The 72,089-nt window shown below is 38.4% G+C and overlaps 1 protein-coding gene across 1 annotated transcript; it reads left to right on the forward strand.

Moving 5' to 3' along the window:
- The first annotated feature begins 14,355 nt into the window (after positions 1-14,355).
- LOC150040321 (eukaryotic translation initiation factor 2 subunit 3, X-linked-like) lies at positions 14,356-47,398 on the forward strand. Its single transcript, XM_090327364.1, has 12 exons — positions 14,356-14,427; positions 14,961-15,024; positions 16,528-16,655; positions 16,983-17,104; positions 19,699-19,793; positions 22,697-22,855; positions 24,821-24,955; positions 36,613-36,707; positions 37,152-37,296; positions 39,761-39,930; positions 41,883-42,055; positions 46,993-47,398. Exons 1-12 carry the CDS (start codon positions 14,359-14,361, stop codon positions 47,054-47,056), a joined length of 1,419 nt encoding a protein of 472 aa, XP_090183490.1. The 5' UTR covers positions 14,356-14,358; the 3' UTR covers positions 47,057-47,398.
- Positions 47,399-72,089: the final 24,691 nt, after the last annotated feature.

A 72,089-nucleotide genomic window follows, 5' to 3' on the forward strand; every position in this document is an offset into this window, starting at 1 on the left:
TCCTTCCCAATGTCACTCTGCAAGCAAAAGTGGAAATATCTCCAAGGAGGTACTCACAACTTCCTGGGATTTCTGCTTTCCTGAAGCTGGCAGGTCCCAGTCACAGCTGGGTGCAGGCTCTTGGTTCTTGCTGGCTGTCTGGCTCTATCTGTGGCTGGTGTGTCTGTGCTGCTGACAAGTGCTGTTCACTCAGGTCTGGAGCCGGCTGCCTGATTTTTTTTTCCTTTCTGACTGAAATCTCTGTGGGGCTAAAGCTTACTTAGAATCAATCTTCTGGTATTAACTTTCTACTATGATGCTAGAACTGGTATCTTGGTGAGAACTCAGAAAGACTCACACTGACCTGCCACCATCTTCTGACTATCTCTCAAAAATCTTTAAAAAATTATCTTAGAAATATATCTGAATATGAAGGATAGGAATTAAATAGATGATATAAATTTGCAGATAAAAGCTAGGCCTAACTTTTGCTTTCCTCCAATTAGTTACAGTTTCCTTAAAGTCCTCTACCATCCCATAATATTAGGTCCCTAGCAATGAGCACAGAAATGCAAAGAATTGGTTCCAGAAGACATCAGAACCAATCAAGACACGACAAATATAGTGTAATAGGGCCTCCCCTAAACCTCCTACCCTTGCTAATAAAAACCCGATCCTCATGCCAGGAGTTTGGCCTGGTAGTAGAGTGCTTGCCTGGCAAGCACAAAGTCATGGGTTCAATTCCTCATTACCACATACATAAAAAAAGGCAGAAGTGGTGCTTTCACTCAAATGGAAGAGTTCTAACCTTAAGAAAGCCCTAAGACAGTGCTCAGGCCCTGACCTCAAGGACCCAGACTGGCAAAAACAATAACAACAACAGCAACAACAACCATCCCATGCCATTCAGGGCTACATTGGGACACACTGGGTGTGGGTCCAGACTGGAGCTTGCCCTGCAATAAAGACCCTTTGGCTTTTTGTTTTTTGCTTTGGTAGTGGTCTCCTGGTGGTCTTTGGGGATACCTCAATCTAGGCATTTCAAATACAGTATGGGAACAGAATATCAATGTGTTAAAATACGTATTTAGAATATGTATGTTGCAGGAACTCTTCAATATTTTACAGTTTAGGGGCCAGTACAATGATCAGTGGGTGCCATCTTGGCATCTACAGTGTACAAAACACAAATGAACATACTGGGAAAAGTAATTAGGCAATTATCTTTGGAAGGCAGAGAGCCAGTTAGAATTGCAAGAAAGCACTTTCTATGGTCAGTCTTCTTACATTCATTCGAGTATAGTTGTTATCAGGAATATTTAAGAATTCAGATTATTTCTAGATAAAATTTACAGATTCAGTATATTTTGATTTTAACTTTTGGCCATAAAAATTTTGATGTAAAAACTATGTCAGCTCAAAGACACATGAAAAGAATAACTACATCTCCATTTATATTTTATGACTCCAAAGCATCCAGGCATTCACTCAGAAAAGAAATGCCCTGAGTGAGTGTGACTTTGCATTGTTTGGTATTTACTACTAGTCACATAAAGATTACATGTTCATGATTACATGTTCATGTAGTGTGCTGTTGACTAAATACTTCTTTTAAATTTGATTCTATCAGATGTTTTAGAATGGTAGTGGAAGGCTAAGACAATGATTGTCAATAGAATGAAAGAATTAGGAAAATAAAGTTAGGGAATTTATTTTCCCAGTCATTCACTTTTAGTTTAGTTTGGTTATGAGTGCAATTTGGCTATTTAAGGTCAAACCTTGTCTTGCATGACTTTCTTCTACAATTACTAGTAAAGAAACTTTACTAGTGTTTCTGTTTTCAGGTTTTGTGGGTTTTTTTGCAGTGGTTTCAGTTTCTTCACTGTTTTCTTGCTATTTGTTTTGTCAGTCCTGGGACCTGAACTGTGGGCCTGAGTGTTGTCCTTGAGCTCTTCAGCTCAAGGATACTGCTTTACCCTTGAGCCAGAGCACCACTTCCAGTTTTCTGTGGTTAATTGGTGATAAAAATCTAATGGGCTTCAGTGGTTGATCTGGCCTTGAACCATGATCTTCAGATCTTAGCCCCTGAGTAGCTAGGTTTATAGGTGTGAGCCATCAGACCTGGCTTCTTGCTGTTTTTAACATAAAGATATCCCATAGATTTTTCTATTTTCCCCTCATTCTTTATGCTATTTCATAACAAATCCCTTAAGGAAATGCTAATCTATTCCATTTTTAAAGTATAAGTATGGTTTTGGGCCAATAGCTGAACTGAAACATTACCAGTGGGCCATAGGAGGAACCATATGGTTATATAGGGAATGCCATATTCATTACTGTAAAGGAAGCTAGAAAGATCTAGTCTTGAAGTTTTTACTGCTAAGTATAACTTTATTGTGGTTTTCTAGGTGACTAATTTCAATAATAAATTCTAACAAGGTGTCTTAATTACTTGGATATAATTGCTGTTTCCACAGGCATATAAAATTAGGGTCTTGAGACAATTGAGATGCATTTTACTTGGTAAGACAACTACTGACAGTTTCTGTGTAAGACACTTCTCTAATAAAATTTTTTAAAAAATACCCAAACAGTATACCTGTTCCTATCCAGGTTCAGTGACATGTCATCATCATGGTTATTGTTTTGTAAAACACACATTCTTTTAGCAATTCTTTTTATTCTAACATTAAAATTATAGAAAGTAAATCATTACTTCTACTTTCTTTATTTATAAGTATCACTATAAGAGTAAATAAAAATCAATGAGTTTGTCATCACTAAAGCAATTTATGTAGGTGGGGATTCAGAACTTGAATAGAACCCTAGTATCAAATATAGGACAATGACAAAAAGAACAGGTAGATTTAAACCATAGCCAACATTAATACAGTTCCAAGTAGTACTCAAATTTTATTGACACAGGTTATTCATTGAAACTGTTCTCAGTTGGAATAAATGTTTAACTTAAATATATATTTGAAATTCTATGAAAAGATATTCTGACATTCATAATCTTGTTTACCTGCTTGCAATACCACATTTATGTATAAAATCATATTTATGTATATAAAATCATGCTAGGTATACTTTTGATCACTTTCCAAAGTGATTAGGAAAAGCACTCTAACATTTTGAGGCAAAGCAGCAAAATGGGTTTTCTGGAAATTAATTGGAAGTAAGAAATTCATGCATTTTTCTCCCTAAGTTTGCTCTTATCTATGATTCACAGATGCCAGCTTCCTTGGCAGCTAAGATTACAGGCATGAGTAACCAGTACTAAGTTAGACAGAGAATTCTTTTTTCCCATATATTTTTATTGTAACTAATACAAGTATTACAGTATATTCATCAGATAGAAAGTGCAGTTTTCAGTGTACCTCCTTTTACCTTGAGGCCTTTTGATCCATTTGGAATTAATCCTGGTACAAAGTGACAAAAAAGGATTCAACTTTAGTTTTCTGCAGGTGCTCAACCAGTTCTGCCACTTGTTGATAAAGCTGTCTTTCTTCTCTTATTTTTTTTTGGCTCCCTTTTCAAAAATTAGGTGGCCATAGGGTGTCCCAAAGGAGCTGGTATTTTCTGTGCCCCTATTTGTTAAATTTCATAAACTGTTGAATTTCTGTTCTGATCTCCTCGATGACCCATTGGTGATTCAACAATGTGTTGTTCAATCTCCAAAAGTTATAGGGTTTTCATTGGTGGAGATTCGTGTTCAGTTGCATTTGGATGCCCTTGTGGTCTGAGAGAATGCAGGGAATAATTTCAGTATTTCTAAATCTGTTTGTTTTATGCCCTAAAATGTGTTCTATTTTGGAAAATGTTCAATGTGCTGCTGAAAAAAAAATGTATATTGTGATGTTGCTGGGTAGAATAATCTTCAGATGTCTATTAGATCTAGTTGGTCTATAGTTGTTTAATTCTGAGGTTTCTCTGTTGAGTTTTTGCTTGGTTGATCTATCCATAGGTGAGAGTGGTGTGTTAAAGTCACCAGCAATCACTATGTGTGGTTTTAGTGAAAGTAAAGTTTGCTTGATGAAGTTCAGTGCTCCGGGATTAGGTATGTAGATATTTAGGATGGTTATATCCTCCTTGAGGAGAGATCCCTTTATTAGTATGTAATAACCTTTGTCTTTTTTCAATAATTTTAGTTTGAAGTCTATTTTATCTGATATGAAGATGGCAACTCCAGCCTGTTTATGGGGGCCATTAGCTTGGTAAACTTTATTCCAACCTTTCAAAAAAACATTTGTTATTTGGGTGCAAGTTGTGTCTCTTGAAGACAGCAGTACGATGGATTTTGTGTTTTGATCCACCTAGAGAGTCTATGCCATTCAATTGGAGAGTTAAGTCCATTCATATTGATAGTTAGGATTGAAAAATATTTACTAGTTCCTGCCATTTTTAAAAGCTTTCATTAGGGCCTTTGGCTTGACAGTTCTTGTGGTACTTAGTTGGTATGAATTTTAGGTAGAGCCATTTTTTGTCATTATCACATTTGTGTTGGTTTTCAATGGATAGAATGTCATTGAGAATTTTCTGCAATGCTGATTTGTTATTACATAATGTTGCAACTTTTCCTTGGAGTTGAAGGTTTTCACTATTCGCTCAGTTATGAATAAGAGTTTAGCTGGGGTACAGTATTCTTGGATGATTGTTACTTGCCTTAAGGGAATGACATATATCCTTCCAATCTCTTCTTGCTTGCATGGTCTCTGATGAGAAATCTGTGGTTATGCTGATTGGTTTTCCTTTGTAGGTGATTATTCGCTTCTCCCTCTATGTTTTTAGTAACCTTTCATTGGTCTCTATTGATCCTGTACAGATTATAATGTGGCGGTGGGATGTCCTTTTCTGGTCAGGTCTGTTGGGGTTCTAAAAGCTTCTTGTATCTGGATGGGCCTGCCCTTCTGGATATTTGGGAAGTTCTCTGAGATCATTCCTTGAAGTATATTTCCAATGCCATTAACTTTTTTCTCCAGGCCCTCCTCAATACCAATTAGCCTTAAGTTAGGCTTCCAAATTCTATCTTGGACCTCCTGAAGCATTCTCTCATATTTCCTAGATTTGGTTTGACTCATTTTCTGTTCTTTCTCTATAACAACTAAGTTATCTTCAACTCTGTGGATTCTATCTTCTGCATTGTATATCAAAACTGCTCTCAAAACTTTCCACTTTATTCTTCATCTCCCTGCCTTCTAATTGCTCATTTTTGATGCCTTGATCTCTTGTTTTAGATCATGTATGGACTTCTTTAACTTCTTGATTTCCATTTGATTGGTTAGCTCATCAGCTTTTACTCTCATTGGACATTTGTAGGAGTTTGGTCAGCTTTTTGTTTTATGAAAGGAATAGGAGATACATTAGGTCTCCTTGGCACAGGTTGAAATCTTCTTAATTTGGACCAAGAAATGTAACAAATCAGAGAAAGTTTAGGTAAGTGGGACTGCATTAAACTGCAGAGTTTCTATATGGCAAAGGACATAACTAGAAAATTAACTAGAAAGCATATAGAGTGGAAGAAGATCTTCACCAACCATAAAGCAGACAAAGGCCTCTTATCTAAAATATATAAACAACTCAAAAAATTGAATCACTCCAAAAATAACCTCCAAAGAAACAATCATCCCATTCAAAGATGGGCCAAAGACTTAAGGAGAGTCTTCTATGAAGAAGAAATAAAAATGGCCTATAGACACATGAAGAAATGCTCAACAACTCTGGCCATAAAAGAAATGCAAATCAAAACAACTTTAAGATTATACCTCACTCCAGTTAGAATAGCCATGATCAAGAAATCTAAAAACAACAGAATTTCAATGTGTTTGAGTGTTTTTTAGCCTGTGCTATATTATTTAGAACTTGTCTGATTCAAGAGTGATCAGATAGAATGCTGGGGATTATGTCAGTCATCTTGTATCTGCTTAGGTCCTTTGTGGGAACTATTTTGGAGTATGTAGTAAGTTTTGACTTTATGATTCTTGTTTTGAATATTAGTATAGCCTAAATGGTTTGTTGTAAATAATAGTGATCTGCAATACTACAATTGACTTCCAAGTTTTTCTGGATTTATTTATATTACCAGCCTTTATTTTAGCATCCTTTAAGTCATAGCTACCATGAAAATACTTGGCCACAGAACTTAGGACTTATTACATATTTGACCTTTTAAATAAAAAGGTGGAGGCTCAGCTTGAGTCTATCTGAACTCTCACCAAGACACCAGTTTTAGCATTCTAGCAAAAAGTTCATGGCTAAAGAATCACCCAAAGTAAGTTGTAATAACCAAGAAATTTCATCCAAAGAGAAAAAATTCAGGAAGCCTGTTTAAGAAGACAGTTTTGAGCCCAAACCAGCAGCAATGATAGAGGCAGCTGTAGCCATAGTTGCCATTCCCAGAGCAGCAGCAACAAGACAAGGATGCTAAAGTTTGAGGACACAGCACTTCACTTCTCTGCAGCATAGACTGAATGACTATGAGATACAGACGTACGCAGATCACAGATGGTTTCAAAACCAAAGGAAAGCATGAATATCCTACAAAAGATATTTTCACAGAACAGCCCCTTGCCCAACATTCAAAAGCCGGACCATGTTGGCTAGTGATGATGAGCCTGTCAGACCAACTAGCAGATAAGTGGACCCTGGGAAGAGGTGTCTGCAGTGTCATTTTTCAAAAGGGCAAAGGAATCTGACCAAGGTCACTCAGCTCAGTCATACTGTAGGTTCATATTAATTTGAATCTCATAGTGATTGGGTTGGTTTTTGCCTTAAAACTGTGTTTGTTGGTGATATGGGATTTGTTTTTAAATGCACAAAAGAAAGAGAGAGATAAAAAGCAGATATCCTGAAATTTTTACAGGAAGAAGTAGGAAACACAGTAGAACTTCTTGGTACAGGTCAAAACTTTCTTAGTAAAGGCCCAGAAACACAACTTAAAGAATGTTGAACAAATGGGACTGCATTAAAATGTACAACGACTGTATAACAAAGGACATAGCTAAAAAGTTAAATACCACACCGAGATGGAGAAGATTTTTACTAACTTTACAACAAAGAAGGGCCTCATATCTACCTACAGCTCAAAAAGTCGAATCTATCAAAAACAAATCCTCAAAGATACAACCATTCAATTAAAAGGTGAGCTAAAGACATAGAGACTTATCTGAAAAGAAATTAAGATTGGCCAACAGACACATGAAGAAATGCTTGACATCTCTAGCCATAAAAGAAATGAAAACCAAAACTACTTTGAGATTCTGCCTTACTCCATTTAGAATGGCCATCATCAGGAAATCTAATAACAAATACTGGTGGGGATGTGGTTAAAAGGGAATGTTACTACACTGTTACAGGGTGGGTAAACTTGTTCAACCATTATAGAAAGCAGTATGAGGTTCCTCAAAGGACTAAACATACAGCTCCACTATTACCCAGAAATTTCACTACTTGGCATTTACCCAATCATCCAGAAACAAAGACATACTAAAGCAACTAGCACAACAATGTTCATTGCAGCACTATTTACCATAGCTAAGGCAAGGAGCCAATCCAGATGCCCATCATTAGATGAATGGATCAGGAAGATGTGGTACTTATACACAATGGAATTCTACGCTGCCATCAGAAACAATGCTATCTCCCCATTCATAAGGAAATGAAAGACTTGGAAAAAATCATATTAAATGAAGTAAGCCAGACCCAAAGATAGTTGGCTTTATGCTTTCCCTCATTTGTAAACAATAGTATATGTCTATGATTCTCCTAGCCAAGGATCACAGTAGCTCAAAAGCTATGTGTATATGGCCATAGAGGATGAGGCTAACTGAATGAACTTTAAGTTATGGAAACAAGAGGTTTATCTTTTTAATTGTTCTTAATGTACTATGTGAAGTTATTTCTTTTCTATTTTCCTTCTTTTTTGTTAACCTTATGGTCTTTATTGCATCTGACTTTGTTACCTGGTATACTGTATATACAAGTATTTGTTTATTTGAAATAGGATAGGGAAGGGGGAAAACAAGATGATTGGGAGTAGGTGGGGGGAAAGTAGGAAAAAATATATGGGAAGGGGAATCAATGTTGAAGAAGTAATTTGCCCCTACCTGATAAACATAAATGCAATACCTCTATATATGACCCAAACAATAAAATAAAGTTAAACAATAAAATAGTCTATCATACATAAGCTCATTACTTGCTTTTATAAATTCAAAAAATGTTATTGGCTGGGAATATGGCATGAAACCCTAGATTCCATTCCTTAGTGCCACATACACAGAAAAGCCTGGAGTGATGCTATGCCCCAAGTAATAGAATGCTAGCCTTGAGGAAAAGTACTCAATGACAGTATTCAGGTTTTGAGTTCAAGCTCCAGAAGTTGCAGAGAAACAAACAGAAAGATGGAGAGAGACAGGGCGGGAGGGGGGGCAAAAGCCAACTATTCTAATATTCTATACACCCCATTTTCATTCCATGGGTTACAAGCATCCTATAAAACTATCAAAAATATATTCTATACTTCAGCTGTTGTTATTTTTAAATTTCTGTTTATGTGGTACTGAGGAATCAAAGCCAGGGTTTCATGCATGCTAAGTAAGCAGTCTGACACAAATTCACCATTCCAAAACTATTTTTATTTTTTCTCCAGTGTGTTGTTCATGTATGTAATGCAAGCTACTCAGTTGAGATCTAATAACCATGGTTCAAAACCAGCCTGGGTAGGAAAGATGATGAGACTCCTATGTCCATTTAGCCAAACAGAAAAGAAAGAAAGTATGAAAGAAAGAAAGACAGGCAAGGAGAGAGAAAGAAAAGAAGAAAGTCTAAAGTGGAGTTTTGCAGAGCACTAGTCTTGGGATAAAAGTTCAAGGATAGCACCTAACTTGAATTAAGCTCCGGGACTGGTATAAATACATGCATACATGTGCATGCATGCAGACACACACAGAAGTTTATATTTTAGTTTTGTATAAACACTGATAACATTAGCTACTTAATGTCACTTGAGAAATATTTCAGCAGAAATATATCCAATCTTGATATATATACATTCAATCTTGATATATAGAGTTAGGGTAACTGGTCACATAGTAATGGGGAAAAAAAAACAACTGAACCAACCAAAGGTATAATTTAGGGAACAGATCTAATACTTTGACTTCTCCGGAAAATATTTACAAATGACAACTGAGATAGAAATGATAAATGAATGTATGGAGAAATAATTGACATAGTCTATAAATTTGATTTTGGTTTGTCTCATAAGAGTAAGACATAAATTAACATGTTTTGTCACATTTGAAGAGTGAACAGTGGATTTTATTTTTCCTGTTTCATATACTTAAAATTTCAGGGTGCAAAAGACCATTCTCCAATCTAATCTGTTTTGTTTAAGTACAGCTGAAGACATTTTCAGGAATAAAAGATTAGATATATACACAATTATGTTTAACCAGCTCTTTTAACAATCTTGAAGTCTTTTCAACTAAATCTGAGATTTAAGAAAAAGAAGTTCCCAGATAGGTTAACTAATCTCCTTCAAGCAATGAGGATTGGCGAAAAGAAAGATTGATTTTTAAAGTCCTTGCGAAATGTTACTATTAATTAAAATTACTTTGTGACAGCATTTTATTAGTTTTAAAGTCTTGTGTCATATGGTAAGCTTTTATGCATTTTTGTTCCTATATGTTGAACTATTTTAGAATGTATCATAAAATATAATCAAACCTATCTATTTGATGTGGTTTTTATAAGTTGTGCTGTGTAAAGTAGATATTTATTCTGTAAAAAAATGTTTTCAATATACAAAGTTTGAAACCTTGAAACTATTAGAAGAAAACATACAGAAGATCCTCGAAGGTATTAGGCACAGATAAAGTCTTGCTGAGTATATTAATACTCGGGAAGAATAAGAATTATAAGGAAACAATGTCCAAGATATATACAGAAACTCAAAAATTAAAATCAAAAGAATAAATAATACATGCTACTTTGTTGACTGCTTTTTATAACTACTTGAAGATAATAAAAACATATTTAGTAAAAATAGTAAATAACCTTATCAATAAATGGGAAAGTGAATTAAACAAGCAAATCTCAAAAGAGTTTCTAACATGTGGAGCCTTACTGAAATTGTATCAATAACAAATATTGATTTTTTAAAAAAGGTGGCAGACTATTGTACATTGTTGGTAAACATGTAAATTTGTGCAATTACTATCAAAATCAGCATGGGTTTTCTTCAAAAAAATTAAATTAAACTGACCACATACTCATTCTATACCGATTTGGGTAATGTGAATCACCCTGTAACACAAATACAAGTACATGTATACTCATACACAGAAGAGTGGTAATAGCATGGAGTGGTAATAACAGCATGCAGCTAATATTTTTATTCAACAATTAGTGATGTAATGACCATGGGAGTTGTAGTTTGCTTCTCTACGTATCACATGTTGCATCCTGTGATTATTGGGACTATAAGAGGGTTTGTTTTTTGTGTGTACTTCAAGTTTAGAGAGGATAATTTTCCATCCATAATCAGGGATATTATTATTATGTCATGGTAAACATAGACACCTGAGGAAAAAATTAAGCTTAACAGGGCTGCCTCCCCTTCCCCTAAATGCCAGCATAGTCAGTGAAAATTGGTCATCTTTATAGATCCATTTATGAGAGAATCTGTCTGTGTGTAAGTGTTGTGGGCTAGAAATTACAGATGCCAAAAGGAACATTACAACAAATATGCAATAAATACAAAAGATTATGAGGGCTATTTCTGAAACATATACTCAAAATTTATGAGCTTACAAACTGTCTAAGGTGAACCAATAATATAGAAACAATTTAAAGAGATCCATATTTAACAGTAAGATTAAAGAGTCCCTCAACAAGGAAAAGTCTAGTTTCCAATGATTCAAAGTTGAATTCTATAAGACCTTCAAAGAACTAAAAGCTGTATTCCATAAACTTCTCCATGAAATAGAGATGGAAAAGAATTCTGAAGCCAGCATAGTAACTTACCCAAAACCAAAGAAAAAGAGAAACCAGTGAAAAAAGAAAATTATAGACAAATTTCTTGTATATGTATATATATGTATGTAAAGCTTGTTAAGAAAATAATTGCTAACAAAAGTTCAACAAATAAAATAATTCACTATGAATTGTTCTAAGAGAGGTGAAGTAATTTCAAATTATATGAGTAAATAAACATACATTAACAAAGCCAATGATAAGAATCAGGAATTCATCTCATTAGATGCAGAAAAGGCCTTGTACAAAATCAAACATGTTTGTAATAAAGGAGAAGCAAGGAGTAGAAGGAACAGACTTAACATAATGAAAACTTTACCTATACCCATATACGAAATGGTGAACATTTAAACTATTTTCTCTAAAATTCAAGAACTAGACAATGTTGTACTCAGCTACTCCTTTTCTGGAATTCCTAGCCAGAGCAGCTAGACAAGATAATGATACATAAAAGAGAACTGGGGTGCAAGTGGAGCTCCCACGTGGGGTACACTCCTGCTCTGCAAGCCAGCAGGCCTAAGTACACATCCCAAATATACAGCTGCCTGAACTCTGAAGAAATGACACAGGAGAAGGCTCTGGGCCCAGAGGCACACACCACCTTCCACTTCCCTGGCCAGCTGCTCTGCCACCCAATTCTCAACCTGAGTTACCTCAGCCTGCACCTATGCACTGCCGCTCTGGAGAAGCGCAAGGCGTGGCTGTGCAAGCCCTGAGGCCTGCACGATGCCCCTGCAGGATTCCTGCTCTGCTCCAGAGACTGGCTGGGTGAGGGCAATTCGTGTACTATCGGTCTCCCCTGTGGAAGGCATATCACATCCCATGACCTGCCTCTGAATTACTCCATGGCCCTGACATGGTTTGACCACATTTTGCCCTGTGGGCTGGTTGAGACAGGTGTCACTTCCCTGAGTAAGGAGCTTCAGAAGCATATATGTGTGGATGAAATAATAACACCTTTCTTTGAGGCCTTTGAGACTTACAAGTAGATCCCACTGAATGTTATCCACATTAGCCCCAACACTGTGGTCTTTTTCTGGAAAAGAATGCAATCCAACTCCAGATATCAGAGCCCAGATTGGAGAATTGGTTGTCATTAGCTGACTGTAAAACCAAGGCTAAGAGTATGAGCCATGAACCATTGTTTCCTTATGTACCCTGATTTATTTATATCATCCCCACTTACCTCAGAGACATTAGGTATGGAAACACTATGAAAAGCAGCATACTAAATAAAGCCTTAACATCACTTTCAGCACTCATTTTCAACTTGGAGGAACTCAGGTGTCACTATCATTCCTCAATTACTTTTTTATTCTGAGACCAGGATTCAAAAGTTAGTATCTGGCCCTTTTACTATTGTCCTACAGTCTCAGTCATGCCGCCAATCTCTTCTTCAATACTCTAATTGAACAATTTTGACCTCTATCAACTGTTTGAACTGTCCAGTGACTGAATATGATTAGATTTTTCATTTTGAGGACACTTGGGTGCTTTATGCAATAAAGGGAACATATCTCTTCAAAGGATGACTGTAATATGTCCTTCTGAGTTAAGAGTCTTTAAACTTGGTAATTTCATAAATTTTCTCCTAGTAACTGGGTAGGGAAGAATCTACTGGGAAAAAAAGGGATGATTTCTCCACTAATCAAGTGCTGAGTGTTTCTTAGATATGATGCGTGTTTGTACTATTATGTAACTAAGATATGTAAAAAAACAAAGTTTAATGACTTAACAACAATAAACATGAAAAAAAGGTTATCAAATAGTTGAATCAGACTGCCTCTATTCATAGATGATCTGATCCTATATTTAAAGGACCCTAGAGACTCCACTCCCAAGCTTCTGAGACTAATCAATAACTTTGCAAAGTATCATTACACAAAAAAATGACCCACAAAAATCAAGTTTTTCTGTACAGCAATAATGTGCAGACAAAAGCAGAAATCAGAGAAACAAATTTCGTAGCAATGGCCTGCACTCACAGAAAAATTAGGAAGGAATCTAAGCAAAAAGACTTTTATAGTCAAAACTAAAAAAAAAAATTCTGAAGAAGTCAATGAAAAAAAACCTATATTTATGAATACGTACAATATAAAGAAAATAACTGTTTGGCCAAAAACAAAATTAAAAAAAAATCAACAAACCCAAACTAGGCTTTTACTTCAAGCTGAAGAGTACAAAAAGAGACAAAATTGTATCATTTATAGCAGGGTTTGGTAAACATAAGACAAAAAATAATTTAAATTTTATGTACTGTTTTCCTAGACATTTAATTTTTTTTTAACCAGTCCTGGGCTTGAGCTCAGGGCCTGAGCACTGTCCTTGGACTTTCTCAAGGCTAGAGCTCTACCACTTGAGCCTCAGCACCACTTCCGGCTTTTTTCTATGTATGTGGTACCGAGGAATCGAACCCGGGTATTTGTGCATGCTAGGCAAGCACTCTACCAGTACATGATGCTCCTGGCTCCATTCTCCTGGATTTTTTTGTTAGTACCAGGGGTCATGACGTAGTGGATTTGTTTTTTCACTGTAGCATTATAAATTGGTTTATGTTTCCAATTCAGTGTTTTGCTGATTATTCTGGGGGTTGGAGGGGAAGCCTAGTCTTTACTTCCCTGCGTGCAACTGAGGTACTCTGAATTTCAGAGCATCTACATAAAGTAGGAGTATGGGCGCGGGCCACCCACTTGTCTATGAGATTCATTGTATCATCATAATGGCCTCTGGATCTAGTAGTTCCTTGTGGAATAGCTAGAATTTTGCTGGTCATCCATTAGATTTTTAATTTTCAAATTAATTTTAGTCTCCTGCTGGAGTACGCTAGGTCACGCCACTTGGCAATCAACCAACTGGGTATAATTGCCTCAAAACAGACAAAAAAGAAACCTAAGTCTACTGTTCTTTATTAACTATTCAGCAAGTCGGTTTTGAAACAGCTGCGCTCTTCGTGGTTTCACTCTTCCGGTAAGAAACACTAGTTCCGGTAACTTTACTTCCTGATACCATAGAAACGGATATTGTATTACCCTTGAGCGTGAGTTTCAGCTCGTGAGTCTTTAAGGTCCCATAGAGAGCTGTTCTAGGTACTGCCTGCGCAAATATTCAACAAATATGCCACAAATTCCTTCTTAAATACTGTATGATGTTTCTTAGTAACGCAATTCTCAGGCATAAGTAAAGTATAGTTAAATCCAAAAAGTGGGGCTAGTGATATACTTGTCATATTTTTTCTCCAGGTCTGGATCTTGGTTGGCCACCCCTCCCTCCACTTCCTGGCCCAGCCCAAGGGTCCTGTTAGGCTGCGGCCGGAAGTAATTTTTTTCTTTCTTTCAGCTCAAGATGGAGGGCTCGGAGCCCGTGGTTATGCTGGGCCAGCCGCACCTTTCACGGCAGGACCTCGCCACCTTGGTAAAGATTTCTTTTAGAACATTTCAGAGTGAACTCAATAATAAAGAAAGCTTTGGGATGAACTTTTGCTGACTTGCGAGGAATTCAATGACAAGTGAGCCATATAGGCAGGCACAGTAGGCCTCTCTAGTGAAACCATAAGACTTCTATCCATTTGGGAGTGAATTGTAGGATCTTGAACTTGTTAAAGATAGTTGATTGTTTGACGTGGTTAAGGTTTTCACTTCTGAATGCCTAGAAAGACACCATACGTTTAACTTAATCGTTGTATATTCATAATATGAAAAATTACTCCTTTTTGGGGGTATAAAAATGTACGGAGGATAAGATACAGACATTCGTTTTTGTAGAGTTAATGGAATTTAGAATTGTCATTATTGGAAGTATGAAAAGCTGTTTACCGTTCCTGGCTCTAAATTCGTTAAACTGTTACCAGTAAACTAGAGTGAAATAGTGTAAAAAAAAAATTAAATCGTACGAAAACAGGATGTGCCCTCTCAGCAATGGTTTAAAAGTGAAATGTTCAATTACAGGATGTTACCAAGTTGACGCCACTTTCTCATGAAGTTATCAGCAGACAAGCTACAATTAATATAGGTAAGAATTAAGTATCTAAAGAATTCTCAAGCTCTTTCATTGTTATTTTATTGTTCTAGGGGAATTCTAATTGTGGTTTATACAAGTACGTTTAAGAAAGAGAGTGTAAATCACTTTTTGTTTAGGAATAAGTTTGGCCTTTCTCCATCTTTTACGATGAAAGTTTAGAACTTAGTAGTACCAAAAGAAAAATCAAGTACGTGTGAGAAAAACATATAGATACTTAAAAAGTATGTGCCTTGCGTATATAGAAGTTTAAAGTAGAAACGAAAATAATCTTAAGTATTATTAAAATAGCAATATTTTGAAAATACCTTATTCTTAACACCGTTATTGAAATTAAGTCCATTTCCCTCTCCACCTCCCCATCACCCCTGAGTTTTCCTGGACTAAATTTTTTTAATTTAATTTTTATTTTTTATTGTCTGGGTAATACATAGAGGGGTTATGGTTACATTCACATGTTTCTGTCCTCATTTCTCTTCCCTACCCCTCTCAGTCATCTTGTTTTCCCCCCTTACCATTACTATATCAAATAAACATATAAAAAATATACCAGGTAACCAAATCAGATACAGTAACAATATATGAACCAAAGGGCAAAAAAAAGAAAAGAAATAACATAGTACATTAAGAATAACAATCACACAAGACAAAGCTATTGTTTCAATATCCTAGATATCCTTTCATTTAGTCTCATCCTATATGACATTATGTACTTAGGTTTTAAAAACGTCTGCTAGGAGAGTCCTAGGTGCATATGAATTATTACAAATGACGGAAACAAACCATGGAACATATGTTCTTTTGGATCTGCCTACTTAATATGATTTTTCCCCCAAGTCTTTCCATTTCCATATGAGTGGGGTGATGTCATTATTTTGATAACAGATTGTTAGAACTGCTATTGCACATGTTGTAGCATTTTAGAAATAATGGGGAAAACTTTGTACATTTAATTAAATGTTTAAGGGAATCTTCAGATTGAATACATCTCATTAACAATGAGTTTCACTTTTAGACTGGTAAATTACACAAAAATGTTTTCATCCTCTATGTTCAGAATGCTATTTGTAAAGCCATATAATGAGTGATTGTTGTCCTTAATGTATTATGTTATCTCTCATCTCTTTTGCTGTCCTTTGGTTATCTTATATGTTTCAGTATTTTATCTTGTTATCTGATATATTGTATATATGTTTATCTGGTTATTTGAATGGGGGTGGGGGGAAGGAAATGGGGACCATGACATGAGAAAGGGTATCAATGTTTGTGAAGTAATGCACCTTCTATCTGGTAAATATAATATAACCCTTCTATTAATTACAGTAAAAAGTACATGAAAAGAAAAAAAACAAAAAAACCCAAAATGCCATTTGTAAAGAAAATGGGATATTGAGGAAAAAATTGATACTGATAGGTTTTTTCTTAGTAGTAGCTTTATCTTTTGAAATTGTAACATTAGTTTAATTGTATGCATATTATTTTCTGTTTCTTTGGTAGGCACAATAGGACATGTTGCTCATGGGAAGTCCACAGTTGTGAAAGCTATTTCTGGTGTTCATACTGTCAGGTTCAAAAATGAACTGGAAAGGAATATTACCATCAAGCTTGGATATGCTAATGCCAAGGTACTACTGTGGAAGTACAAAGTACTTTATTCATTTCTTTCTTTCCTTGCTTCCTTTGTGTATTTTTTTTCCAGTCCTGGAGCTTGAACTCAGGGCCTGGGCACTTTCTTTACGCCTTCTCAAGCTTCTTTAAGCTTTGCCTTTGGAGTCACAGCTCCACTTCCAGTTTTTTTCTGTGGTTTTGTATGTGGTACCAAGAAATTGAACCCAGGGCTTTGTGAACGGGAGGCAAGCACTGTACCACCAAGCTACGTTCCTGGCCCTCAAAAGTATTTTACATCTTCAATATGCCAGTGAAAAATTCCACATTGTTTTTGAAACTTTCAGATTTATAAACTTGATGACCCAACTTGTCCTCGACCAGAATGTTACAGATCTTGTGGAAGTAATACACCTGATGAGTTTCCTACAGATATCCCAGGAACCAAAGGGAACTTCAAACTAGTAAGGTAACTATTTTTGTGCTAAATAAATGCATTAATATTCTACCTTCACTTGAAATATTTAATGAATCTATTAAGGAGCTACAGATTCCAATTACTATTGTCTATAACAAATAAAACTTGAAAATAATTTGTTTAAATGTGGCTCAAATACATATTTTGCAACCTTTTCAAAGAATAAGAAGAATGAAATCATTGGGTCTTACGGCTTGTGAAGGTCTAATTTTTATTATTTTGTTCAGTATGGAAAGTGCAAACATCTTAATTATGTGTAATGGGTTTTTTATATTCGTTTTAAAAAAAAATGTCCACAAGTGACATACTGAAGAATAGACTTCCAATAGGGAGGTTTAAATTATGAGAATTCTTCTGTAAGTTGTGATAATTCTGAACACATCATGTAATTTATTTAAATGTTACCAGTCTGTAATAGTCACAGTTTTTCAGATACTAGGTGTCTTTTAGCAATATGTCAAAAAGCAAACAATAAAGGAAAAGCACTTAGAAGGTATGTTTCAAGCAGTATCATAAAATGTCTGCTCTTATATTAAAAGTTATAAATCTTTGTTCATGCAGTGTTACCTTTCTTTCTTTCTTTTTTTGTTTTTTTGGCCAGTCTTGGGGCTTGAATCCAGGGCATGGGAACTGTCCTTGGGTTTTCTCAAGGCTGGAATTCGAAGCCACATCAGCACTTCAGGTCTTTCCTATGAATGTGACACTAAGGAATAGAACCTGCATCTTAGGACATGTTAGGCAAGCACTCTGCCCTTAGGCCAGACTCCGGCCTCTGAACATCAATTTTTTAAATACACTTTTTAGGAAAATCTAAAGACATTGACCACAATTGTGAAAACAATTTAGTGTTTTTTTCAAATATAATACTGAGTACTCATAAGAAAAAAACCACAATAATATATATTAAGTGCATACATCCTGTATACTATTTACTTATACTATTTATACTTTATTTTGTGTATTCAGACTTTTCTTTTGTGGGTCATGGGGCTTGAACTCAGCCTGGGCACTGTCCCTGAGTCCTACATCTCAAAGCGGCCACCCTACCCTAGGGTCTGGGCGTTGTCCCTGTGAGCTCTTCAGCTCAAGGCTGCAGCTCTACCCTTGAGCCAAGATCTACTTCCCACTTTCTAGAGGTTAATTGGAGATAAGAGTGTCTGGTCCTTCTGTGCCCAGGCTGGCTTTGAACCTTGATCCTCCGAGCTAAGTCTCCTGAGTAGCTAGGATTGCGTAGCTCCTGGCTTGTTTATTCAGATTTTGAACACATTAAGTCTTACATTTTAATGGGTTCCATTTCCAAGATCAAGACATTTTCAGGGAAGAAAATACTTTTATCTTTTTATTCCTTAAATAGTACAAAGTAACAATTATTCACATAACAGTGTACTAGGTGTTCTAATTAGAAATTAATATATATGAAATAATATATGTGATTTATTGTGTAGCTGTTAACTCCTTGTAAATTTTTTTTCTTGCCAGTCATGGGGCTTGAACTCAGGACCTGGACATTGTCCTTAGGCTTCCATAAGGCTGGTGCTCTACTACTTGAGCCACAGTATTGCTTGTGGTTTTTCTGTGTATGTGGTATCAAGGAATTGAGCTTTGTGCATGCTAGCCAAGCCCACTATCACTAGACCACATTCCTGGCCTTGTTCTTTTTGAAAAGAGATTTGAGTAATTTCAGATTTTTCTATCTTCCTGAAATGACTAAATTCTGGAATCAATTTTTCATACATAAATAAATATCAAAATGTAATTATGAATACTCAAAATAATTGGAGTATTGATACATAACTTTTATTTTCCATTGCTGGGGCTTGAATTCAGGGCCTAAGACCTACCAACCTTGAACACTTTTTGCACAAGGCTTGCACTCTGCTACTTGAGCCACAGTGCCACTTCTGGCTTTTTCTGTGTATATGGTACTGATGAATTGAACGCAGGACTTTGTGCATGCTAGGTGAGCACTCTTCCATGCTCCCAGCCAACACATAAAGTTTTGAAGAAACTATAGGAAGGTATCTTCAGGTTATCTCTGGAACTAGATCTTTGTGAGATAAAGTGTGGTCCTACTAAGTTTTATCAAATTTTAAATTTTTAAATAACTGCCTTCTAGATGAAATTCACTTCTGAAAATTTAAGAGTGTGAAATTCAATCTTTGAAAATTAAAGAGATGCTGGATTCTTTTTTTGTAATCACATTTTTATAAGATACAATATATGGATCTCTACACTATCTCTTTAAGTGAAAGAATGCATAGGTTTTAAGTTTCAAGTCAGTTTGTCATTGTTGCTCTTGAATTAAGCACCTATCTTATTTAATAGGATTTAGTAGTTTTCCAAGGCTTACTAGAAATTTATATTTCAAAAATATCTCCACAAAAGTAGTTTTAGTATGCAGTAATACATGAGTTATTACCACATAATCTTCAGTTTCATTTTATGTGGTAATCTTTGAAATGATCAAGTTTGTGTCTAAATTTAATTAGCAAAATTCATTTCAAAGTAATAGAAAACCAAAGAATATGATTTAAATTTTTGAAATATTGGCTGAGTAAGATTAGTTGATTTTTCTCCTTTTGTAGACATGTTTCCTTTGTTGACTGTCCTGGTCATGATATTTTGATGGCTACAATGCTGAATGGTGCCGCAGTGATGGATGCTGCTCTTCTTTTGATAGGTAAAAACATTAGGATTGACTTGGACAAATTATTGTCTGAGAAGTGTTAAAAGGTGAATCCACAGACATTGGAGAAATTAGAATGGTATTAATAGAAAATTTTAGTTTATCTGAACAGTGTTCAGGTAAACTATTAGAAAATACTAAGCAAGTGATTTAAAGACTTACTCTATGAGAGTTTGTAATATGCTATAGAAATTTTGTGGTAATTCTTGATTTATTATTATAGATTGCATTATGTCTGGATATTTATATGAAAATATCTGTTTAAGTTCTTGTTTGTCTTTAATGTATGGGCTATTTACTATCTCCTGCAAATTCATGTCATTTAGATCTAATGTTAATTATAATTGTCAAAGTTACATTGAATGTTTTTCAGAATTAATGATGTGCTTCTGTGTGAACAGTCAACAGATTCTTGTTGGGAGGTATTTCTTTACTTGTGATATAAATTAGAAGTTCAGAGAACTCCCCAAACCAATCAGTTTTTTCCTTATACTCTTGTTTGTTTTTTTCACTTAAGGATTGTATTCTACACTTTGATCCACATACCCAACTTTGGTTTTTTGATGAGCCTGATGGGCTTTTTTGTCCATGCTGACTCTAAATGAGCATGCTCACATCTGAGCTTCCTTAGTTAGAATTAAAAGCATGGTCTGGGGCTGGGAGTATTGCCTAGTGGTAGAGTGCTTGTCTAGCATGCATAAGGCCCTGGGTCTGATTTGCTGGTACTGCATACACAGAAAAAGCTGGAAGTGGTGTTGTGGCTCAAGTGGAAGAGCACTAGCCAAGTACAATGCCTAGGCCCTGAGTTCAAGCTCCAGGACTGGCAAAAAAAAAGCCTGGTCAGCATCTGACTCTCCAAAGTTTAAAGAATGGTGTCAAAAGTCATAGAACACATGAAGATCCTTTTTTTGGGAGGTGGGGGTTGTTTTAGGGTTTGAACTTAGTGCCTAGGCACTGTCCCTGAGCTTCTTTTCCTCAAGGCTAACACTCTTCCACTTGAGCCACAGCACTACTCATGTTTTTTCTGAGTATATAGGACTGAGAAATTGAACCCAGGCCTTTGTGCACTCTATCACTTAGCCATATTCCCAGGCTTGAAAAGATTGTGTGGTTGATAATTTCATAATGATCAATTTTCATAGCAAATCATATGATTTGTCTTCCTGGCATGGGTAGCTAGTATCTGGTAAGGCATTCTGAAGTTTGATATAGCCACCTCTTTACCTAAACAACTTCAGATGGGATCTCATTTTGGAGAAAGCTAAATATAAATTGTTAAGGTTAAGGATGCATTTTTCCAGAAGGAGTATACTTGAGTACCAGATAAATAAACATTGAATTGTTAATTTTTAAGATGATTTTCCATTTTGCTAATTTTGCTCTTTTTAGACATATTAGGAAGTTCTGTGAGCTATACTGATTTACTGTGGTACAGAAATTCTGCCATCTGGCTTAGATCTCAGAGTTTATGTAGAGTAAATATGCCAGCAAAAGATAATAGTTTTAAACTTACCTTTTTCTGAAAGGTTCACTTGCTTCTTAATTTTTTCCTCCTGCCAGCTTTTTTCCTTAGTTGTTTATTTCCTTAAAAATAACTTTCTTAGTTTTTATCCTCCTTGGTAATTATGTTTTTTTGCTAGTCCTGGGACTTGAATTTAGGGTCTTGGGCTTTCTCAGTACTGGATTTTTCTGTGTACGTGGTACCAAGCAATCATATCTAGGGATCCATACATGCTAGGCAGGCATTCTACCAGTAGGCCACACTCCTGGCCCAGTTACTATAATTTTTAAGTTCATTAAATGGTTCCAGAGCTAGAATAGGCCAAATGTACCTCAAAGTAAATATAGAAGAATTTGCGACTAAATCTTTGGAAACCTTTGGGAAGATTCAAGGCAAATTAGGCTGAGAGTTTCAAGAGGAACTTATTAAAACTTTCATCTGTTTGTTTTTGCCAGTTATGGAACTTGAACTCAGGGCCTGGATACTGTTCTTGGATACTTTTTTGCTCAAGGCTAGCACTCTGCCACTTGAGCCACAGCACTACTTCCAGCTTTTTCTGCATATATGGTACTGAGAAATTGAACCCAGGGCTTTGTGCATGTGAGGCAAGCACTCCACCACTAGGCTATGCTCCCCATCCCTCTTCGTTTGGGGTTTTTTGGTCCATCATTGGCTCAGGTGCTGTTCCTTAGCTCTTCAGATCAAAGCTAGCACTCTGCCTTATAGCCACAGTGCCATTTCTAGTTTTTTGGGGATAAGAGACTCATGGACATTTGTGTCTGGGCAGGCTTCGAACTGTGACATTCAGATCTCTGCTCCCTAAGTTTAGTAGGCTGACAGGGGTCAGCTATGGACACTTTTTCAAAATATAAGAATTAGCATTTGCAAGGTCTTAATACTATATGCATATAATCATATAAAATGATGTTTGTCTGAATGAATTCAAAAAATGGAAGCAAGATTTATCTTTTTTATTGTACTGTTAGAGTTTTCTTCTTTCCTTTTTTTTTTTGTTCCTTACCTTCATCTTTGTTTTCTTATTTCTGTACCCTTTCTTTTGGATATAAGTTTATCTGACTAGGGTAGAAGAAGAGGAAGCACAGAAATAGCAGGGCAAAAGGTAATCAGTTCAGCAGTGAAACCTACTAGACATTGGGTTGGAAATAACCTTCCAATGTGGGGAGAGGGGAAGTTGGGAGGGGAAAAACTGTGAGAGAATGGGGAAGGGATTGACATTTATCAATAGGAAATATACTCATACCTGACTTATATAACTGTAATCCCTATGTACATCGTCACCTTTACAATAATTTTTTTAAATAAGAGGATTAGCATTCTATGTCTATTTTGCTCAATAACAACGTACTCTATTTTTTTCTTTTCATCATCAATTTAGCTGGTAATGAATCTTGTCCTCAGCCTCAGACTTCTGAACACCTGGCTGCCATAGAAATTATGAAACTTAAACATATTTTAATTCTGCAAAACAAAATTGATTTGGTAAAAGAAAGTCAGGCTAAAGAACAGTATGAACAGATCCTTGCATTTGTGAAAGGTAAGAAGACATCATTTTCATTTTACTTTGAAGTGTTTAAAACCCAATACCTTCATGTAAGAGATCATATGTAACCTCTCTTTCTTTTTTTATTGTAATTAATAGAAGGGCTACATTAAAAAATATTGACCAGATAGAAGGTGCATAACTTCACAAACATTGCTACCCTTTCTCATGTCATGGTCCCCATTTCCCTCTCCCCCTCCCCACCCGCTGCTCATCTTGATTTCCCCCCTTCCCTATCCAATTTCAAATAACCAATTAAGCATATATAAAATATATCAGATAACAAGGTGAAATATTACAACAATATGAGATAACCAAGGGACAGCAAAAGAGATGAGAGATAACATAATAATTAAGGACAATAATCACTCATTATATGGCTTTTGTTTCTACATCCTGGAGGTCCTTACATTTAGCATCATACTATTTGGCCTTATGTATCTAGATTTTGTTCTACTGTAAATCTCTGCTAGGAGAGGCCAAGGTTTCTACTGATTATGACAAATGAGGGAAATCTTTGACATAAGATCTCTTTCTTTGCGTACTACGTGTCACCTAATTGCTGTAACACCCTTATATAAACTGAAATATTTTCTGAATTTGTTATTTTAGAAGCACATGTTAGCTAGAAATGAAGTTATGGTATAGAAAAGACAACAAGCAAAATTAAGAAATACCTGTCTAGTGAGTGAAAGCATATTGGTTTGTTTTACGATAGTTTATTTTCTGTGAGTATGAATTGACTATGATTCCTTTCCTCTTAATGGTGTAGCTTTCCTTTTCCTTTTTCTTTTTTTTTTTTGGCCTGTCAGTTCTGGGCTTGATCTCAGCGCCTGTCTGGGCTTTCTCAAGGCTAAAGTCCTATTGCTTGAGCTACAGTACACTTCTAGCTTTCTTTTATGTATATTGTGCTAAGGAATTGAACCCTGGTTTTTGTGTGTGTTTCGCAAGCATTCTTCCACTAGGCCAAACTACTGGCCTAGCTTTTCTTTTTTAAACAACATTGATTTCATTTGGAAAAAGAGTTGGTGCATTTCAATGTCTTTGTTTGAATTTGATTTATTAAGTTCATTAAATGTTCCTTGTGATTGACTAGGTAATAACTCAGTGGCAAAGCACTTGCCTAGCATGTGTAATGTCCTGGGTTCAATCCCCAATACCAAGAAATAAAAGACAAAAAATACAGTTATAAAAATCTCAAACAACATGAAAAGGAAAAAAATCTCCTTTGAGCCCTATTAAAAGATAAAAGAATAAGTTATAGTTACAGAATTCCATAATACATGTTGTATTTCATTTATGATTTGGCATTTAACTAAAAATAAGTGAAATTCAGGTAGCTGTTTTCACTAAGCAAAGGACATAGGATTTTTAGCCAGCAAGTTTCTTGCTAATATTGGTTATGTATAGTCCTATAATCAGGATTGGTTTATTATATCTACTAATAAAAAGCTCTTTTAACAGTCTTCTTTGTTCTCTTTCTCTCTTCCTCCTTTCTTCCATTCCATCTCCTTCTCTCTCCAACCTCCCTCCTCTCCCCCACCCTGTGTGTGTGTGTGTGTGTGTTTGTGTACATGTGTACATGTATCCATCTAGGGGCTTGCGTTTGGGTGCTGTTCTGAGATTTAAGGCTAGTTTCTACCACTTTTGTTGTCAAGGCTAGAAGCTTGAGCCACAGCTCCCCTTCTCTGGTTTTTTTGGTGGTTAGATATTAGAGTCTCACAGACTTGGCTGGCTTTAAATTGAGATCCTTAGATCTTAGCCTCCTGAATAGCTAGGATTACAGGCATGAGCCATCTGTAGCATGTGGAATATTAATACTGTGAATTTTCTAAACAAATTGATCCTCCATTTCTCATGTTGTTGATATGTATGGGATATTTGGATAACTATTTAGTAATCTTACCAGCAGCTTTGCTAAACTGACATATTTTGTTCCTTCTGAATTTTGTCATGTAGGTACAGTAGCTGAAGGAGCTCCTGTTATTCCAATTTCTGCTCAGCTGAAATTCAATATTGAAGTTGTCTGTGAGTATATTGTTAAGAAAATTCCAGTGCCTGCAAGAGACTTTACCTCAGAACCACGACTTATTGGTAAGACCTTTACTTGTTGACTTTATCATTCTGTTTTACTGTTCACTCTTTATTACAGAAGCCCTTTAGAGTCCATGCTTATTCAATTTTTTTTATTTTTTTATTGTAATTAGTAAAAGGGTTACATGATATTTGCCAGATAGAAGGTGCATTAATTCACATACATTGATACCCTTTCACATGTCTTGGTACCCATTTCCCTCCTCCCCCACACCCCCCACCCGTCTTGGTTTTCCCCCCTTCCCTATCAAATTTCAAATATCCGAATACAAATAAATTCAATATATCAGATAACAAAGTGAGATACTATAGCAATATGAGATAACCAAGGGACAGCAAAGGAGATGAGAGACAGCATAGTACATTAAGGACAACAATCATTCATTATATGGCTTTTGTTTCACTATCCTGGAGGTCCTTTCAATTAGCTTCACATTATATGGCCTTATGTATCAAGATTTTGCTCTATTGCAAATCTCTGCTAGTAGAGCCCAGGTTTCTACTGATTATGATGAATGAGAGAAACCATTGAGCCTAAGTTCCTTTGAGTCTGGCTTACTTCACTTAATATGATTTTTTCTAAGTCTTTCCATTTCCTAACAAATGGGGCGATGTCATTCTTTCTGACAGCAGCATAGAATTTCCATTGTGTACAAATACCACAACTTGTTGATCCACTCATCAACTGAGGGACATCTAGGTTCGTTCCATATCTTTGCTATGGTGATTAGTGCTGCAGTGAACATTGTTGTGCTAGTGGGTTTAGTATGTCCTTGTTTCTGGATGGTTGGGTAAATGCCAAGTAGTGGAATTGCTGGGTCATAGGGGAGTTCTATGTTTAGCCTTTTGAGGCACTGCCACACTGCTTTCCATAGTGGTTGAACGAGTTTGCACTCCCACCAGCAGTGTAGTAGTGATCCTTCCTGGCCACATCCCCTCCAGCATCTGTTGTCATTCGTTTTCCTGATCCTGGCCATTCTAGCTGGAGTGAGGTGGAATCTTAGAGTTGTTTTGATTTGCATTTCTTTTATGACCAGAGATGTTGAGCATTTCTTCATGTGTCTAGAGGCCATTTTGGTTTCTTCTTCACAGAAGACTCTCTTTAAGTCTTTGGCCCATTTTTTAATGGGATGGTTGTTACTTTGGAGGTTAGTTTTGGAGTGATTCAATTTTTTGAGTTGTTGGTATATTTTAGATATAAGGCCTTTGTCCGTTGTTTGGTTGGTGAAGATCTTCTCCCACTCTGTAGGCTTCCTGATTAGTTTAGTAGCTATGTCCTTTGCCATGCAAAAGCTCTGCAGTTTAATGCAGTCCCACTTATCCAGCCTTTCTCTGATTTGTTGTGATTCTTGGTCCTTATTAAGAAAGTTTCGACCTGTGCCAAGGAGGCCTAGTGTATCTCCTATTCCTTCCTGTAGAGTTTTCAGTGTGTCAGCTTTTACCTCCAGGTCTTTGATCCATTTGTAGTTAATTCTAGTGTAAGGTGACAAAGAAGGATCCAACTTTAGTTTTCTGCAGGTGCTTAACCAGTTCTGCCAGCACAACTTGTTGAAGAGGCTGTCTTTCTTCCATTCTATTTTTTTGGCTCCCTTGTCAAAGATTAGGTGGCCATAGGTCTGTGGTTTAATATCTGGGTCCTCAGTTCTATTCCATTGGTCTTCAGGCCTGTTCCTGTGCCAGTGCCAAGCTGTTTTGAGAATTATAGCTCCGTAATAGAGTCTAAAGTTTGGTATTGAAATTCCTCCTGTGCTGTTCTTTCTGCTAAGAAGTGTTTTTGCTATACGGGGTCTTTTATTATTTCATATGAAAATTTGGATTGCCTCTTCTATTTCTTTAAAGAATGACATTGGGATGTTGATGGGTATTGCATTGAATTTGTAGATAGCTCTTGGCAAGATTGTCATTTTCACAATGTTGATTCTTCCAATCCAGGAGCATGGGAGGTTTTTCCATTTCCTTAGTTCTGCTTTAATTTCCTTTTTTAGGGTTTTAAAGTTTTCATCAAAAAGGTCCTTTACATTCTTAGTTAAGCTAATTCCTAGGTACTTCATTTTCTTTGAGGCTATTGTGAAAGGAGTTGCTTTCCTGATTATTGCCTGGTTCCTCTCACTGTTGGTGTAAAGGAAGGCAGTTGATTTTTGAGGGTTGATTTTATAGCCTGCTACTCTTCCAAAGCTTTGGATCAGCTCAAGGAGCTTGGGAGTAGAGTCTATAAGATTCTTTAAATACAGAATCATGTCATCTGCAAAGAGGGATAGTTTTATTTCCTCTTTCCCTACTTGGATCCCCTTTATGCTTGCTCCTTGCCTTATTGCACTGGCTAGGAATTCTTGTACTATGTTAAAGAGTAGTGGAGAGAGTGGGCATCCTTGTCTCGTTCCTGATTCTAGAGGGAATGGCTATAGATTTTCACCATTAAGTGTAATACTAGCAGTAGGTTTCAGAGATAGGTCCAGAGATAGAAAAATAGAATGAGAGAGGTCAGGGGGTAAGTAGGTAGAGTATTTGAGTACAAAGTTTGGAAAGTATTAGAATAAAACATATGTGTTGCTGCGTGACTAGCTCTTAGCCTAACCAGTGGCCTCACAGTGGACCATGGGATGGATCTGCTAGCTTCTGTTTGAGCTCGGTTGGGGGACATTTTCCTGTGCTGCTTCCAGGGGTGGCCCCAAGCCAAGGGTCTGAGGGTTGAGAGTTTCAGGAGCTCTCAGCAGGACCAGCAGGAGGCCCCTCTGTTCCCAGGGGAGGGGCCCAGCTGGGGATTAGGGCTCCAAGGGCGGAGCCGCGCCTTTTTGGTTCTCAGAAGGGGAGCTTGGCTGCTGGTCGGCCCTTCAGATCCCTGCTGTGTTTCCACTGCTTTGTCAGAGTCTGTGACTGTGGGGGGCCCCTCAGTGGTGTCTTGCTCAGGATTCCCAGCTGGAGGATGCCCAGCTCAAGAATTGAGGGGGGGGAGGTGCTGCCTCCTATTTACCCGCACCCCCTACCCACTTTTGTAAGGCAGGGTCCCAAAGCCCTCCACTCTCCAGATCCAGTGGCCTGGGTGAGGAGCCTGGTGGGCGGGTGGGAGCTGGGACAGCTCCGCCTCCCCTGGTGGGGTGCTGAGTCTTAGGGTCTGCCCGCTTGTCAGTCTCCAGTCAGAGGGCTGGGGGTTGAGCCGTTGGGCGGTTGGGAGTTGGGACAGCCCCGCCTCCCTTGGTGGGTTGCTGGGTCTTATGGGTAGCCTGCCTGTCAATGTCCAGTCAATGGCCTGAGGGAGGGGGCTGTTGAGGGAAGGGACAGGATTCTAAATTCCTTGCCCCACTGCTCCCGCCAGTCTTTCTCGGGCGGGGTGTTGGGGTCTGAGTTAAGTTCTATTGCTTGGCACCCGCTCCTCTTTCCCGATGTGTTTGGGGATGCACTGTATTACTCACGCCTCTGTGTTCGTCTACGGGTGCTCCACGGTGGTGGGGAGTCTTTCACTCCCCTAGGGTCTCCGCCGCCGCCTGTGTTCTGCGTCTGGGTCCCGCTGCTTGCTGTTCTGGTTCCGCGTCTGGGTTCCGTTGCTTTCACCGTTCGCTGGCCCGGTTCTGTGCTGCTTTCTGCCGCCGTTGGGCTCCCAGCCTGGCGCCCTCCACTGCTGCCGCTTTTCGTGGATTAGAGCTGCTGCCCTGGCCGCTTTCCGTGGCTTTCCGGGGCTTTGGGCGAGAGGTGAGGGAGGGGTCCTCGCGTTCCGAATTCTTTGAGAAAGTTGGATGTGAGCTTTATCTGGATTTCTTTTCCAGTTTGAGTCCTTCTCCGTTGCTTTTTGAGTTTGTTGTTGTGGATTTCTTTAGATAGTTGGCTCGTGGGACTCCCTGGTTCTCTCTTTTTGTCAGAGAAAGCTAGGCAGCATCCCTATTGTCTTGGCGCCATCTTCCTTCTCCCCTCATCCATCTTTTTTTGAAAAACCTTTATTATGTCCTCATTTATGGCTTCTTCTTTTTCACTTATCACCTTGTTTATGGTTTCCTTTTGTTCATCTATGGCTTCCTCCCTTATCTCTTTCTTTATATTTTCACATTTTTCATTAATGATGTTTATCAATTGCATTTGTACAGCACTTGGAAGACTCTCCTCTAGGTTTGCCAGTGACTGTTCCATTGTCTGTTTACATTGGTTGGGGGGGTGGAGGAGTTTGTTTCTTGATTTGACATTTTTCTTGAGTTTCTTGTTCTGCCCATCTGTAAATGGGAGCAAGATTAATACTAAAGACGATTATAGTTTTTCAGATATAACCAACCTAGACCTCTGTAGCTGGCAGACTCTAGATGTTCACAAGTTTTGATTGGTGTTATCACTCTTTCTTTTTGTGCAGTTACCAACTAGTCTAATAATTCACTGGTAAGCGATTTATACCCAAAACAATAAGCCTCTCAGTCCAATCTCTATTGTCTTTAAGTCCCTCTGAACCTAGAGAATAATTAAACATCTAGATATACAGTGTTGCTCAACAGCCATCAAGTGTAGATCCATGCAGTATAAGGGTTGAAAGAGGAGCAGAGGTCCAGAGATAGAAAAATAAAATGAGAGAGGTCAGGGGGTAAGTAGGTAGAGTATTTGAGTACAAAGTTTGGAAAGTATTAGAATAAAACATGTGTTGCTGCGCAACTAGCTCTTAGCCCAACCAGTGGCCTCACAGTGGACCATGGGATGGCTCTGCGAGCTTCCGTCTGAGCGCGGTTGGCGGATGTTTTCCTGTGCTGCTTCCAGGGGCGGCCCCAAGCCAAGGGTCTGAGGGTTGAGAGTTTCAGAGACTCTCAGCAGGACCAGCAGGAGACCCTTCTGTTCCCAGGGGCGGGGCCCAGCTGGGGATGTGGACTCCAAGGGCGGAGCCGCGCCTTTTTGGTTCTCAGAAGGGGAGCTTGGCTGCTGGTCGGCCCTTCAGATCCCTGCTGTGTTTCCACTGCTTTGTCAGAGTCTGTGACTGTGGGGGGGGGCCCTTGGTGGTGTCTTGCTCAGGATTCCCAGCTGGAGGATGCCCGGCTCAGGAATTGAGGGGGGGCAGATGCTGGCTCCTACTTACCCGCACCTCCTACCCACTGTTGTAAGGCAGGGTCCCAATGTCCTCCACTCTCCAGATCCAGTGGCCTGGGTGAGGAGCCTGGTGGGCTGGTGGGAGCTGGGACAGCTCCGCCCCCCTGGTGGGGTGCTGAGTCTTAGGGTCCGCCTGCTTGTCAGTCTCCAGTTAGAGAGCTGGGGTTTGAGCCCGTTGGGCGGGTGGGAGTTGGGACAGCCCCGTCTCTCTTGGTGAGGTGCTTGGTCTTATGGGTAGCCCGCCTGTCAATCTCCAGTCAATGGCCTGAGGGAGGGGGCTGTTGAGGGAAGGGACAGGATTCTAAATTCCTTGCCCCACTGCTCCCGCCAGTCTTTCTCGGGCAGGGTGTTGGGGTCTGAATTAAGTTCTATTGCTTGGCACCTGCTCCTCTTTCCCGATGTGTTTGGGGATGCACTGTATTACTCACGCCTCTGCGTTCGTCTGCGGGTGCTCCACGGTGGTGGGGAGTCTTTCACTCCCCTAGGGTCTCCGCCGCCGCCTGTGTTCTGCGTCTGGGTCCCGCTGCTTGCTGTTCTGGTTCCGCGTCTGGGTTCAGCTGCTTCCGCCGTTCGCTGGCCCGGTTCTGTGCTGGTTTCTGCCACCATTGGGCTCCCAGCCTGGCGCCCTCCACTGCTGCTGCTTTTCGTGGATTAGAGCTGGTGCCCACCGCCGCTTTCCCCGCATGGAGCCGGCACGCGCTCAAGCCGCTTTTCGCAGCTTGGTCCAGCACCAGCTGCCACTTTTCGGGGCTTTCTGTGGCTTTGGGTGAGAGGTGAGGGAGGGGTCCTCGCGTTCCAAATTTTTTGAGAAAGTTGGATGTGAGCTTTATCTGGATTTCTTTTCCGGTTTGAGTCCTTCTCCGTTGCTTTTTGAGTTTGTTGTGGATTTCTTTAGGTAGTTGGCTGGTTCTCTCTTTTTGTCAGAGAAATCTAGGTAGCGTCCCTATTTTCTCGGCTCCATCTTCCTTCCCCATGCTTATTCAATTTGAAGGAGACTGTGTATAGAGGAAAAAAAGTGAACACTAAATATTTATAGTGCTGCTCCACTTCCACTAAGGATGTGCTACCTTTCAGTACATGTAGCATTTTCACCTTATCATTTAAATTGATCACATTAATAGTTAACTTGCTTTTTGTTTATTATTTGTGATAAAATTTTTACAGAAGAAAAATTACAAGTTTATGGGGGCATTCTAGCTATCATATATGAGACCTATGTTTTCCAGGATCTTGTTTACTTTATTTAGTATAATTTTTTCAAGTATATTCAAATCCTTATGAAAGATATAATATTTTGGACATGGTAAATTATGCAAGTTTCTAGGAATTCACACAAAATGAGACCAAAGGAGGATGTTCTTATGAGTGTACCACATAGGCACAATACTTATTTGCACCTGCACATATAAAATACTATTTTTAAAAATAAACTGCAGGAAATGGAAATGAGAGGAAACAGGAAAGCGAACCAAAATAATACTGTTTGTTCATTTTTCTGTCTTTGGGAGGGATAGTAAGACAAGGAAATACTGGGACAAAGGATGAACAAATGGAGCAGTGGTACTCAGTGAACAATAGAATGTCAATGGACACTATATTGAAAATGAACAGTAACAACTTGTGGGTGGGGATAGAAAGGAAAATGGGACAAGTGAGTAAAGTTGTGACACTGTTCAAAAGAAATTATTCATTACCTGCCTTATGTAGCTATAGTTCCATTATTAAAATGATAAAAATGCATGAAAAAGAGTAAAGAACCAATAGCTAAACTCTCTAAGCAAAACAAGCTAATAGTTTTCTTTTTTCATATATTTTTTATTGTTATTAATAGAAGGGTTATATTATATTCACCAGATAGAAGGTGCATTACTTCACATATATTGATATCCTTTCTCATGTCATGTTCCCCATTTCCTGCCCCCCCTTATTTTCTCCCCTTCCGTTTCCAATTTTAAATAACCAAATACAAATATATCCAATATATCAGAAAACAAAGTGAGATACTGTAACAATATGAGATAACAAAGGGACAGCAAAAGAGATGAGAGATAACATAGTATATTAAGGACAACAATCACTCATTATCTGGCTTTTGTTTCTGTATCCTAGAGGTCCTTTTATTTAGCATCATACTGTGTAGCCTTATGTATCTTAGATTTTGCTCTATTGCAAATCTCTACTAGGAGAGCCCAAGGTTTCTACTGATTATGACAAATGAGGGAAACCATTGAGCCTATGTTCCTTTGAGTCTGGCTTACTTCACTTAATATGATTTTTTCTAAGTCTTTCCATTTCCTAACAAATGGGGCGATGTCATTCTTTCTGACAGCAGCATAGAATTCCATTGTGTACAAATATCACATCTTATTGATCCACTCATCAACTGAGGGGAATCTGGGTTAGTTCCATATCTTTGATATGGGAAATAATGCTGCAAGGAACATCATTCTGCTAGTGGATTTAGTATGTCCTTGTTTCTGGACAATTGGGTAAATGCCAATTAATGGAATTGCTGGGTCAGCTTTATGTTTAGTCTTCTGAGGAACTGCCATACTGCTTTCCATAGTGGTTGAATGAGTTTGCACTCCCACCAACAGTGTAGTAGTGATCCCTCCTGGCCACATCCCCTCCAGCATCTGTTGTTATTCATTTTCTTGATCCTGGCCATTCTAACTGGAGTGAGGTGGAACCTTAGAGTTGTTTTGATTTGCATTTCTTTTATGACCAGAGATGTGGAGCATTTCTTCATGTGTCTATAGACCATTTTTGTTTCTTCGTCAGAGAAGACTCTCTTTTAAGTCTTTGGCCCATCTTTTAATGGGATGGTTGTTACTTTGGAGATTAGTTTTGGAGTGATTCAATTTTTTGACTTGTTGATATATTTTAGATATGAGGCCTTTCTGTTGTATGGTTGGTGAAGAACTTTTCCCACTCTGTAGGCTTCCTGATTAGTTTACTAGCTATGTCCTTTGCCATATAAAAGGTCTGCAGTTTAATGCAGTCCCACTTATCCAGCCTTTCTCTGATTTGTTGTGATTCTTGGTCCTTATTAAGAAAGTTTCGACCTGTGCCAAGGAGGCCTAGTGTATCTCCTATTCCTTCCTGTAGAGTTTTCAGTGTGTCAGCTTTTACCTCCAGGTCTTTTATCCATTTGGAGTTAATTCTAGTGCAAGGTGACAAAGAAGGATCCAGCTTTAGTTTTCTGCCAGCACCACTTGTTGAAGAGGCTATCTTTCTTCCATTCTACTTTTTTTGGCTCCCTTGTCAAAGACTATGTGGCCATAAGTCTGTGGTTTAATATCTGGGTCTTCAGTTCTATTCCATTGGTCTTCAGGCCTGTTCTTGTACCAGTACCAAGCTGTTTTGATAATTATAGCTCTATAATAGAGTCTAAAGTTTGGTATTGAAATTCCTTCAGCACTGTTCTTTCTGCTAAGAAGTGTTTTTGCTATACGGGGTCTTTTATTATTCCATATGAAATTTTGGATTGCCTCTTCTATTTCTTTAAAGAATGACATTGGGATATTGATGGATATTGTGTTGAATTTGTAGATAGCCCTTGGCAAGATTGTCATTTTCATGATATTGATTCTTCCAATCCAGGAGCATGGGAGGTTTTTCCATTTCCTCAGTTCTGCTTTAATTTCCTTTTTCAGGATTTTAAAGTTTTCATCAAAGAGGTCCTTTATATTCTTAGTTAAGGTAATTCCCAGGTACTTTATTTTCTTTGAGGCTATTGCAAAAGGAATTGCTTTCCTGATTGTTTCCTCATTCCTCTCACTGTTGGCATAGAGGAAGGCAGTTAATTTTTGAGGGTTAATTTTTTTCATATATTTTTTATTGTAATTTATAGAAGGGTTACATATTTGCCAGATAGATAATGCGTTAATTCCCATACATTGATACCCTTTCACATGTCTTGGTCCCCCTTTCCCTCCCCACTGTCCCCACCCCTCATCTTGTTTTCCCCCGTTCCCTATCCAATTTCAAATAACCAAATACAAATACATCCCATATATGAGGTTACAAAGTGAGATACTGTAACAATATGAGATAACCAAGGGACAGCAAAAGAGATGAGCGATAACATAGTACCTTAAGAACAACAAGCATTCATTATATGGCTTATGTTTCTATATCCTAGAGATCCTTTCATTTAGCATCCTAGTATATGGCCTTTTGTATCAATGTTTTGCTGCATTGCAAATCTCTGCTAGTCGAGCCCAAGGTTTCTACTGATTATGACAAATGAGGGAAACCATTGAGCCTAAGTTCCTTTGAGTCTGGCTCACTTCACTTAATATGATTTTTTCTAAGTCTTTCCATTTCCTAACAAATGGGGCGATGTCATTCTTTCTGACAGCAGCATAGAATTCCATTGGGTACAAATACCACATCTTGTTGATCCACTCATCAACTGAGGGACATCTAGATTGGTTTCCATATCTTTGCTATGGTAAATAGTGCTGCAATGAACATTGGTGTGCTGGTGGATTTAGTATGTCCTTGTTTCTGGATGACTGGGTAAATGCCAATTAGTGGAATTTCTGGGTCATAGGGGAGCTCTATGTTTATTCTTTTGAGGAACTGCCATACTGCTTTCCATAGTGGTTGAACTCAGAATAGTGAGGAATCTCCCCTTACCTTTTTTCTTTTGTTTTTTTTTTGTGTGTGTGTGTGCTGTTTTATTTTGTTGCTGTTTTGTTTCTTTTTTTCTTTTCTTTCTTAAATTTGTATCATTGAAACCACTTATATCAACCTCTCTCTTTTCTCTATATATTCTTCTTATTACTCCTCTTATTTTGATAAGTTTTATAAAGTTCACTAAACTTTCTACACAAATACTCTACCTGTCTATCACCTTAGGTCAGTTATACGATACCCTTTCTTCATTACTAAAATATTCTTACACTCCTGTATTATTATTTTCCTACCTCCCTTGTCATCGTTCATATTTTTCTATCTCTGTTCCTCTGTTCATCCTTCAGCTCTTATAATGCATGGATCTACATTTGATGGTTGTTGAGCAATGCTGTGTATCTAGGTGTTCAATTATACTCTAGGTCCAGAGGGACTTAAATACAATAGAGATTGGATTGAGGGGCTTATTGTTTTGGTCATAAATTGGTCATCTGTAATTGTATTAGATTTCTATGTAAGTATACAAAAAGAAAGAGAGAGTGTTATTACCAATCTAAAAGAGCTAATATCTATTGTCACCCAACTAAAAAGGACTAGGTTGGCTATATCTGAAAAATTATAACCTTGTTTAGTATTAATCTTGCTCCCATCCTCAAATGGGCACAACAAGAAACTCAAGAAAAATGTCAAATCAAAAATAGCATCTCCCACCCAACATAAACTGGCAATTGAGGGTTAATTTTATAGCCTGCTACCCTTCCAAAGTTTTGAATCAGCTCAGAGAGCTTGGGGGTAGAGTCCATAGGATTCTTTAATACAGGATCATGTCATCTGCAAAGAGGGAAAGTTTTACTTACTCTTTCCCTATTTGGATCCCCTTTATGCTTGCTTCTTGCCTTATTGCACTGGTTAGGAATTCTAATACTATGTTAAAGAGGAGTGGAGAGAGTGGGCATCCTTGTCTCATTCCTGATTTTAAAGGGAATGGCTTTAGCTTTTTGCCTTTAACCATTTTTTTGGCTCCCTTGTCAAAGATTAGGTGTCCATAGGTCTGTGGTTTAATATCTGGGTCCTCAGTTCTATTCCATTGGTCTTTAGGCCTGTTCTTGTGCCAGAAACAAGCTGTTTTGATAATTACAAGCTAATAGTTTTCAATAAAGATATTTTTTAGAAACTATGCTTTTATTGTTCCTGTCAGAATCATAACTATAAAGCTTATAGTGTATTTTTAACTAGATGCAGGAGGCTCAGGACTGTATACATTCCTAGTTTTTCAAGATCTGAAGATTAAAATTCAAAGCCATCCTGGGCAGCAAAAGTCACAAAATGTTTATCACTAAGTAACTATCAAAATATGCCCTACAAGTAGATGGCTGGAGTGACAGCACTAGCCTTAAATACCAAAGCTCAAGGACAGTGTCCTGGCCCTGAGCTCAAGCCCCAGGATATAGAATATATCATTTTAGATATAGGAGGAATTCTAAGCACATCCCATCCAACTTCCCTACTTAATTACTTCATTATTCAGAAAGCTTGAAAAATAAGTTCGATGGGATACATTAAAATGTGAACTCAACGCCTCTAATCTTGTAATCCTGATTGCATCATCTACAGGACTGGATAGCACCATGAACCCTCTGGGTTGTCCTAAAGATTAAATGAAAAGCCTCTGTTCAATAAAGATTATTTTCAAGTGGAAAAAAATTGCAAAGAAACACTAAGTCATTCAACAAAACAGATAGCATGCTTCTGAGAAATAACCTCTCCCTCGACTGATGTGCATAATGCATGCATGAGAATTTAACTTTCAGGGGAAGGTCTTAAAATTATTTTAGATTCATTAATTCACTTATACTTTCACTTATTGACTATATTTGGTCAATGTTTATGATAAAACTAAATAAAGCACGATTATTGTATTTATATTTTGTTCAATCAATAAATTCTTCTTCTCTCTCACCCAGTTATTAGATCTTTTGATGTTAACAAACCTGGCTGTGAAGTTAATGACCTTAAAGGGGGTGTGGCTGGTGGTAGTATTTTAAAAGGACTATTAAAGGTAAACAATTCTAAATTCTTACTCTGATAAAATGTGATCTAACAGTTAAATTTTTTAATTATGTCTTTTATCTCATAGGTTTTGTTAATGATACTTTTTCTTTGCCTGTCCTGGCCTTGAGCTCAGGACCTGAGCACTGTCCTTGTACTTTCTCAATGCTTGAACTCTACCACTGAGCCTTAGCACCACTCTGGCTTTTTTCTGTTTGTGGTACCAAGAAATCGAACCCGGGTTTTCATGCATTCTAGGAAAGCATTCTACCATTAGGCCAAACTACCAGCTTGTTGATTATACTTAACGGAATTGACTTTCTAAATTGCTACTTTCTTTAAAAAATTAATATTTAAAATAGTTTCTGCAGATATAATGATGCTTATTGGTTTGGTGGCCTGTTTGGATATAATTTAAATAATCTAAATAATGATCATTTATTTCGTCTTTCAGGTGGGCCAGGAGATAGAGGTCAGACCTGGTATCGTTTCTAAAGATAGTAAAGGAAAACTGATGTGTAAACCAATCTTCTCCAAAATTGTATCACTTTTTGCAGAACACAATGACCTTCAGTATGCTGCTCCAGGGGGTCTTATTGGTAAGGAGAGTATATTGAAAAGTTATGTCCAGACTATAATTAGACACAATAGATATGAGGTACTGAGATAATTGGCATGAAAGAGTAAGATGGACAGATATATAAATTGTTGATATTAGATTATCTGATACATGTTTATAAAACAATGCATTCCTAAATTATATATATATATATATATTGTTGTTGTTGGTGGTGGTTGTGGAACTTGAACTTTGTGCCTATGGGCAGTCCCTGAGCTCTTCAGCTTAAGGCTACTGCCCTACCTCTTGAGCCACATCGACACTTCCAGTTTATTTTTTAACCATTAATTGGAGATAAGAGTGTCATGAACTTTTGTGCCTAAACTGGCCATGAGCCACAATCCTCAGATCTCAGTCCTCCTGAATAGCTAAGATTAAAGGTATGAGCCACTGGCACCCAGCCAATATTTTTTTATATAGGAAATGATCATTTATGCAATAACAGATTTTGATTTTAAATATTTCACTGTTTTCTTACCTACAGTATATTTTATAATGTTAAATACATTGCAGGTTTTGTAAATTTCTGTAGAGTTATTCAGGGAGAAAGTTATATAAAGTTGAAATTACTGGCATTTACAGTGTAAATAACTTCCATTTTACAGACTTTAATGGAGTAACATGAATTTTCCAGATTCTTTTTATATTCTATTTTGTGAATCTTTCCTCTTAATTTTATCCAACAAAGACAAGTTTTTATGAGAGATTCTTTTATCTTTTAATTATAGAATAAAATCTTGGGTAAAATGGAATATGTATATAAAAGTGATTTTTTTTGTTAGTTCTGGTACTTGAACTTAGGGCTAAGCACTGACCTTGGGCTTTCTCAAGACTAGAGCTCTACCACTTGAACCACACCACCACTTCTGTCTTTTTCTATATATGTGGTACCAAGGAATTGAACCTGGGTCTTTGTGCATGCTAGGCAAGCTCGGTACCACTTAGCCAAACTTGTGGCCTAAATTTAGATATTAGGTATATAAACTTACTGTGAATGATAAATTTTTCTGTTTTAATAATTCCTATTGTGTTTTATTGTATTTCTCTTTTTTGAGGTATTCTATTTAATAGTTGGTTGAATTGTTTGAATTATAAATTTCCTTTACTCATTCTTTTTATTAAAATGGAGGAAAGTTTTTTTGCTATTGTTTTGGTTTTTTTTCCCCTCCGAGGCTTGAACATAGAGCCTGGATGCCTTCCCTGATCTTTTTTGCCCAAGACTAGAACTCTGTATCACCTGAGCAGTTGAAGAATAACTCCACTTCTGGCTTTGGTGGTTAAGTGGAGATAAAATAGTCTTTTCTCTTTGCACTGGCTTTCAGCCTTGATCTTCAGATGTCTGCTTCTTGAGTAGCTAGCATAATGTAATATATATTTACATAAATATGCCAACTAAAGCTAGAAATTTTACTTTTGTAAAATATGCCTCTTCTTAGTCTTAATTTATATTTTTATTATAAAGGTAATGTATAGGCCAGGTGTTGGTGGCCTATAATCCTAGCTACTCAGTGGGCTGAGATCTAAGGATCACAGTTCACAGCTAGCCTTGGTATGAAAGTCTGAAGTGTGTGAGACTCTGTTCTCCAATTTACCACCAGAGAAAACTATAAGTGGTGCTGTGGCACTATGTGGTAGAGTGCTAATCTTTAGCTAAAGAGCAGGGAACAGCTTCCAGACTCAGCATTCAAGCCCATTTTGTGAAGGATTTTACTGTTGCTTTTTTTCATATATTTTTATTGTAATTAATAGAAGGGTTACATTATATTCACCAGATAGGTGTATTACTTCACAAATGATTGTTACTTTTTTAATTGAAAAACAAGATATGTGTGTGTGTGTGTGTATATATATATATATATATTCTCTCCTTGTTAGACTTAATCTTTAGTTGAATATTTAAAGAAATAAAATGTAGCTTGTAATCCCAGCTACTGAAGAGAATGAGATCTGGAGGATCACGTTTCAAAGCCAGCCAAGGCAGGGAAGTCTCTAAATCTCTTGTTTACATTTAGTCATCAAAAAGCTAGAAGTAGGAACAGCATGTATTATGTGAAGTTATTTCTTTTCTCTTTTTTTCCACTTAAGGTTAATCCATGTGATTATTGTATCTGACTTTGTTACCTAGTTTATTGTATAAATACTCACTTGTTTATTTGAAATAGAGAAGGAAATGGAAGGAATGAGGAGAAGGAAAGTGGGACAAAAACATGGGTTTGAGAAGTAATGTACTCATTACCTGATGAATGTAATGTAACCCCTCTATACATTATCCTGACAATAAAATACAGTTAAAAAACAGCTAGAAGTATAGGTATGATTCTAATGGTATAATGGTAACTTTAAAAAGAAAAGGAAAAATACCAAGGATAGTTTTCCGGCCCTAATTTGAAGCCTTAGGGCAAGTAATAAAAACGTGGAAACATGCATATTTTTTTATATATCAGGAGTTGGAACAAAAATTGATCCAACTTTGTGCCGAGCTGACAGAATGGTGGGGCAAGTACTTGGTGCAGTTGGTGCATTACCTGAAATATTCACAGAATTGGAAATTTCCTATTTCCTACTGAGACGCCTCCTAGGTGTACGCACAGAAGGAGACAAAAAAGCAGCAAAGGTAAATACTTTTTATTAATAATCCCTATTTTAAAAAGTATGTTAGTTCATGCCTGTTATCCTATACTTAGGAGGAAATTGAGGATCTCAGTTCAAAGCCAGCCCCAATAGTAAAAACTCCTTGAGACTTTTATCCCCAGTTAACCACTAGAAAACCAGTAGTAGCACTGAGGCTCAAGGGTTAGTACCCTTGAGCTGAAGAATTAAACAGTGTCCAGGCCCAGAGTTCAAGAACCGTGACTGCCCCCCCAAAACTGGTTAAAACCAACTGTTTCTTTGACTTTCTTTCTTTTTCTCAAGTCCTGGGGCTTGGACTCAGGGCCTGAGCATTGTCCTAGGACTTTCTTAAGAGTACAGCTCTAATTTGTGAATCATCGCACCACTAATGGCTTTTTCTGTGTATGTGGTATTCAGGAATGAAACCTAGGACTTCATGCAAGCTAGGGTGTACCACTTGGCCATACTCCTGGCCCTCATTATTTTATAGTTAAAATATAATTGCTGAAAGTAAACATTGAGGCCAGGTAGTTCTGCCTATAATCCCAGCTTCTTATTAGGATAGTAGGAGTACTGTAGTTCAGAGTCATACCAGCAGAAATGTATGAAGCTGTGTAGAGCTTTGACTTAAATTATGGAGTACTATACTTGCGCAGAAAAGGTCAGCAGCAACACAAAGGCCCTGAGATAAAGCCTCAGAACCAGCACCAAAAATCCTTTCTGTCATTTATGAATTTTTAGAATGAATATATCCTCATGGTAGCAGTAGAAAGTTTACATAAAGTTATAACATCATTTACATGTTAAAAGTTAGATTATAGAAAGCATTAAGAAAATAAATGGCTATAAAGTCATATGAATAAAACATGATGTTCTTATTTTCTGAGAGTTTTTTTTTCTTTTGTATGGTTTCTTGAACTTGAACTCAGGACCTGGGCACTGTTCCTAAGCTAGCATTTTACCACTTGAGCCTCAGTTTCATTTTTGGCTTAGTGGTTCACTGGAAATAAGAGTCTCACAATTAGTTTTTCTTTTGCTAACCTGAACACTCTCCTTAGGCTTTCTCAAAGGCTACAGCTCAATCACTTGAGCCACAGTACCACGTCCAGCTTTTTCTGTGTATATGGTACCGAGAAATCAAATCTGCATCTTCCTGTATGCTGAGCAAGCCCTCTTCCACTAGGACAAAGTCCTAGCCCCAAATCTCACAATTTTTTTGTCACAGTCTTCAGATCTCAGGCTCCTAAGTAGCTAAGTTACCAGGTGTGAGCTACCGATGCCTAACTTTCCTAAAGAGTGAGTTTAGGAGCTTAGTGTATGTTCTAACACTGACCTCATACTAATTACCCTTATAGCAATACTTGAAAATCTTGAAGGTAGTGATCTAAACTTCTTAGTTAGCTTGTCATATAGACAAAGTTGTGAGAATAGCTAATGCATTGCATTCACTTTGAAGAAGGGGATTTCAGTCTGTCTGAAAACCTTTTTGATATTGGGAGGCATTGGTTCCACCTCAAGGCAACAATGGGTAGAACTTGAAATTAAAATTTGGAATATTTTGTAACAATCAAAATATGAATACATCTAATGTTGTACAATTGATTTCAAGATAGAATAGTTTTGCATGTATTTATTTATAAAGTTTAAGTTGCTTGAGTTATATGAAATCTGTGGTTCAAAGACATTTTGTGAAGTTTTTGAATGTAATCATTTCAGAACTTTAGTAGTCTTTGATCAGTGTTATACCTAATAAAAAGCATGTTTTAAAAGGTAGATCTTTTCAAATTTAACTGAATGCTATGAGAACCCATTAGATTACCAGTACAATTATAAATCTTATTGTAATAAAATTCTTTTGGAAATTTAATTTATTCTGTCATTTATTTTCCTTCTGTTTTATTTATTCACAGACTGGTAAATTTGGGAAACATTTTGATTATTTTTTTATTTCCTTAGGTACATAAGCTGTCCAAAAATGAAGTGCTTATGGTTAACATTGGATCCCTCTCTACAGGAGGTAGAGTTAGTGCAGTTAAGGCTGATTTGGGCAAAATAGTTCTCACTAATCCTGTATGCACAGAAGTGGGAGAAAAAATTGCCCTTAGCCGAAGAGTTGAGAAACACTGGCGGTAAGCATATCACTTTTGCCAAATATTTTTATATGGGATTTAGATAGACATATACTTTTCCTTGTAGTCAGTAGTTCTTAGAACTGATTTAAATACAGATTTGCTTCTGAAAAAGTAAACATTTTTGCTTGTATAATTATGTCTGTTCATATTGCTATGTAATCACCTCATAAAACATTTCAGTTTCTGATTCAGCTATTTGCTTAGAAGCCAGTTTGTTTTATTTTTTCATTTTCTGAACACCAAAAGATTGTACAAAGGATTACTACTTAAGATTCCCATCTAAAAATTCAGTGCTTAGGTTCCCCCATCTCCTATGTTCCCTTCTTGCCAGATTCATTTTACATTTCCTACTTCTTTTATTGTGGTTAGATTTGTTCTTTTTTCCTTTTTCATTTAATCCCTTTTCCATCTTGTAGCACCTTTCTTCCTTACAATCTTGTTTTAGCATTCTTATACTCATTCGGTTAAACTGTAAACAGATAGGTTTACTCCATGGAGTTTTAAAGTGTCTTAGTCTAATCATGTACCTAAACATAAACTTTAAATTGATTTGATTTTTTTAATATAATGCCCATGCATTGCTTTAAAAAGATGAAAAGTCTCAGGTTTGTTTTTCTTTTCTTGAGCTTTTGTATTCCAGGTTAGTGCTCTGCTACTTGAGTGTCAGTCTACTTTTAGCCTTTGTGCAGTTAATTGGAAATAAAACTTTACAGACTTTTCTTGCTGGACTGCCTTCAAATCGCAATCTTAATACTGTAATGCTCTCAGTAGCTAGGATTACGTGTAAGAGCCACTTGGCACCTGGCTCCCTTTCTTCTATTTGTAAAGATATCTCAGACACTGGACTCTTTTCTTGTTGTTATTTTTGTACTTTGTATCAGCACACCTCTATAGTTTTTTATTTTGCTACCCTCTGATTTCTCCTGGCAAGAACAGAGGTTGTTATCAACACCAAACATCGTTTTCCAGAAGTTTGGACAGTAATTACAGTGTTCTTAGTGTGTGTCTTTGGTGTTTTTATTAGGGATTTTTTTTTCTTTTCTAAACCTTAGTTTTGGTTAGTTTGGGTCATGTATTTGTTAATATAAGTACTCTACCCAGTCTCTGTTTCTTCTGTTAGTAGCTGCTGTATACATTGTATTGCTTGATATAATTTTTTTGCCAGTTCTGGCCTTGAGCTCAGGGCCTGAGCATTGTCCTTGGGCTTTCTCAAGGCTAAAGCCCTACCACTTGAGCCTCAGCACCACTTCTGGCTATTTTCTCTGTGTGTGGTACAGAGGAATTGAGTCCAGGTCTTCATGCATGCTAGGCAAGCACTCTACCACTAGGCCAAACTCCCAGCCTCATGATGTAAATTTCTTTAAGCATTATATGTTTATATTTTCTTTTTTAAAATATATTTTATTATAATTAATAAAAGGGTTTCATTATATTTGCCAGATAGAAGGTGCATTACTTCACAAATGTTGATACCTTTTCTCAAATTTTTGTCCCTTTTTCCTTCCTCTCATCTTGTTTTCCCCCTTCCCTATCCTATTTCAAATAAACAAATAAACATATATACAGTATATTAGATAACAAGGTAAGATACTGTAACAATATGAGATAACTATCAGCAAAAGAGATGAGAAATAACATAGCACATTAAGAACAACAATCACACATCATATGGCTCTTGTTTCTATATTCTGGAAGTTCTATCATTTAGCCTCATCCTCTATAGCCTTATGTATCTAGATTTTGTCCTATTGTATGTTTTATATTTACTTTCATTACCTTTTTGAGTAATTCAAATGATCTGTTGGCTGACTATTTTGGGGTAGGGGAGTCATGAGGCTTGAACTAAACCTGGGTGCTGTCCCTGAGCTCTGCCCTACTTCTGGATCTGGGCATTGTCCCTGAACCCTTCAGCTTAAAGCTGCTGCCCTATCCTTGAGCCAGGCCCCACTTCCCATTTTCTGGAGATAAGAGTTTCAGGTCCTTTTGTGCCCAAACCAGCTTTGAACCTTGATCCTCAGATGTCAGCCTCCTGAGTATTACAGATGGGAGCCACCATGTCAGGTTTACTGACTATTTTTGTTTAAGGATTGCCTTTGAATCCCTAAGTAAAACTTTTAGTTCTGTGATTATATTTTTACCTCCTATTTATATTTACAATTGACATTTCATATATTTTGTTCACTTTAGTCTCTATTGCATATGTGTTGGTGATACATGTTATGAGCATACTTTTGATAATGTTTTTAAACTTCCTGTCAAGTGATGTGTGAAGTTCCTGTTTCTTTGAAAACTCGTTTCTGGAACTTTATTCTATTCATCTGAATGAGCTACACGTTTTCTGTTTTTCACTGTGCCTGAAATATCAGTTTTTTCTCCTAATTATTATTTCAGTATTATCTTATGGAGAGCAAACCTCTTAATAGTGAAGCAAAAACATGAGTGAAGATTGTTTTTCATATTTTCTGACACATATTTTCTGTTTGTGCTCTGCTTTTTTTTCAATTTCTCTTAAACACATTTGCTCTTTTTTTTTGATTGGTCATAGGGCTTACTTTGGGCCTGGATGATGAGCATTTTAGCTCAAAGCCACCACTTGAGCCAAAGCACCACTTCTGGTTTTTTGATGGTTAATTGGAGATAAAGGTTTCATGGACTTTGGAGCCCAGGATGGCTCTGAACCTTGATTCTCAGATCTCAGCCTCTGGAGTAGCTAGGATTATAGGTGTGAGCTATGGTGCCTGGCACCTTTGCTTTTATTTATTTTTTTTGTTGGTGTATATTTGACTGTGTTGCTAATCATAAAATCCAGAATCTGGAACTTGTAGCAAATTCTAGACTCCTATAAAGGCTGGTTTTAAAAGTTTGTATTTTTCCAGGAGTCTTAAATATGTGTTACTTTGAACCTGGCTCTTGCATTTTACACCTAGTGTGCCTCTGACATATAAATAACTTGAGGCTATCACTGTAGCCCACTGGAATGTATTCAAATGTTGCCAATGTGATAAACTATGCCAGAGGTTTTTTTTTGCAGTATCCTAATACAAGTCAGACAATAGTCCTTTGATATACTTTTTCACCCAAAATTTTGAAAATTACTTCATTCTCTGATTCCAAGACACAATGAGAGTTTGTTTATCCCTAATCATTGCCATTCTATGTTTAGGAATTTCTAAGAGAATATAAGGAGAATGTTACAAAATTTCTCACTCAAGTGCTTTTTCTTATTTGAATATTGCCTTCTTACTATTTATAAATGTCATATATATGTTACTATATATACTGTTTATATTTTCCCACAACTTCTTTCATTGATAGACTATTGGTTATTTTCTATTTCTGTTGTTATTAGGAACATCAATATCCTATAACAGTTAAAACTTACCAGTTACTGACTTTATTACTTCATAGTTTGTAGTGTTGAAGTTTTACTTGAGATTTAACTACTAGCACTGCCCAACCCTCTAATTGAAGAGAAAAAAGAATAATTACCTTATGGGTAGTAATGATCTTCTCATGCTTATTTTGCTTTGAAATTATCACTATTGAAGTGTCAAGTCATGGAAACACTTTTTCACAAAGAAAAATTCCATGATTTTTTAAAAAGCTAGAGTGTTTTTATAGATTGACATTCCTTAAGTGGTCATGTATTTTTTTATTTTTTTAGGAATAGGTAGGAATATTGTTTTAGGTGATAATGAGTATGTAAGCTATAGCAATGATATTTTTGCCTGTTTTTACTTGTTTTTTTATCCTCCTGAGAATCAAATCCATTGTTTTCCACAAACTACTAAGTGTTCCTTATCTACATCTTGAGCCTGCTTGCTTTTCTTATTTATGTGAGTCAGAAACTATCTAGAAAGCTACAGGAACTTAAGAATATAAATGGATTTGTATTTTCTTAGCATATTCTAATTGTATAACATCTCATTGTGAGATTTCCATACATACAGTATATTCCATCAGACTTACCTCGTTTCCCAGTGTACACCACCTCCTAGTCTATCTAGTTTTGTGTATCTTATTATGTCTTCCAATTCCTTATTGGGTTTATTATTTAATGTAGCCAGTGTTTTTACTAATGTTTTTCCTGCAGTGCTAGAGGTTTTGTTTTATGCATGGGATTGTTTCTTTTTTGTATGTGTAAGTTAATTACTTTATAATTTCTCAGGAATAAGTTTAAGGAGATAATGCTAGTTTCATCATAAGAATGGGACAGTGCTTATTCACCATAGCAAAGATATGGAACCAACCTAGATGTCCCTCAGTTGATGAGTGGATCAACAAGTTGTGGTATTTGTGCCCAATGGAATTCTATGCTGCTGTCAGAAAGAATGACATCGCCCCATTTGTTAGGAAATGGAAAGACTTAGAAAAAATCATATTAAGTGAAGTGAGCCATACTCAAAGGAACTTAGGCTCAATGGTTTCCCTCATTTGTCATAATCAGTAGAAACCTTGGGCTCTACTAGCAGAGATTTGCAATAGAGCAAAATCTTGATACATAAGGACATGTAATGTGAAGCTAATTGAAAGGACCTCCAGGATAGTGAAACAAAAGCCATATAATGAATGATTGTTGTCCTTAATGTACTATGTTGTCTCTCATCTCCTTTGCTGTCCCTTGGTTATCTCATATTGGTATAGTATCTCACTTTGTTATCTGATATATTGAACTTATTTGTATTTGGATATTTGAAATTTGATAGGGAAGGGGGGAAAACCAAGACGGGTGGGAGGTGTGGAGGGGGGAGGGAAATGGTACCAAGACATGTGAAAGGGTATCAATGTATGTGAATTAATGCACCTTCTATCTGGCAAATATCATGTAACCCTTTTACTAATTACAATAAAAAAATAAAATTTATAAAAAAAAGAATGGGACAGTGCTGACATGGATTTAAAATTAAAGATTTTTTTCCATTTTTATTTTGCAGTTTAATTGGTTGGGGCCAGATAAGAAGAGGAGTAACTATTAAGCCAACTGTAGATGATGAATGAAGAACCCATTTAAAGAATATATTTGCATGATGCCAGAATTTATCAACACTAAGGCTGTATTTAAAGCAAATTCTAGAAAATTTAGTCTACACCTTACTACATGACTAGAAGCTGTTAGATAATTTACATTTCTACTAGGAAAATTTAATTTCTCCTGTTTTAATAGTAGAGCTTAGTAATTGTCAGTTATGATGTTGTTACACTTAATCTGAAATTATTGTTAAAAGAATTCAGATTTCTGTATCAATGCAGCTTTGAATTGAAACCAGCTTTTTCAAAACTAGTTTTTGCTTTACTACATATATTATTGAATGTGCATGCAATAAAGTTTTTCTTCTTGCATTTTCCTTGTTTCTTTCTTGAATACAACAATACTTGAAATATTCTTGAACCAATTTGGAACTATGTTTACTTCATATTTTATGTTGCTTCATCTATAAAAATTAAGATAAAAATTTTATTGATTCTGATAATGTGAATTTCTTTGTTGTAGGGCTTGAACTCGGCACCTCGGTGCTGTTTTTGCATCTCTTATACTGAAGGCTAGCACTCTACACAATACCACTTCTGGCTTTTGAGTGGTTAATTGAAGATGAGACTTACAGGGACTTTTCTGCCTGGACTGGCTTTGAACCATGATCCTTAGCTCTCAGCCTCCTCTGTAGCTAGGATTATGGGCATGAGACACTAGTATCTGGCTGGCTGATTTAGATACTATTGTATTTTTATTTTATTTATTTATTTATTTTATATTTTTATATATTTTTTGTACTATTGTATTTTTAATATAAGTGATCATTTACTGAAACAAACCCTACCTTACTTTGTTCCTCATGAGGTCAGGACAATTCATTCTCCTCCTGACTACTGTACATTTACACCTAACTGATTTCTTTTAAAAAAAAGAGCCTTAAACTCAGTGGGGGGAGAGGGATCTAGACACTGTCCCTGAGGCCTTTTACTCACCGTAGTGCTCTGTCACTTACTAAAACCATATGTTTAGAACAAATATTTTTAGTTTTGTTCTATGACCTGATTTTTAAAACTTTTCTCATAATCAAATTTAAAAATAATTGAAAAAAATGAGCAATAATTGAAGAACAGAGAAAGGTATATGGGGTTAAGAAACATTAGTAAATTACATTTGGTGAAGGAGCAGTGCTACAATTTTGAATTCAGAACATTGAGCTTGTTAGGCCACTTCAGCCATATCGCCAGTCCTTGTTTACTTACATATTTTTCAAATAGAGTGTATTTGTTGCTAGGCCAATCTAAATACAATCCTTCGTCTTTTTATATTTATGTGTTTATTTAATTCTACATCTCAGGACTTTGGCATTCTCTCTGAGCTATTTTACTCAAATCTAGCACTCACTACACCATTTGAGCCTTATTTTTCCTTTCTCTTTTCTTTTTCCTTTCTATCTTCCATTCCTTTTCTTTACATGCTTTTTTTCTTGATCCTTTTCTTTCTCATATCTTCCAACTCTCCACCAATTTAGAAACAAGTGAATTGAGCAAAAATAATTTGAAGACCTTAGTACCTATTGTTTACAAACAAGTTATGAATGAACTGTGCATCTTGTGTATATATAGATACATGAAGCCAGATTCTCCCTTTTGTTTTTCAGAGCTGTAATTGTCCTTTGGGAAGCTTATGAAGAGTTAGTGAGCCAAAAGTATACCACTCTTCTGCCCTAAAACTCTAGTTTCTTTGAATGAGTTATTTTTAAAATAGGTTTTCTTTTTTACCTGGGATATTAAAGACTGATGTCCTTCTTTATAGTTTCCCCTTTATTAAAGGATACAGTACTCAGCCATTGTGCATCCACTATATGTGTTTGCCTCTAAACCCAATCATTCGTTAGGATGTTGTCTCTTCAGCTAATATTTTGCCTAAGCTACCCTGAAACTTAATCCCTATATATAGGCCTTTCAAGAAACTAGAATTATAGAATAAAATCAGGTGTTTAACCAGCTGTTTATTCTTATTTCCTTGGTTTTTCTTTTGGTCTGTTTTTGGCTTTGTTTTTTGTGCTGGTAGACTAGCAGTCAACTACTTGAGCCACTGTGCTATATCCAGATTTTTCTAAGTAATTTATTGGATATCAAGAACTTTCTTGCTTGGACTGGCTTACAGTGGAGCTCCTCACATCTTAGTCTCCTGAGTAGTCTGGTCCTTGAAATTATTTTAAGGTATTTAGATGCTGTGATTTCACTGGCCATGTATGGATTGCTAAGAGGAGACCACTATGTGGTTCCAGCAGAAGAGTTAATTGGAAGAAAAAACTGCCAGCCCACACCAGATACACATGTATAGGGGGTGAGAACTAATGGTGGAGAGATTATACTAGAAAAGGTAGGGAAGGGATAAGTCCACAGAGGATGCAGAAGTGATCTCAGAACCCATGGAACCTCTCACTATCCAAAGGAAGTATAACCAGGATGGTTCAGGAGAAGTGATGTAAGAGGATGGGAAAGTGACCTCAGAGTCTGGGGTCCTTTACTGACATAACAGGAAATTAACCGGTGATTGACAGTTATAGATCATTACTGGTTTGGGGTAAGGCTATCTAGTAAGGCTATCTGCTGTTTTTCATGAAGCGGAGGGAGAGAGGGGGCTGTCTCCCAGGCAGACAACATTCTTACTAGCATTGTTTGGGATTTCTTGAGATTTTATGTGAATCTTTCTTCATGGTATTAATAGTTTTAGAGAAGTCATTTCCTTAAAATGTATTTCTGGGGCTGGAAATTGGGCTTAGTTGTAAGAATGCTTGCCTAGCATGTGCAAAGCCCTGAGTTTAATTACTAATAACACATACATAGAAAAGGCTAGAAGAGGTGCTGTGGCTCAAGTGGTAGATTTCTAGCCTTTATAAAGCTCAAAGACAGTGCTCAAGTTCTGAGTTAAGTCTTCATGACTGGAAAAAATTATGTATGTGTATATATGTACATACATATGTATGTATATACATTTCTCTGATAAAATGTGAGGATCACTTGTTCTTTGGGATGTTTAATTACCTGAAGTCTTACAGTTAATATATTCTAAGTGTTATTATTAGTTATTGTGCAGACTCTAAATACTGGAGTAGTGATATTAATTGCAACTCAGAGCAAATACTTAACAAAAGAAAAGGAAAGGAAGGTGGTAAGAGGAGGGAAATGACAAAAACATGAGAAAGGGTAACAATGTTTATGAAGTAATTCACCTATCTAGTGAATATAATGTAACCCTCCTATTAATTACAATAAAATCATTTTTTTAAAAAGGAAAGGAGCTGTAAAATAGTTTCACAGGCCTATGAATCTAACTGCTTGGCTGTGCTTTGAGACTTTCAGTCTGAAGCCAGTCACACAAGAAAGTCTACATTTTCTTTTAAAGAAAAGCCAGTGTAAAACTTTTTTAAATTAATTTATTAACATTGATTTTTTACAGCATGTTTCAAATGACATGTTTAACAAACAAATATTCAAGAAGGGAATCTATATATACAATCACTGGCACTTAGTTTTTAGAACATAATCAAAATTAAGCTAAGGGTACATTTAAAAAAATAAATATTTGATTAAACTTGTGCCCATCCTGCAGTTTGCTGTCATCTCTGTGCTGCTTTTGCTCAAAGGTACTGTTTTACCACTGAAGTCTGAGCTCTACTTCCAGCTTTATTTTTGTGAGTAGTTTTGTTACACAGGAGTTCAGCCACAAAATACAGAGAAGCCACATTTTGAGAATTCAGATTGGGAGTCTTTATTAGAATGACACCAATGAAGGTGGACAAATGTCCCAAGAAAACTTGCAGCCTTAAATACATTTAACACTAAGAAAACTGAACCAATGAGGGTAGTAAAGCAAAGAAAAGAGAAAAACTATACAAATAAACTAGATCAACTCCAAAGGAGAACAGAAGAGGAATGCCATAATGACCTTCGAAGAGTCAGGAGGCACAGTGGTGCCTGAGCTGGTCTGGGCCTTAAAAGGGTCATTAAGGGGGAAGGGTCACAGGGATCTCAAGAATCTTGTGAGTTCATAACACAGGACTGTCAATTTCAGTAAGTTATCATCCAAGTCTCTGCACCTACCTCTAGGAATTCAAGCACATTCAATGGAACTCCAGTTAAGCCCAAATTTCTGTCACCTGCCAATTGCCAAAATGTTACAATCTAGGTCCAGCATTTTTATTTCAATTCCCAGTGGTTTTATGAAGACCACTGAACAGTAAGAGAGTTGAATTTGGCCCATAGGACCATGAGTTTAACCAGGTTATTACAGCTTAAACACGGTTCACAAGAGACTCTCCTGCACTAGACCTATTTCATTAGCATAGAAACATTTTTTCTACTAAGGCTGCATAGAGTTTCCCCTTTGGTTTTTGTCTGGTTTGATTTCAACTGCAACCTGGGGAGTCCCTACTAATCAAAGTTGGCTCAATATGTAGCTGATACCCATTTAGTAAGGCTTGAGCTAAACATAAGCAGCAATCTTTTCCCAGGTTAGGCTGAGTAAAGTATACAAATCTTTATATCACAGAAATAATGTCAAAGATGACTCCAGGGGAAGAGTTAACAGGTTGATGCAGATTCAGCAGATTCCAAGTTGTGTATGCCTTCCATGCCCAATCATGAAGTTTTGTGTTCTCCTGATTGCTTCTTCTGAGTACACTGGCTCAGAAGGAGTCTGGGGCCAGGAGCAATCAGTGAAATAAACACAGGTTCTCAGGCAGCAGTAGAAGTTGTGCGATTTCCTTTTGCTACTACAGAATTCCTTTTTGGGAGTCTGTAAATGTGACCCAGTGATACACAATGCACAAAACCCTGGGTTCAATTTCTTGTTACCATGTACACAGAAAAAAGCTGGACATAGTGCTGTGGTTCATAAGGTAGAACAGCAGAACAGTAGCCCTGAGAAAACTCAAGGAAATATCCCAGGCTATGAACTTAAGCCTGAGGCCTGGCAGAAGCAAGCAAGCAAGCAAGGGTTTACTGGGCATCTTTTGTGTCATCTCTACATTCAAGTACGTTTATTCTTGCTACCACTGTTTCTCATGCCAATTCCTTTATACTGATTCATTTTTCAAAAAGTAATTTCAGTCTTTGATATTAAGCGGAATTGATGGGCAAAGACCCATTTCCTGTAAATGCTTCAAGCTGAGTAGGGGTATGGCCTTGCCTAGCCAAACTTAAAAGTTTAAGCCTGTTTTACTAAAGGGTTGCTGGGATCAGAAGTCAGTAGGAGCAAATATTTTAAAACCCAAACTGGAAAGATAACACTATGAGAAATTAAGGAAGGTAGCATGTCCAAGAAACAATATAAGGAACAACAAACCAATATCTCCCATATATTAGTACAAAAAGTAAAAATATTGATGGTGCAGAGACAATAGGGACACAGCCTAGCTCTCTCCCACAAAAAAAAGAGAAACAGGGAATCACGAGACAAGAACCTTAAGAAATCCACAACAACAAACTCAAGAAGCAACAGAGAAGGACTCAAACCGGGAAATAAATCCAGATAAAGCTTACATCCAACTTTCTCAAAGAATTCGAAATGTGAGGATCACTCCTCCACCCCTCGTCTCTGACTCCAAGCTGGGAAAACCACGGTGGAGGCACCGGGCCGGGAAGCCCCGACCACTGCAGAAACCAGTATAGACCAGGCTAGCAAGTGGCAGAAGCCAGACGCAGGAAACAGCACAGACCAGAACAGCAAGCAGCTGAACCCAGACGTGGAGAACAGGCGATGGCTGAGATCCCAGGGGAGTGAATGATTCTGTAACACTGCAGAGCAGCTCATAGCCAAACACAGAGGAGTGAGTAGCCCAGCGGGTCCCCAAACTCATCGGGAAAGCAGAGCTGGTGGAGAGCTATAGAACTTAATTCAGATGCCTCCACCCCACCCGAGAAAGACTGGCAAGTGCAAGGAGGAAAGGAATTTAGAATCCTGTCCCTTCCCTCAACAGCCCCTCCCCCAGGCCATTGACTGGAGACTGACAGGTGGGTGGGTGCGAAGACCCAGCACCCCACCAAAGGGGGCAGAGGTGTCCCTATTCCCACCCACCCAACAGGTTCCTCTCCAAGGCCACTGGATCTGGAGACTTGGGGGTGTTGAGACCCCACCTTCCAACAGCGGGTGGGGTGTGCGGGAGTCTAGGAGTCAGTATCTGTCCCATGAAAATCTTGAGACAGACACCCTCCTGCTGGGAATCCCCAGCAAGACAGCACCAAGGGGTCCCAGACAGTCACAGACTCAGCCAAAGCGGCAGAAACACAGCAGGGAACTGAAGGGCAGACCAGTAGCCAAGCTGGCCTTCTGAGATTCAGAAAGGCGAGGCTCCACCCTCAGAGCACACGTCCTTGGCTGGGTTCCACCCCTGGGAGCACAGCGGACACTGGCTGCTCTAGCTGAGACCTCCCAGAAACTCCCAAATCTCAGATCCTTGTCCAGGGGCCCACCCCTGGAAACAGTGCAGGAAAACCAACCATCCACCCAGGGCACTAAGACTGAAGCACCCATTCCATGGCCCACTGTTAGGCCACTGGTTGGGCTGAGAGCTAGTCGTGCAGCAGCACACAGCCTCTGGGAACAGGCCAAACACCTGCAAAAACTGTAAACTCTGACCTAGTCAGCAGGGGAATCAATTTAGCAGAGAACCACAGGTATTCCCAAAACCACCAGTCCCAATCCAAGTAAAGACCACCACCTACAGACCACAGAGCAAGCCTACAACATCAGTTCTCGATGCCTAGGAGAGTGCAAAGATGAATTACAACATACATAAATACTCAAAGTCCAACACAAAGCCCAAAAGTAAACAAGAGTGAAGGGGCGAGAGAGTTGTCATCATCCCAAGAAATGACACCTGAAGAGACACAAAATATGACTCAAATAAAGGAGATGATTTTGGAAAAAACAACAAAATTAAGGCAGAATTCTAGAAACAAAAGCAAGAAATTTCCAAGGAACTCTTCGAATTCAAAAGAGAAGTGGAAGAAAAGTTCAATACCCTCTCAGCAGACATGATCAGCTCAGTGTCCACAATTCAAGCAAAAATGGAGGCAGTAAGCAGCAGATTGACTGAGATGGAGAACAGGACATCAGGAACAGAAGATAAAACACAAGAACTGGAACAGAATCATGAGCTGGAAAGATCAGTCAGAATCCACCAGAGAGAACTCCAGGACCTGGCAGATGCAGCCAAGAAATCTAATCTTCATATAATAGGGATTGATGAGGGGGCCAAGTCCAGGACAAAGGAATGCAACCCTTATTCACCAAAATCAGAGCAGAGAACTTCCCCAACCGCAAAAGGGAAAATACTCTCATTATTGAAGGTTTCAGGACACCAAACAGGCAAGATCCTAGAAGGAACTCATCTAGACATATTATAGTAAAGACACTAGACCCAAATACCAAGGAATTGATCTTAAATGCTACAAAAACAAAGAAAGAGCTGTACTACAATGGGAAAAAAATTCAAATTGCAGCAGGTCCCTCCATGCAAACCCTAAATGCAAAAAAAGCTTGAAAAAATATCATTGATGTACTAAAGACTAACAACTGCCAACCCAGACTGATATATCCAGCAAAACTAGCATTTACATTTGAGGGAGAAACAAGAATATTTCACCCCAAAGAGAAGCTGTATGAATACGTGCACACTAAACCAGCATTACAAAAATATTAATTAATCGTGAACAAATTGCAGAACATCATGAACCCCCGTCAAGAAGCAATTACCTATAAATCATTAAATGCAAAAGGGGAAAAAAGAGAGAAAGAAACTTAGAAGTAAAAATAATTAATGACAATGGACACTGACCACTTCTCCATAAGTTCCCTAAATGTGAATGGGCTGAACAATCCAATCAAAAGACACAGAGCAGCAGATTGGATTAAGAAACACCACATTCATATATTGCCTCCAAGAGACCCACCTCACTGCCAAAGACAGAAACAAATTCCAAGAGAAAGGACGGAAACAAATTTTCCACTCCAATGCACCATGCAAAAAAGCAGGAGTAGCAATCTTTTTTTTTTTTTACCAGTCCTGGGCTTGAGCTCAGGGCTTGAGCACTGTCCTTGGAATTTCTCAAGGCTAGAGCCTCAGCACCACTTCCGGCTTTTTTCTATGTATGTGGTACCAAGGAATCGAACCCGGATCTTCGTGCATGCTAGGCAAGCACTTTAACCACTAGGCCAAACTCCCGGCCCAGGAGTAGCAATCTTAATCTCCAACAAAATTAACTTCTCAAAGATATACAGTGGAACAAACACAGTCTATTCAATTACTGGTGCTGGCAAAACTGGGCAGCCACCTGCAGAAAACTAAAAAATGACCTTAGGCTTTCGCCATGCACAAGCATTAACTCAAAGTGGATCAAAGACCTCAACTGCATACTGGAAACCGTGAAACTGCTACATGATAGCATAGGAGCAACACTGGAACTCATAGGGACAGGCAAAAGATTCCTGAATAGAAACCCAGGGCCACACAGATTGGAGAGAGACTCACTAAATGGGACCACCTGAAAATAAAAAGTTTTTGCACAGATAAAAGCATAGTCACAAAAGTAGAAAGACAGGCAACCAACTGGGAAAAGATATTCACCAATAATACATCTGACAAATGCTTAATATTCAGTATCTACAGGGAAACTAATCCCCCCCAAACCCACAAACTAAATGGGCAAGGAACTAAAGAGAGACTTAACAGAAGAAGAGATTTAAATGGCAGAAAAGCATATGAGAAAATATTCATCACCATGGTCATAAAGGAAATGCAAATGAAAACAAGCCTAGGATACCACCTTACCCCAACAAGAATGGCCAAGATTTTGAAGTCAGACAATGACAGTTGTTGGCGGGTTGTGGAGAAAAAGGAACCCTACTGCACTGCTGGTGGGAATATAAACTAGTTCAGCCACTCTGGAAAGCAGTGTGGAGGTTTCTTAAAGACCTGAAAATTGACCTTCCCTACAATCCCGCCATACCACTTCTGGTCATCTATCCCGAACATCATAACCCAAGATATGATAAGGACACCTGCTCAGCTATGTTCATCTCTGCACTATTCACAATAGCCTGGTGATGGAAACAATCCAGATGCCCTACTGCAGATGAATAGATACAGAAAATGTGATATATATATATATATGTATATATATACATATATATATACACACACATACAATGGAATTCTACATAGCCAAAAGACAAGATAAAATAATGGCATTTGCAGGGAATCTAGAGCGAATCACGTTGAGTGAGACAAGTCTAGATCTAAGGAACAAAAGGCGCATGGTATCCTTAATATGTGGCTATTAAATCCAAAGAGTACAAGAGTGAGGATTCAATATTTGTGTACCCAGTGCTATGGACATGATAATGTAAATGTAAATGTAACTATTTAGACATAAAAACCTATGACTCTATAGACATAATGTTTTATTTCATAAATTAATATGTTTCTATGACATACAAACCCTTAGCCTAATTTGGATTAAGTTCTAAAAACTAAGTGCCAGTGATTGTATATAGAGAGTCCCTTCTTGAACACTTGTTTGTTAAACTTGTCATTTGAAATATGATGTAAAAATAAATGTTAATAAATTCTTTAATAAAAAAGTAAAGATATTATTAGATAAAGAGCTCACTAAAGCTAAGAGCAGAGTTATGTAGAACCTTTAACTTCTCTTACAACTGCACTAATTTCTCCTTTGGTACAGTCGTACAGCCTGTTTAGGACTCTGTTTTGCAGAAACATTTTACAATATGAGGGGGGAACCTGATCTTTGATGATCCTGAGAATTGCTAGCAATTTCTTGTGAAATCTTTCTGAAAGCTCTCAATATGGACTTTATCTCAGTTCCATGACCTATTGGGTACAGAATTCATTTCCTGAACAGATGAATTCATATGGTTGGTGGCAGATTAACATTTACTGTCAAGTAGGTGGTAAGATAAATAGGGCTAGGATTTTTCTTAGTTTTACACTAACCTCCATTTGAAGGTAGCTTTTTCACTACTTACTATAACAGATGACTGATATACAAGGATGTAGGTACAAAGTGAAGAGATATGGCCATTAGATAGGCATGTTTATGAATTATTTTTCAATGACCTCCTGGCTGTGATTAGTTTTGAAAGGAAAAGCCCAAACCATTCCTGATTTACACCATCTTCTCTAATCTGAGTAATTTTTCCCACCATTTCTAGATACTCCCTCAATGAAAGGACAACCTTCTGTCTCAGGAGTGTCTTTTTGCTGGGATAATACCCAAATAGCATTTCTTTTGTTGAATGCTGGCTTGAACTCAGGACCTGGGTGCTGTCCCTGAGTTCCTTTGCTCAAGGATAACATTATACTCCATTTGAAGCATAGAACCACATCCAGAGTTTCACTAAAAGAAATCTCACAGGGACTTTTGTGTCTTTGAACCACACTCTTCAGATCTCAGCCTCATGAGTAGGACTATATATGGGAGCCATCCGTATCCAGCCAGTTGTCATTTTACTCATTGCTGGGATGATGTGTCCCAGTTGTCTGAATTCTGCCAAGTTCAAAGGATTCTATACTAATCTCATTTGTTTTCAATTGAAACAAAAACGTGGTCAATAGATGATGCAGAGCTTACCTGGATCTTATTGGGAGCCAGAGTTAAATCTGGCAAACATAAATCATCTGTCTCTTTTTTGGTCTGCTTGTGATTGCTACAGGAAATCAGATCTGTAAATGCAAAACTATCATTGAATTTTTAAACACAAACTAGTTAAACAATCATATTTTCTTAATTTTTTTCACTAAATAAATCACTTTAGGACACTATTTAAAATCATTAATACTAAGTCAAACTTTTGTGATTACAATGAAGCATACAAAAAAAAGACTGGGGCCGGGAGTTTGGCCTAGTGGTTAAAGTGCTTGCCTAGCATGCATGAAGACCCGGGTTCGATTCCTCGGTACCACATACATAGAAAAAAGCCGGAAGTGGTGCTGAGGCTCAAGTGGTAGAGCTCTAGCCTTGAGAAAGTCCAAGGACAGTGCTCAGGCCCTGAGCTTGAGCCCAGGACTGACAAAAAAAAAGACTGTATCCAAGGCAGCTCATATTCTTGGGAAATAGACATTGGACATCAAACCAGCATTCAAGTTAAAAGGCAGTCATGAAAAACTTCGACATAAATAGTTAAGTGAACTTTAGTAGTTCTAATTTTTCTTTTCTCCAATTTGAAACAAACATTTAGGACAGTACTTACTTTCCAATTTCCAAATCTATGGTCATTATTTTTTGGTGGGTCATGGTGCTTGAACTCGGCCTGGGTGTTGTCCCTGAGTTCTTCAGCTCAAGGCTATTGCTCTACACTTGAGCCAAAACCCACTTCCCCATTTTCTAGAGGTTAATTGGAGATAAGAGTTTCAGGTCCTTTTGTGCCCAGTCTGGCTTTGAACCTTGATCCTCAGATCTCAGCCTTCTGAGTAGCTAGGATTACAGGCGTGAGCCACCACACTGAGCTTAGGGTCATTTTTTGGAACTCCTAGGTCTTAAACTCATGGCTTGGGCACTGTCCTTGGCCTTTCTCAAAACTGGTGCTCTGCCACTTGAGCCACGGCGCCACTTCTGTTTTTTTTCTGTGTATGTGGTACTGAAAAATCAAGAAGATGTAGTATTTATACACAATTGAATTCTATGCTACATCAGAAAGAATTATATCACCCCATTCATAAGGAAATAGAAAGACTTGGAAAAAATCATATTAAAGGAAGTAAGCCAGACCCAATGAAGCATAGATTCCATGTTTTCCATCATTTGCAATAAGTTTATGTCTAGGGTTTTCCTAGCATAAAATCATAGTAGCTCAAAAGTTTGTACATATGGCCACATAGGATGAGGCTAAGTTTAATGAATTCCAGGATATGGAAACAATAGGTTTATCTTTGTGGTTGTTAATATCTTATTTCTTTTTTCCCTCTATGGCTGTTGTTACTGTATTTGTCTTTGGTACCTGGTATATTGTATAGATGTTTGTTTATTTGCAATAGGAAAGGGAAGGGGAGAAACAAGATGATGAGACCAAGGACAAATAGTAACAACAATATTCACAAGACAATTTGTTGAAAATAAACCTTAAAACTTAGGAAGAGGTTAGGAGAGGGAAAATGGGAGAAAAACATAGGAAGGGATATTTACTGCCTGATAAACATAACTGTAACACCTTCATAAATAACCCTGAAAATAAAATAAAATTTAAAAAACCTTTTCATTTGTATTCTTTGTAATTTAAACTTAACCCTACCCATTTTTTATACCATGCTTAGTTTTTTTGGTATCAAAATACTAGATTATTTAGACCACATTTAAACACACAGATATACAGACACACAGAAACACACACAGACACACAGACACACATACTTGTGCTCAAAGATCCTAAAGAATGCAAAAACAAAATGAATATCAACCATAAATTTTCTGGAATTCCAGTGGCAAGGAATACTTTTGCTCATAGCACTATTATAACCACATAGTCAGTAGTAGAAAAACTTAAATATCAACCATAAATTTTCTGGAATTCCAGTGGCAAGGAATACTTTTGCTCATAGCACTATTATAACCACATAGTCAGTAGTAGAAAAACTTAAATATTTTTGCCAACAGTCTCTCTCACAGCCAAGATTTAGATGTTGCAACTAACTTTGTTAGTATAGGAATCAGTCCTTGAGTACCTTTTAGATGGAGGAAGGGTGGGGTTCACTTGAAGATAAACAGTTAGGCCACCAGGTGTTGGGGCCTAGCCTCCATCTCTGAGGCCTGATTCTGGCTCAGCAGCAATTAAAGGGCTTTGTCCAGGCATTCGGTCTTTTGCATACCTCTCTTAAGGCATCTCTGTGTACGTGACTTGATTGAACCCCCCCGCAGTTTCGCAGGTCTCGCAGCAGCTCAAGTCTGGCGCGCTTTCCTGCACCTGTCCTGCCCAGTACCTGAAAGCCCCACCCAGACCCTTAGTGGTAGCACAGAGGCCCTCTTCCTATTGGCTAGCTTCCCAGTGCCCACCTTCTCCTACCCTAACAGTATATAACTAATTGTCTGACGCAATAAAGGAGGAGAGCATCAGAGAGAACGAGAGATCAGCAGAGATCAGCAGAGAGATCTGATGTGCTTTCATGGTTAACACTGCTTCTGACTCAGTGTGGTTTTTTCTTCCCCGGTGATTGGGGGAGAGCTGGGTCTTCGACACTTACCATCTCGCTTGGCTCCCCGGGGACTACAGGCTGGCCCTGTGTGTCCCTCCCCGTCCCCGTGTTGCTGCCCCGGAGAGGAGAGAAGCAACAACCAGGTAATTATATTCTGCATTAAACCCTTTTAAGACTAGAGCACATACTAATTCCCAGCTGCCAAGGTTAACTAGTGGTCAAAAACAGGCTCATAGTTCCCAATAACCCACCTCCCATTGCCACTATGCTGAGGGGTCATAGTCCAAGGCCTGTGAACCCAGACTATGGCTGGAATTTTGACCCCCTTCCATAAAGAATAATGACATAGAAAATAAGGATCTATTATAGAATGGTATGTAGAACAGAATGAGATAAGACTAAGACAGAAACAGAAGAAAAAACAAAACCCTTTATTGTCATAACAGTCTAAGAGAGCTTACCAGTGGGACCTGATAGCATCTAACCTCCCTTCACTGGATAGTCCAAAATGGATCAATTTTCAGGTACCCAAAACACACAGGCACATATAAGAAAAACAAACAAACAGAAAAACAGAAACTTACTCCAGAAGATCCCTTCATGACTCAAAAATGATTGAATCCAGAAAGATTTTATAGCATATCTGGTACCATCTTTGCTGTCAGAGTGGTGGGAGAGTCACTGAACCCTGAAAAAAAATCTCAGATGGTGCCTGCCCTATGAGGCTTTCCTTTATCTGGCAGCCTAAATTGCCAAAGCCATTTGTAGTGTGGCTTCAAGGAACCCAAGTGCCCTCTTTTCATTGGTCTCCAAATTGTGTATGAGAATTTACTGGCAAGATACAGAGATGCCCCAATGTAGGAGGATGAATCTGGAGTCTTTATTGGAAATCAGGTGGACAAATATTCTCAAAAAACTTGCAGCCTTGAATATATGTAGTACTGTTAGAAAATTAAGCCATGAAGGTAGTAAAGAAAGAAAGAACAGAAAAACAGTTTCACAAATCTAATTAACGCTAATGGATGGCAAAAGAGTCATGTCATGGTGAACTGAGGAGAGTCAAGAGATGTAATGGCACATGAGCTGGTAGGAGCCTAAATGGGGTAATCAAGGTACAGGATCACAAGGAGCTCAAGTCTTATGAGTTCCTGGCATAGATCAGGAAGGCCCAATAACCTATTATCCAAATCCTTGCCTCTGTTTTGAGAAATTCAGGCATGCCCATCACCAGGGAGTGTGGCTTCATCTTCACCCACCAAGAAGACAAGAGGGTGTCAGTTAAACCTAATTCCCTTGTCATCTACCACTTCGCCAAGATGGTGTCAGTTAGATCCAGTTTCCTGATTTCAGTTTATTGGAGATATAAGAGTCATGAAATTTCTAGCCTGGGTTGGCTTCAAACTACAATCCTCAGATTTCAATATCTTAAGTAGTTAGCATTGCAGGCATGAGCAATGAGACCCTGGGCATAAAGTTCATTTATTACAATAATGTAACTGATATATGGTATATGATAGGGAAGTAGAATAAAGCAACAATTTCTCTTACCAAGTTTCAACACAAACAGCAATTGGTGAGAGGGGCCAGAGAATATAAAGCCAGGAAAGTGTTATTAACAGAGAGTGGAACATCAAAAATCCAGATGATGTTGAAGCTGCAGTGACCAGCATCATTTTCTCAGACAGCACTCTATGATTGCTGGTGGTAAATGTACAAACATCACTTTGAATTTAACTTCCAGTTAAATTCCTAGTTTATAAAACCAGGAAGAAGAATTAAATAATTTAAGATTACAGAAATTCTGAAGATTAGAAAAACCACAGGATGGAAAACTAAACAACAACTGAAAAATCAAGTCAGGTCACAAAGGATTCAGAGTTTTCTGTGAGCCCAGGAACAGTTATTGTGCCCAACCATCATAGTGAAAGTAACCCTTGACTTAAGCAAACAAAGCTTAGGGACAGTGACTAACCCCTGAGTTCAACCCTCTGGACTGTCATGAAAAATCACAACAACAAAATCTTTGCACCTCTAATAAGGTTATAGATGAAAAGCACTAGTGCTCTTTTAAAATATATTTATAATAATAGAATCTATCACCAGGTAAGTTGGCACAGGCCTTCAGACCCAGTGAAGTTGGAATAGAGATAGAAATATGGGTTAAGGTTGGTCCTGGTTTCAAAATACAATTCTTTTAAATAAAGCTAAAAGTGTTAGAAGATGGTCTAGTACCTATTGAATCTGCCTGATATCCTGAGTTCAAATTACACTACCATAATAATTTGTTTAAGAGTTTATAATATGCTTCTGGGAGCAGGCCACAGGGAGCAGGCAGACAGATGGGTGGGTGAATAGACTGGTGGCTTGGAGGAAAGGAAACTTACTTACAGTTATATATATGCATACATATATGTGTATATATATATATATATATAATTTTTATTTTTCAGTGATAGAGCTTGAAATCTGGGCCTGGGCACTGACTCTTTAGCTCATGGTAGTGCTCTACAATTTTGAGCCACAGCCTATTTTTGGTTTTTTGGTGGTTAATTGAAGATAAGAATCTCTCAGATTTTCATGCTCAGGTTTGCTTTGAACCATGATCCTCAGATCTCAGCCTCCTCAGTAGCTAGGATTATGGCTTACAAAGCTATACTTAAAGCAACTTGTACAAAATAGTCTTGGATTATGATTTCTAATATTGCTTTTAAGAACAATGTATGCACCATTTATGTAATTCATATGCTAGAAATAAGTTTACATTTCATTTTTCTTAAATAGCCAGGGTGTTGAACTCTGCCAGGGTGTTGTCCCTGAGCTCTTCAGCTCAAGGCTACCATCCTACCCTTTAGCCAAGCCCCACTTCATGTTTTCTAGAGGTAAATTAGAGATAAAAGTCTCAGTCCCTTTTGTGCCTAGGCTGGCTTTGAACCTTGGTCCTCAGATCTCAGTCTCCTGAGTAGACAGAATTACAGGCATGAGCCTGTCAATGACTGTTTTATTTTCTCTAATTCCTGTGTAACTTTATCTTTTTCTTTAGAAATCTGTACATTTTAGTGTTGGTATTACTTATATATTGAGTGTCTATAGAATTTTTAGTTGCTTCTGCAATCACTATATTTATATAACTTTAATTGTTTTTAAAATTTGAGTGAGGTATGAAATGCACTACCAGGTATTCCTCCTCCTTGGTAATTTGGTTTCTTAAATAATTATATATACTTTGAAACATGATTTCAGTGAGAACATTTTATTTCAGCCTTTAAACATAATTTATAGAAATGCAGCTTCTTTTTTTACAGGTGAATATAGAGATACATTTATTAGTGGACCTCAAGACTGCAATTACAATAGCACAAAATCTAGATACATAAGGCCATATAGGATGAGGCTAAATGAAAGGATCTCCAAGATATAGAAACAAGAGCTTTATCTTGTGTGATCATTCTTCTTAATGTACTATGTTATTTGTCTTCTCTTTTGTTGCCCTCCGGTTAATCTCATATTGTTACAGTATTTTACCTTGTTACCTGGTATATTATATATATATGTTTATTTAAAATAGGAAAGGAAAGAGGGAAAACAAGATGATTGGGAGGGAAATGAGAACCATAACATGAGAAGGGATATCAATGTGTGAGAAATAATGCATCCACTATCTGGCAAATATAACTGTAACTCTATGCATTACAATAAAAAATAAAAAAGAATTTTGCCTTCAGAATGTTAGGGAAAAGACAGATGTATTCCTTGGTGGCCCTCACAATTTCTGTGGCTACAAACAATGGCATCCCCTGTTTTAGCCCCACCAATCTAACACTGTCTCCATACTCTAGTAATCCAGGTGACCAAATGGAAATTGCAAGAAGATACCTTCAGGAAATTGCCTCACATGTTCCAAAGCCCATGTCCCAGAGACATCCATTCACTCGCTTAGAAGAGTTGAGAGACTCTGTCATGTTCACTTTTGTTTACTGTCCCCATATTGAGCATATAGCATGTGCTCAATAAACACAGAATAAAGGCAGGAGATTCAAGAGGCTCCAGTTTCTCCAATTACAGAGAATCAGAAACCCAATTGATCTGAGTTAGGAATTTTTGCTGCTGTTTGTGTTGTTAGAGTACAAAATCGATACATAATAGGAAGCATGTTTTGAGTTTTGATGTTTTCCTAGGCTAGCAGTATGTAGTAGGATCCTTATCTTCCCTCTGGGCCAACTGGGCAGCAACACAAAGCCAGAGCTTCCACCAAGCCACACTATCACAAGGAGAAATGATTGATATTCTTCACAGTACTGTGTGGCTGAGCTGTGATATTCAAGTTCAATGTATTTGATGAGTTATTAAGCACTCTTCTTAGACTCATTTATAGCTGTGATTGCTCCCATGCATCTATAGAGCAAAACTCCAAAAGAAACTGTCCTTGACACACTATAGAATCAGTAAGTACATCCATGGAAACCTCTAGACTGTTATTCCAAGTTAAATGAAAGTCAAAAATGGGAAGCTTCATGATTCCAGTATCCATAACATCCATCTCAGAGAAAGTGGTTGTTCTGATGCTTACCTGTCATCCTTGAAATGCAGTGTCTGAACCGCATTTTTAGTGTTCAATAGCTGATTGTAGAATTTTAAGTTTATATTTATATTAACAATTCATAAAAATTTCTTTTTACTCTATTAATTACCTTTCCTCCTTTTAGAGATGAGAATTTTTACTCAAATCATTTTTATTGATTTATATGAATCATTGAGAATAATTCAATAATGTATTATATATTTATAAATATTTGTGTATAATCCCCCAATTCCTACTAGTTTAATACATTTTTTCTGGAAAGACAGACCTTTGTTTTATTTTATTTTGTGAAAGGATATTATTCTATCTATATCACAACTTCATTTCCACTTGATTATTGTGAATGGCTATTACCATTATTTGGATTGGAAATTCTGAATGACCAAGATGCTGAAAGTTTGGGAACAAGGCATCAATGTTATTAGTGGAGATTTTATGAAATATTAGATGACAGTATGTTATTGTGGTTAACCTTTAAAGAAGATGATAGGATCAAGAACTCTTTCTCTAAAACTTTTAACTTCCACGAGTTAAACAAAACTCCATCATGTTCCATCACTTATATACTATGGCTTCAAGTACCAAACCAACAATAAAAGGACAAAAAACTTGAAACTGCGATAAAATATATTTCCTTCTAAAATATTAATCAAGATGATAACTGCAAAATAAAAACTGAAGAACATACTATACAGTGTGTGTTTTCGAACCTTTTAGCAATACCCATACTTATTGGGAGCAAAAGAAAAATAAAAAATAAGCATAAATTTTCTATATGTAAATTTTTCCATATGAATGACAAGGTGTTCATAGAAATTTTGACTACAAAAGGGAATCAACTAATTCCAGGTTTATTTCTATATTTTATGTTTTATTTTCAATTATTTCTCGAATAAAAATGGTTCTGATTATTGTGAAAGGTTAAGAAAATGAATAAAATAGATTGGATTGGGTGTTTTGGGTGTTTTTGCCCTATATAGTTCTTGCACGTGGTTCTAGTTATTGCTCATGCTGGAGCTTGACCTTAACCTGCTGTCTGTTGCTGATTAATTTGCTTGCCTAGGCTACCAGGGAAACTGGCTTCTTAGATGGCAGCTTATAGGTCTAAGCCACCAGAGCCCAGCTAAGCGCTTGTGGACATTTATTTTTGTTGTAAATTATACAGATAGAGGAACTCAGGGCCCAGTTCTTGGTGGACAGTCACTCTGCCACCTAAGCTACACTTGCAACCTACCATTTAATTCTCTGTATGAAGTTCTCGGAAGGCTGTTGGTAGGCAGGTATGTGTATTGCAAAGCAGTGAGCAATACAAACACAATTTCGAACATAGTAGGCCCATCAAAATAAGACCTTGAAAACAGCACATCGCGAGCATTATCTCCATTTCGGTTCCCATCTTCGGTTTAGTCCTAATATAGGATTTCTGCACTTTTATTTCCATCTTCATCAACATCAACCTCTCATCCCCAGTATCCTTTGTTTTTCCCTCTCACAGGAATGTTGTATATTGAGAGGCAATTGCCAAGTAGCTACCTTGTTAGTGCCATGAAAGAGTAGAGCTAAGCCAGGTGGCAGAGGCTCATGAGGCCAATAGTCTGGGTTAGCCAGACACATCACGCTTGGGTCCACACCTTTGGTCTTTTAGTGTGGACTGGATCTCTACCTTCACTTTTCCTGCTTATAGCCTCTGGAGTCCCTGGGGACTAAACACGCGCGCCCATGCGCACGCACACAAAGACACACACACACACACACACACACACACACACACACACCCTGCCTGCTCAGCTTTTTGGTTCAGATGAAGTCTCAACTCATTGAGAAGGTATGTACTCTCAATCTGCATCTCCTGAGCAGCTAAGGATTACAGGTATGTGACCTATAGATCATCTGGAATATATTTTAATGGCTATATGAAGTTTAATTAATACTGGGAGCATAAGATGTGTTCATGTTAACTGTGTACCAAGTGATATTTTGTGCTGTGTTTAAATCGGAGTAAAATCCTTTCATCAACCTGAGCTTTATGTCCAGAAAGTTTTTTAAAGTGTCTTTTCTGTTTTCTTTTATACCTTTGCTCCCTGGTTGTGGCTGTGATGTTCTTGGTGAGTTTTTCTTTTGTTTGTTTGGTTGATTGATTTTTGGTAGTCCTGGAGCTTGACCTCAAGGCCTCAAGTCTCTCAACTGGCTCCTCCAGGTGGAGGAGGCACACCTGCTCTCGAGTAGTGCTTTACTGTCCCAGCCAGCCAAGCCCTCCAGGACCAACTTGCTTTCTGGATACCTATCAGAATGATACTGTAATTCATTGTTTCCTTATTTTTTCTTTTTCCATTTTCTCTTAGTAGTGCATTCTCATGAAATTATTCATGGTGCCTCCCAGGTCACTATCTCCCCAAATGTTTCTGGGCTCCTAGAATTACAGAAGAATACTGCCATGCCTTGCTTCCTGGTAATCACTTAAACGGGGAAGCTGGTCTATAGTGCAGCATTAAACAGGTCTGGGGAAAGTACTTAAGCAGTACTTATAGAAACAATGTGTATCCATGTCATGTAGCAGGTAAGATGGATAATATATGTATATCTAGGTTATTCAGCCAGATGCTTTTATTTTTTCCATTTTACCTGAAAAACATAGTTAGTTTTCCATGAAGGATTGTGGTTTGGCAACATGGAGTCCAGGAGGTATTCTAGTGAGATTTGATAGAAAGTTTAAGAAGCAAAACACAGCCTGCCCTATTTAAAGACGTCATACCTATTTACTAGTTTTATTTTAGGTTCCATGTGTGTGACAGGACTGGCGCCTGAACTTGGGTTGGTGGATGCCCAGTCTCTTGCTGTTGGCCAAGCATTGCCACAGGCGTTCCACGTGCAGAGCACAGTTAGGAATCACACACACAGAGACACACACACACACACTCACACACACACACTCACACACACTCACAGAGAAATTCGAAAGTGATCAAGGCAGAGGCCCAAGCCCCAGAGCCCATCCCTGGGAAGACCCAGAGAGGAGGCTCCCAAGTTTGAGAATAGCCAGAGCTTCCTAGGGAGATTATGGTCGTTAAAGTGAATAAAGACGTAAATAAGTAAATAATAGTAAATGCCTAAGTACATCAATAAAGGTAATGCAACGAGAACGAGAACTGCGTGGTTTTGGAGTTGATCGGCGCTGTTTAACCAAGTATATAGGTATGACTGTGTTTAAGTGGTTTGCAGTCATCCCGAACTCGTATTGCATGCTGGAATTCTGTTCCTTTGCTGTACTGACAAGTATGGAACGTGTGAAGGCAGTGTCGTTAAAAATGCAATCTTTTCCCTCATTTGAGGTGAGACTGACAGAATGTCGACTGTCTGAAGGTTGTGGTGAAACGGTTCCTTTTTATTTGCAAAGATTGACTTTACTTTATTAATTGTTGCAATGCAAGACTGGATTGTGGCATTGCTTAATGGCCGGAAGTCCAGGAAGAGAGAACATAGGTTTGGTGAGGTGGTCTGTAGGCCTGCCAGCAAGGAGTGGGCCGGGACGCGCTCCCGGGGCAGCCAAGGCCTGGACTGCTAACTTTTCCAAGGGCTGTTTGAATCACGACCATGCTGCAGCTTTGGGGCAGGGCGGCCCGCCAGGGTGAGGGGCGGTGGTGGCTGCCGAGGAGGGCGAGAACCCTGTGACCCGCCCTCAGGAGCCCCGAGCGCACGGACCAGTGGTTCCCCCTGTTGCCAACCACCAAGAGGTCCACCGAGGGGTCCTCCAAGGGCAGGAGGGGCCTATGTACTCTTCCGTATGTTCCTGGGTGTCTCCGTCTGGCGCTGACGTAAGTGACGTAGCGTGCTAACGGCTGCCCCGTGCCAGGAAGCTCCCCCCCTTCGTTCCTCCTCCTCACGCCCACCTCCCGCATGCCGTAGCCCGGCTTGGTGGCCCCGAGGGGAAGGCCTTTCCGTGCCATCCACCCCACCCCCGGCCCTTGCTTCACCGGCGTAGTCTGGTGAGTCCTGGATGTCTCTGTGGCCGTGGGCACCACTGCACGGGCGACAGCCTGGGTGGCATCCCACTTGGTCCTTCTGTGATGGACTGGGAGACGCGCCTTGCGACGCCGAACAGGCCCAGGAAGGCCACGGTAGGCCGCAATGGGAGTCTGCTGCCAAGACCGGCGGCCAAGGCGCGCTTTGGGGAGTAAGCGACTGGAGATGGTGGCTGGGTGGCCCAGCGGTGTGGGAGGCGGCCGAAGGGCGGAGAGTGCACCTGCAAGAGCGTCGGCAAGAGCCCCAGAGTGTGGCCTGGGCCTGGTGCGAAGGCCGCAGCCGGGCCGCTCACGTTTGCATTGTGTAAATCTCGGCCCTGGTGGGGTAACTAGCGGCGGCGTGGGATAAAATGCTGGCGTGCCGGTATGCCTGCACTCCAGGAAACCGACCAGGGGTTGCCGGGAGAGGGACAGCACCATCCTGAAGTGGCCACTGGAGAGAAAGGTTTCTCTCTGGGCGGTGAGCAGGATGGACTGACCAGGAAAGTGGCGGGGCGGGGTGGGGGAAGCTGCGCGCTGTGAGCAGGCCTGGGCTCTCACTGACCTTGGGGGGCCCTCTTTGCTTTGTGTTGCCCTCCTTGCTTCCTTCCCTGGTATCCTCTGCACTTCAGCTTGGCTGATGGCGCCAAGGTTTTCACATGGCTTCACCTCTGGGAGGCAACACTGAGACCCGGGAAATGCGAGTTTTGCTTCAGTAGACTCAAAGGGAGTCCTGAGGTTGCACCTGTGCGGATAGCAGCCAGCTGTTACCTCCACTGTCTGAAAAGTAAAGCTCAAACTCAGTGCTGAAAAACAGTTCTTGCAGATGTGTCCCCGGGGAGACATGTGCAGAACCTTTGGAGGATTCATTGTCATTTCCTTGCAAAACCTTTTCAAGACCTCCAATAAACGACGACCTTCTTCTTTGTCTCTTTCCTTTCCTCCCTTCTAGCTGCTTTCCTTTCACTATGTCCTTGTGTATTTCTGTCTGCCTTCCCTTCTCCACTTAAAAAAAAATAGACAGGGAGAGAGACAGACATAGACACAGACACAGACAGACGGAGAGAGATTCCTAACTTAACAGTTTGGAGTGTTAGTCTGAAGATTTTCTTATTTTTGAACTGTGATGCCTGTGTATTTCACGTGATGAGCTTCGACTTTTTCCTTTTTATCTGCTGGCTGTCAAAATAAAAACTTGCTACCCTCAGAGTAATTCGTTGGTCTTCATGGTTGCTGAGCAATGAAAGACCTGTTTTCTGTGCAGGATGGAAGGTCTAAGAAGAGCTGACTAGGTTCTTTGTGGCTGCAATATATGGCTCCGAAGGTTTGTTGCTTCTAGCTTAAGCGCACAGCATTAAGAACAGCACTTCACTCAAGCAGGGTGAGGGCATTTGCCGCAGGTTACTGGGGGATAGGTAGAACACGCAGGGACAGCTAGACACAGAAGAAGGCAAAAGCCATCTCTGGGCTGAAAACTTGGGGATTGGCAGCTGTTTACACTTTGGCCCTAGTCAAGGCATGAACACCTACTTAGACCTGGAAGTGGATGGGGGTCAAGTTGTGGGAAACATGTAAGAGCTCTGTGTGTGTGTGTGTGTGTGTGTGTGTGTGTGTGTGTGTGTGCATGTGCCATTCAACTACCTAACAGCTCTTGTTTGCTCCAGAAGTTTCAAAATTGAAAAGTGTAGTGAGTAATCCAATGTGTGTTTTCACTACTAAAAGTTACCAAGAAATGTGGCTTCCAAAATGGTCTGTCTCTCCTGATTGCTTACTTTTACTTTTCCTATCATACCAAGAAGCCTAATGCACTGAAGAGCAAGAGTGTTCTAGTGGCTGACTACAAAGAAGACTTAGGAAGTCCTCAGGTTAAATTATGGAGACTTAAGTGTTTAGAAAGCAACTTCCAGAGGCTGCACGGTCCTTGTGAAAACCCTAATCAGGTGAACATAAACCCTTTCAATTCTCTTCCCTTACTGAAACTTTAAAGCATCACTTGGGACATGGGATTCTAGTAGAGTAAATTCATGAGCACCTGGAGGCTGTGTTTCCTGCAGCCTTAAGGTGTTAAAAAAAGAGAGGGCGGGGGGCGTTCCATCTGTAGGGCAACAGATCCCCACAATGATGTTTTCAGTAGTTGTTCATGTTTACTCTAACAGGTAGAGGTTTTAGAAAGGAGCATGGCCAAAATAAATAAAGTAAATTAACCAGAGGCAGCCAGTTGTGCATACATTGCTTAAAGTCTTGTACAGTTGTCTATAATACATGGTACACTGCATTTGATTTCTCTGGAAGCAGCCGATTTGTGTTAGGAGAGGTGAAGTCCGACGGAGAAGATAGGATTGTATGGCGCACAGTACAGCAGCAAAAGGTATTTCAGTACATTCGTTGGTTTGCCAGATGAAGAGGAAACCAGGAAGTGCAGGTGGTTACTTGAATTGATAGTTGAGCCAAGAAATTGTGCGTCTGTGACTTGGTGCTGTTTTGTTGGGGTTAAGGGTCTCACAGGCTCCTCTGCCCAGGCTGGCTTCAAGCGTCCTCAATTGCTAGGATTACAGACTTGAGATACCAGCCTTTGGCTCCTGTAGTCATTTTGGAAACAGAGCCTTCCCTGTTTGACTGTTCCAGACTCAGACCCCAGTCCTCCTACGGGTGCCTTGGCTTTACAGGCATGTCCCGGTGTGCCCTCTTGTCTCTGGTTACACTGTGAGCTCTTGTGAAGCATTCCCCAGACAGTCTCCCAGTTACCTAACAGTAACAGGGGCCACCGCATGTGTAGATGTTTTAATGACCAGGTGTGGATGTGAGCCTAACGAGGTAAAACCACTTTAGCCACCGTTCACTTCCGGGTTTGGGTTGTTACTTGGAGCCAAGAGTGTGTGATAGGTTTTCCTACCCAGACAGGCTAGCTTTGAATTGAGATCCTCAGATATTAGCAGCCTGAGAGTCAAGAAGCATGTGATTTAAAAAAATTCATGCACCCAAACTAGAAGTTTATCTTGTGAGATTGTTCTTCTTACTGTACTATGTTATTTCTCTTCTCTTTCTTTGCCCTTATGGTTAGTCTCAGGTTGATACACTACCTGACTTTGTTACCTGGCAGATTGTATATATGTTTATTTGCGTATTTGAAATATGGAAGAGAAGTAGGGAAAAGAAGATGGTTGGAAGGGGATGGGGGGAAGGAAATGGGGGGGGGAAAAAACATGAGAAGGCATATCAGCACCTACTACCTGACGAACGTAACTGAATAAGCTTCAGGATGAATG

Source organism: Megascapheus bottae, chromosome Y (assembly GCF_031878675.1).
Source record: "Megascapheus bottae isolate mThoBot1 chromosome Y, mThoBot2.hap1, whole genome shotgun sequence".
Classification (NCBI taxonomy): domain Eukaryota; kingdom Metazoa; phylum Chordata; class Mammalia; order Rodentia; family Geomyidae; genus Megascapheus; species Megascapheus bottae.

What these genes read in the sequence shown, in the direction of transcription:
- LOC150040321 (XM_090327364.1), top strand. Translation starts at nt 14,359, where the DNA reads ATGGAGGGCTCGGAGCCCGTGGTTATGCTGGGCCAGCCGCACCTTTCA. An exon ending in TGCTGCTCTTCTTTTGATAG is followed by an intron (nt 19,794 to 22,696) that starts GTAAAAACATTA and finishes TCATCAATTTAG; the next exon opens with CTGGTAATGAATCTTGTCCT. An exon ending in TTTTAAAAGGACTATTAAAG is followed by an intron (nt 36,708 to 37,151) that starts GTAAACAATTCT and finishes TTCGTCTTTCAG; the next exon opens with GTGGGCCAGGAGATAGAGGT.